This window comes from Balaenoptera borealis, assembly GCF_965194805.1.
Source record: "Balaenoptera borealis genome assembly, chromosome: 17".
Lineage (NCBI taxonomy): Eukaryota > Metazoa > Chordata > Mammalia > Artiodactyla > Balaenopteridae > Balaenoptera > Balaenoptera borealis.
In genome coordinates, this window is record NC_138876.1 from 33,827,486 (window position 1) to 33,899,574 (window position 72,089).

The 72,089-nt window shown below is 45.4% G+C and overlaps 1 long non-coding RNA gene across 1 annotated transcript; it reads left to right on the top strand.

The window, feature by feature from the left end:
* Nucleotides 1–26,076: 26,076 nt before the first annotated feature.
* LOC309615179 lies at nucleotides 26,077–57,198 on the top strand. The gene is made up of 3 exons (XR_014236594.1): nucleotides 26,077–30,497; nucleotides 43,152–44,553; nucleotides 50,964–57,198. It is a non-coding gene; the product is annotated as an uncharacterized lncRNA (long non-coding RNA).
* Nucleotides 57,199–72,089: the final 14,891 nt, after the last annotated feature.

Here is a 72,089-nt window from a genome sequence, read left to right on the forward strand (position 1 = left end):
CCCAGTCTGTGTGCCAGACTGCTGAAAATACAAACGGAAACACAAAGTGACTCCACACACTCGTGATGTTTAGTTAGAGTCATGGCGTTAATCAAATAATATCCAAACAAATGCTAAACTGTGACTGTGACAATGTGAGGGAGAGGTCCAGGGTGCTATGAGAACCCAGCACAAGATGGTCTTATCAAGGAGGTCAGCGACGGCTTCCTTGAGGACATGACCTTTAAGCTCAGATCGGAAGGATGAGTGGGGTTACGAGGTGTGACAGGCTGAATAATGGCCCCGAAGATGTCCACATTCTGATCCCCAGAATCTATGAATATGTTACTTTACATGGCAAAAAAGATGTGATTCAGTTAAGGATTTTTTTTTTTTTGGCCGTGCTGCACAGCTTGCGGGATCTTAGTTTCCCAACCAGGGATTGAACCCAGGCCCCGGCAGTGAAAGCCTGCAGTCCTAACCACTGGACCACCAGGGAATTCCCCCCGGTTAAGGATCTTGAGATGGGAGATTCTCCTGGATTATCTGAGTGGACCCAATGTAATCACAGGTGTCCTTATAAGAAAGAGGCAGAGGGCCAGAGAAGATATGACAATAAAAGCAGAGGTGGGAGGGATGGCATTGCTGGAAGGGGGCCATGAGCCAAGGAAGCCTCTAGAAGCTGGAAAAGGAAAGGCAATGGATTCTACCCTAGAGCCTCTAGAAGGAAGGAAGCCTTGCCGACCCATTTTGGACTTCTAACCCCAGAACCGTAAGATAATAAATTTGTGTTGCTTTAAGTCACTAGTTTGTGATAATTTGATACAACAGCACTAGGGAACTAACACCATAGGAGAAGAACGGAAAAGCGTGTGCGAAGGCCAGGGATGAGAAGTGGGTACCTATGATCTAGAAAAAGAAAATGTGTATTGGTGGGTGTGTATGGGGGTTCAGGGGTGGGAGCCATGAGGCTGGATAGCTGGGCAAGAGCCAGACCATGATCAACAAGCAGCCATTTCAAGCAGCTCCGATTGATTGATTCATATTGTTAACCCCTCTAAGCCTCAGATTCCTCACTGGTAAAATGATGACTTCACAGGTTTGTTGAGAGGATTAAATGAGATTGCATACGTGTTGAGTGTACCTCTTACTTAGTAAGTGCCTGTTTAATGTCAAGCATGATTATGGTCCTGTGGTTTTCCAACTGGGCTCCGTGGAGCCCTGGGAATTCTGTGAGACTCCTCTGGAGCTGCTGAGGATCTGGAGGGAAAGAGGGCCAAGGTGGGGCAGGGCAGTTCTGCCCTCAATCAGAGCAGCTGACCTTGTATTTGTTTGCACATTGGACTTGGCTTCTGCTTAAGATGATGTTTGCTTGTTTTTAAAAGTGTATTTATTTATTTATTTATTTTTGGCTGCGTTGGGTCTTTGTTGCCACGCGCGGGCTTTCTCTAGTTGCAGCGAGCAGGGGCTACTCTTCATTGTGGTGCGCGGCTTCTCTTGTTGTGGAGCACGGGCTCTAGGTATGCGAGCTTCAGTAGTTGCGGCACACGGGCTCAGTAGTTGTGGCGCACAGGTTTAGTTGCTCCGTGGCATGTGGGATCTTCCCGGACCAGGGCTCAAACCCGTGTCCCCTGAATTGGCAGGTAGATTCTTAACCACTGCACCACCAGGGAAGTTCTTAAGATGATGTTTGAATAAGAGGTTCCTCAGCTAAGACATAGTTTGAAAGCCACTGCTCTAGCCTGCCTCTGCTTCTTCCAGTGAGGAAACCCTGGCCTGGAGGTGCCACCATGGCTTGTGCTGCCTTGGAGCCAGCTGGAGAACCCGGCCCCAATCTCTGACGCCTTGATCCTTTGTGGTCCAGGGTTCTGGGCCGTGGGGTCAGACCAGGGGCTTTGTAACTTGCAGTCCATTTTCCTTCCTGGCCCTTACTGTGGTCTGCATTCTATGTTTACTTGCATCTTCTTTGTTTCATGTCAGTCTCCCTCAAAGGATGCTAGAGTCCATGGGGGCAGGTTTTGTTAACTACAGTATCTCCAGGGCCTGACACTGTGTCTGGCATGTGATAATAACAGGAAACACTTGGAATGTGCTCACTCTGGCCCAAGCACTGTCCCATGTCGTCTACACACATTCACAGTTCATAGTTAACCCTAACTCACGCAGTCAGCTCTCAAGACATATTGGCTTAATGTTTCACATCACTTGTGCACCTGGGTCAGTTTCTTAGCCTCATCTGTAAAATGGGGGTCAACAGCATGGGCAGTGGTGATGGTGAGGATGAAGTGGCTTCATGACGTCTGCCTGTCGCCTGGCTTGGGGCCTGGCTGCACAGCCACTCAGGAAGGGTAGCCATTAAAATGACCTCATTGCACTGGGCGCCAGATTGCTCTGGTTCCAGCCACCCAGTCTTGACAGGGTCACTGCTGCAATCGGCCCCCTGAGCTGCGAAGGATTGCTTCCGTCCATCGCCAAGTCACTTCCTGCAAAGTTTCTCTTACTCACTCCTCCTCCTCTGGGCCCAGACCAGCACATCTACCTTTCTGGGCTCCAGCTCCCTCCCCTTGCAACCAACTCTGCAGGTGGCTGCTTCCTCCTACACTCCGCTCTGCTGCTTCCTTCTCTCTCAGGGCCCCAAGAAGATCCATACAAGCTGTATCATCAAATATGACCCTCCTGGGATCCTGAGGACAGTGGAAATCCATGCCGTGCCCCGTGGCTCCCAGGCCACCACTAATACCCCCAGCAGGAGCCTCTACCTGTGGCCTGGCCCCCCGACAGCCTTTGCTGAGGCCCCTCCTCTGCACTCCTGCAGCACCCCTTGCTCCATTGCTACCCGTCTTGCATGATCTATAGGTGTCTTTCACATATCTAATGGAAACGCAGTGAACGTGTAAGATCCCTGAGGACAAGGACTGGCTCCTGTCACTTACGCTCTTCAGGAATTCTGGAATCTGTCCCTTTGACACCATTACCACCACCCTAGTTGAGGCCACCCCAGTCTCTCACCTGGATGATCACAAAATGTCATGGTTTGTCTCCTCTGGCCTTGCCCCCTCCCATCGGGCATTGGAGTGACCTTTGAAAGCACAGATGAGTTTACGGCACTCTCTTTCGGGGCTCCCCGTTGTCCTCAGAGGAGCTCTTACGACCAGTTCCCGCTCCCCCCCCCATCTCACTGGATCCAGACAAGCAGAATTGACTTATAATGGCTTGAATGAAGGCTTGAATGGACTGGGTTCTCCAGATGGTGAAAGGTTCTTCCTTCTGCCTGAGACACTCCCCTTCCTCTCCCCTCCACCCCTCCTACCCACTGGCTAATTCTTGCTCATACCCAGATCTCAGCTGAGATGCACCTCCCAGGAAAGGGCTCTCAGGCTACCTGCAGCCTTGGCCTCTTCCGTGAGCCTAGAGCATGATGCACATTCCCTGTTTTGTTGTAATTGCCTGTTTATTGCTCATAGCCCCACTTGCCCGTCTGCACTCTTGAGGGCAGGGCCCCTGTCTCCACCGCCTTGAGCCAAGCACAGTGCCTGGCACATAGTAGGTACTTAATAAACACTAGTTCAATTGAACTGAACTACTCCCATAGCTCGACCAGGCTCCTCAACCTCCCCATCTCTCCAAATCCTACCGGCCCCTCCAGATAACAACAACAACAGCTGACATTTTTTGAGTGCTTGTTATGAGCCTGGCACTCATGCATATCGCCTCTGTTTACTCTTCAACAACCTTGTAAGGTAGGAACTATTTTACAGAAGCCAAGGCTTAGAGAGGCAAACTAACTAGCCTAAGGTCACACAGCTAGAAAAGGGTAGGGCTGGATTGGCACCCAGCTTGCTGACTTCTCGAGCCTTCCTTCTCGACACTGCCGATGTGCCCACTTGTTCTCCCACCTTCTCCACAAAGCTCTCTTCTTCCTCTGACCCCTCAGGGTCTCTGCCTTCCCAGATCCCCCCCACCACATCATCTATACCTGTAGCTTCCTAATTGCATGCTGCCTTGAACGGCTCTCTAGTGCAGAGGTATTTAACCAGTTCATCTCTCTAACTGGTGAGAAACTCCCCGAGGTCGAGGTCGAGGACTGTGAACTCTGTTTCTCTAGGAGGCCCCAGGATACCCAGCCCAGTGGGGGGCACCCAGTGAATATCCTCCAATTCACCAGTAAAACAAAGGCCATCTCCTCAGGCTGCATGCATCTGAGGAGGTGGCTCTGGAGGGTCTGTGCTCTCTTCTTCTCTCCGTGATTCCGGTTAAATAATGAAGTGTTGATGGAGAACTCTGGCTACTTTCTAATCCTTGATGTTTTGGGACATTATGAATTGCAGAGACCCATGGAATTCAGGGGAAGGGAGTGCCAAGATTCCTTGAGGCCAAATTTGTGATCAGCATCTCTGACTTCATTTTTCTGTCCAGGAAGTCCCATTTTTTATCATAATATGTTTCTGGAAACTATGTCATAAATCAGATTATCAAAAAAGAGATTGTATTTAGTCAGCACAAATATAGTATACTGAGCACTTACGAATATGCCAGGCCATAAGCTAGGTGAAGGGGGCTAAACTTAAATGTGACAGGGTTCTGCTCTCAGGGGTCTCACTGTCTTGCTACAGTCATGAAGCAACGCATCACAGTAAAAGGCCCCTGAGTTTCACATGTTCTGGCTCCCATCTGCCTCTGCAAGGTCTCCCCGGGTGTTTCTAGAAGTTTCCCATGGTGTCTCACGTGGGCTCATGCCTAAGTCCAGGCATTGCCCCTAACACGTGATTTCCATGGTTGTTTTCCTCCTCTTCCCTGCTCCGGCCCGTGCCCTGTGGACTCCACCCCTACAGGGCACCCATGGCAGATGGTGAAGCAGGTCGTGGACCAGGGGTGACCTCGCAGGACACTCCTCTCCCCGTCAGTGTCACACTCCGCCAGGGAGTCGTAAACCTGGGCTGGCTGAGCCCCTGTCTTACAGCGTGAAATGGCTCTGCAGTGTCTGACGTGGCTGCTTAGGACCATCTGTCTACACACAGACACAGACACAGACACACACACACACACACACACACACAGACACACACACACAGACACACACACACACACAGGACCATCTGTCTACACACACACACACACACACACACACACACACACACACACACACACACACACACACGGCTCAGACCAAATTCCACAGGTTCTGAGCTCAGGTGCATCCCCTTTCCAATAACAAAGCTCTCTCACTGCCTGACGGGCTTCCCCCTGGGATTTACTCTCCCGCAGAAGGTTCCTCACTCCCTCTGCAGCCTCAGCTCCTGGCAGGCTGCCTCACCGTTTCCCTACACAAGCCTAGGCATGTCCCAGTTTTGCCACAGTACAGCACTCTAGTCCCACCTGTTTCTCTTACACATGTGCTACTTACTCATGCTCAGATGTAGAAAAAAGACAAGAAAGAAATACTCTTAAGAGGTGTTGATTCTGGGAGGTTTTATTTTCTTTTTCATACTCTGCTGTCTTTTCCAAAATTTAGAAAATAAGCACGCCTCCCTCTTACAATCTCCTCACCCCACCGCACTCCCCGGTGAAAGCTTTTATTGTGGTAGATGTTTTTGTTAAAATACAAAATTAACAACACAAACTGTAGAAGCAAAGAGGAAAAAAAAGATGAACTCTAGGGTGTCAAGGGGAAGTAGAAAATCTTCCCAAAGGAATACTGTTACAATTGGAAGTTCTTGAACAAATGAATCATAGATACAGCGAAGCATATACCATAAGACCAATGCCATAGTAACTGTAAATCTCACCAATCATTCAAAGAAGTAAAATTAATTTCCAAGCCCTACAAAATATACATATCACATTGATTATATAAGGAGCTGCAATGAACTTTTAAGTGTACGTATTGCATATTAAAACGCACGCACAACTTTTATAACATACCAAGGCATAGTAGTTTGGCTACAGTAAATAGTACACATCTAATTGACAATAGTTTTGTTCACCTTTGACTTCAGAAGTGCACGATGCTTGATCTTCACGCCTTCCTTTTCTCTGAAGCAAACCAGGATGTTCAAAATCACTCTTGGAGCTCCATGCTGGGGTAGTTGAGGATGAGGCATAGGATTTAGGTGTCTGTTGCTGATGATAATGACGCCGTCTCTTTGACTGAAAATTGTTTTATATATCTGGAAGGGCTGACGCAGCATCCTCTTCTTCCTCCACATCTGTGTTTAAAAGCTACTAGGCAGGGATTCAGGGTCAGGGTTAACACAGGCTCCAGGAAGGCTGCTGCAGGCTCTGAAGACAGCCCTCCCCATCCTTCCCTCCGCATGGACTGCTGAACAGCTGTAACTTTAACTGACAGCCCTCAGAATACAAAACTGCTGTTGGACGGTTCTCTTCATCTGGGACAACAGTGGTGAGAAACAGATGGGTGGGGATTGAGGTGCAGGAACTCATCAAACTCCATCTGTGGATCACAGAATTAAAGTGCGTGCAGGATGGAAAAGACCTCTGCTATGTGCTTCTCCAACCTCTAAGAGCCACCACCACTGACCTGAGAAAGCACATACTCTGTGCCTGAAATTACTACAGAGATGGTTTAATTTCATTTAATTGACCCAACTCTGTGAAGTAAATAATATCGCCCCCATTTTACAGATGAGAAGCCAGAGGCTCAGTGAACTTAAGAAACTTACCAGTGTATTAGTTTGCTAGGGCTGCAACAACAAAGTGCTGCAAACTGGGTGCCTAAAACAACAGAAATTTATTGCCTCACAGTTCTGGAGGCTAGAAGTCCAAAATCACAACATCCCTAGCGTTGGTTGGTCCCTAGGGTTGGTTCTAGGGACCAGGAGGAAGAATCTATTCCATGCATGCCTTTCTCCTCGCGTCTTGTGGTTGCCGGCAACCTTTGGCATTCTTCAGCTTGTAGATATACCTCGCCCCAATCTCTCCCTTCATCTTTACATGCCATTCTCCATGTGTGTGTCTGTGTCTCCAAATTTTCCCTTTTTTAAGGACAGCAGTCAGAGTAGGGCCCACTCTAAACGAGCTCATTTTAACTTGATTATCTCTATGAAGACTCTTTACAAATAAGGCCACATTCTGAGGTACTGGGGGTCAGGACTTCAAATATTTTGGGAGGAACTTTGGGGACTTCAACGATTCAGTCTATAACATAAAGATATCACTTCTGGTAAGTGATGGAGCCAATATTCAAAACCTAGACAATCTGATACCAGCTCTTAACCAAACCCTATCCTGTCTCCTATCTGGCTCTTCCTGGCCACCTGGCTCTCTCCTGTAGAACATATCTGTGACAAGGAGATTGGCGACCACAGAGGCTGGAGCCCACCTACCACGTCAGAAGATTTCCTAAATATAATCTCTTATTTTCTATGCTTTCCTCTGGAGGGATATACTCATAGCTCAAGTCTTTTCTCCATGCAGATGTTGACAGACGTTTGCCCTGACAAAGGAATGTTCCCATCTTCACTGACCACTTTTGCAGGAACCACAAGTTCCTGGGCCAGTGCCCCGCTGACCCGTACAACCCTTCCTCCAGAGAAGAAAAAGGGCACCTCTGTTTTCGTGCTAATGAGCGTGAGATCCCTTACTTTCTGGTTCTCACAGCGACATCTGACACCCATCGTTCCGTGTGCCAAGGGGGAGAGACCTGCAGATGCCACAGAGACGTGGGAGGAGATTCTGGAGGAGGGAAGGTCGGCAAAATGCTCAACAGTTCATCGTGATTTGAGTCCTGCACCTTCATGGTCCACCCCCCTTTTTTTTTAAATTTAAAAAGTGCCATTTGTATGACTCTAAATTAGTCAGGCTTTGTCTTGGTTCTCTCACTGGGAGCTGGTCATCTCTGAACGAGTGTGTTGAACCTGACCTCGGTAACCCCAGGATCCAGTTCATCCCTTCCTGGGTCTCAGGGACCCCACGGGTGGATCAGGCTGTCACTGGATAAGGCAGACCCACCGAGGGTCTTGTGGTAGTGTGGCCGAGAACCCCCGAAAAAAGACTTGCTACCCCAGCTGTGGGAGGGTGCCTCACTGCACCCCACCCAAGGGCCGGCCCCCAGCCAGTGAGGCTTGAGGCCGGGATGTCAAGGCCCGCAGTTCAGCCTCATGTGGGCAGTTCTGAGGGGCCACTTCAGCTCCAAAGCTCTCCGTGGGCTCAGCCGAGGTTGTCCTTGGGCCTAAACTGCAGCTTGACGTCCACCCCTGCCCTCCTTTCCTCAGTGTTGTTCCTAAGAGTCCTCTCACAGCCCTCCTCCACTCTACACTCAGCTCAGAGTCTGCCTCCCAGGAACCCACCCGGACTGGCTTCTCCAGAGACTCAAGTCAACACTTGGTCCTGAAGCCACAGAAGAGGCATAAGAGGTCAAAGGCCACTTCTCTCTGGACGGGGCCCCAAACTTCAGCTTTCCCAAGGCCTGGCCAGGATGCTCACAGGCCTGCCCACACACTCACTCCCTTCTGTTTGGCACCATCTGAAATTAGCTGACCAACATCTTCCTCCCTCCCTCCCACAAAGATTTATTGAGCATCTGCTATGTGCAAAGTACTATTCTAGACTCTAGAAATACAGCAGTGAAAAAGACAAAAAAAAAAAACAAAACAGAAAAATCTTTATCCTCATGAAGCTTGCATTCTACCAGGGGGAGCAGACGATTACCTAATAAAACAGTAAAATACTATCACTCGGTGATAGTACTATAGGGAGGGAAAAAAGGGAGTGGAGAGGGTTTGGGAGCAGGATGGAAGGAATAAAGGGAACAGGGAAAGACTCACTGAAAAGGTGACATTTGAGCAAAACCTGAAGGAGATAAGGGACTGAGTCATGAAGCTATTGGGGGAAGAGCCTTTCAGACAGCAGGGACAGCAAGTGCAAAGACCCTGAGGCAGGAGCTTGCTGTGTGTTTTCAAGGACTAGCAAGGAGACCAGTGTAACTGGGTCAGAGTGAGAGAACAGTAAGAAGTGAAATCAGAGATCACAGTGGGAGGTGGGAGGGAGGACAACAGGACTGCGGGTGTGGAGGGCCTCTTGGGCCAATGTAGGGACTTTGGCTTTGACTCTGGGTGAGATGGGAGCCACGGAGGGCTCTGAGCACAGTAGAGAGAGGATCAGATGGGCTGATTTAAAGGACCACTCGAGCTGCTGTGTGGAGAGAGGGCAGAAGCAGGAGATCTCCTAGACTGTTTCAGTAAATCCAGGTGGAAGACAGTGCTGGCTCAGTCAAGGGGCTGCAGTAGAAGTGGTCAGATTCCAGAGATATTTGGAAGGTAGAGCTAATGGGATTTGTTGTTGATCCTTCCAGGAGAGCCAGCACTGTGGCTGGCAGGACCGCACACGTGGGTGCAACCAGCAGCATTTCTCAATGCAGCAAATACCATGTGGTGGCTTTGGAGCCAGACACACCTGGGTCTGGAACCAGACTCCATCCATAGGAGCTGCTCATCGTGAGCAGGTTACACCAACTCTCTAAGACTCTTGTTTCTTCATCTGTCAACTGGGGATAACAATCCTTATATCATGGGATTATTATGAAGATTAAGTGAGACAAGGTCAAAGAAGAGCTGATAAACAGTGATGTGATTATTTTAAATAATGCAGTGTCCTGTGAATCTTGGGGCAGAGGCCCGTGGAGGGGAGGGGCAGACTCTGAGGGTGGAGGGAACATGCAGGAGGGGTTGGCCAAAGCTGGGGGGCAGCCAAGATTGCCCAGGAACACTGCTGTGGAAAGAGAACAAGATTCCTGGGCACACACTGGCCTTCCCAAAGGAGTGTGGGGGATTCCAAAACTCAGGCAGGTTGGGGTGGGGTGGCCTTCAGAGAAAAGATGGCCAGAAGGGAACTCCTTGGATGAAGGTGGAGCCATGGAAAATGGGAACATCCCCAAATTCTAGAGAGGATTAGGTCATCCCAGCTGAAGCCAATCAAAACTCTCCCTTGGGGAGGCAAAAAAAGGTTTTACTAGGCCAAAACTGCAGCGATCTCTAGCAGCTGCCAGGAAAGGAGGCGAGGCAAGGCGAGCCTTGGGCCCGAGGCCATGAGCCCTGGAGGTCCCACCCTGGCTAGAAAAGGAGACTAGGGGAGAGCTGGGGGGCAGCCCAGAAGCTGGGGGAGGGCGGAGCTGTCTGAGTTGTATGGTGGTGATGGGATGCCCTTCTGGAAAAACAATTAGGTCCTCGTCAGAGGCAGCCAACAAAGCTTCGCACACTGGGGCTCTGCGATTTTTTTCCCTTAAGAAAGACAAAAAGCAGGATTAGCATTCCTTCCATAAGAGATGTTCTACTGATTTATACGTATGGCGTTTTTCCCCCCAATAAACCAGAAGTTTAAACTGGGGATCCTGCACTTCCCTCCTAGTTAGAGCCTTGGCGGTGAATGAATGTGGGTTCAAATTCCAGGGCAGCGGTTGACCTTGGGCAGGATGCTTGACCTCTGAGTCTTGTAAAATGGGGATCACAGTACCTCGCAGGTGTCTGTGGGCAGCCATCTTCTCCCCTCCCCCAAGCCCTGGGTTCAGAGAATGAAAGGAAACATGCTAACTGTGAAGGTAGACAGTCAAGCGTATGGAAGGATATCTCCTGTGTGGGGAAAGCCATGGGGGCTGGTTTCTAGGGGCCAGAGGGGAGAGTGCAGTGCCAGAGCGGTGCCCCTGGTCCCAGGGTGGGGACCTGGTCCTTAGTCAATGTCTCCCAGTTCAAACTCCCTTCCTCCTAGGCACCACCATCTGTTCCCACTTCTCTCAGGCCCTAAAGAAATGGTACAGAGCCCTTGGGAGAGGAAGCATCCTTTTCCCAGACACCCTTGGGGCTAGAAATCCCCCAAACCCGACGTCCTCCCAAGGTGCTGACGTCAGCCTGAAACGGCGGCTGCTGAGCTTTTCTGGTAACCTCTTCCTGCCAGCGGCCACCTCCGGGAAGGACACGGTTGGGCCCCGGGCCAAGTCCTGCAGCTGCTCCGCACCTGCCCGGCCTACTCGGACCGTCTCGCAATCCTGGGGCCTTGAGGGGCAGGGGTGGCTGGTTGGCCATTCCCCTCCCTGTCGCCACCCTCTCCAAGAAGCCAAACCAGCCCACCAACCGCAGATTCCTAGTGCCTCCTCTTGCTGGTGGGAATGGAAGCAGAAGTACCTCCCCTCCCCTGTCCTCCACTCCCTCCCTCCCCCCTCCCACCCCCATCCCCCAGGACTGCTCTTTTGCCGGTCCCATCACAGGCTTCGACAGGCATTTGAGTCTTGTGTCCACGTAACTCCCGTAGGAGACAGAAGCTCTGACCCCTGGCCCCCCATTAGGGATTTTTAGGCCAACGAGTTATAGAATTTTAGAGCAGACATAAGGATCTCTCAAACCAGGCTGGTGTCCTTCAGTGAGTGGCTTCTGGGTGCCAGGCACAGCACTCAAGGCTTCACAGGCATTAGTTAACCCTGACAACAACTGCACAAGGGAGACATTATGACTGAGCTCTTGTTTGCAGATGGGAAAATGGACACAATGAAAATGGACTTAAGCAACTTGCCTAAGGCCGCAGGGCGGAGCAAGCCAGGTCTTGTGACTTCAAAGCTGAACTTTGCTACCATGTTACACTTCTCAAGGCATATTTTGTGGATCATTTGTTCCCGTAGATCTGCCAGGAATGAGAGAAACCTGTGGTCAAGCATGCCAGGGAAGTACTCTAGATTCAGCTCCACTTTGTGGAATGTCTCAGAGCATATTGACAGATTAAAGGCTCTGAAAAGTCCTGCAGCAAGTAAATCTGTTTAACTCTCTCTAACCCAGTGTTTCCCAAACTTATTTGCACCTGGGAACCCCACCCCTTTTTACAAGCGAGACACTGTTACCATCCTGGAGAATGTGCTGTGGGAGATGCCACACAAGATCACATTACCTGTCTTGTTCAGATAGCGCCTGGCACATACTAGGAGCTCAATAAACATGGGCCGGATAAAATTAACACACATTTCCCCCATTTCTGGTCATGCTAGCCCATTCCCCAAGATTCCTTTCCCTGAAGAGTCCCTCAGCCGTGTAAGATACTTCACATCCTACAGATGACCCACTCCTGATGGCACCCCTGTGTGGGTCTTCTTGGCTGTGCTGGGGTCACATGGAGAGAAAATTCCATTTAGGCAGCTCCTGAGGCCTCCCCTATTTTAGCCCCTCAGTGGTCTCTAGTCTAAGGACAAAGGGAAAGTTCTGAGACACTTCCATTCAGTTTTGGCCCAGGAATATGGGTGTGGATGAGGGTGTGAAAACCTCCCACCATTCATCCTCTCCCAGCCCCTCAAGCCCTCCCAGCAGGACAGTGCAGACCCTGAGGCGTCCTTCCACCCCTGCCAGCACTCACACCTCCGTTTTCACCTTCCTTGGCACCCTGCCCCGTCACCCCTCGCTCCCTCCCTCTACTTTTTATACCCTATCAGCCCCTCTTACTTCCTACCCTCTCGGACTCGCTTGAACTCCAGGCTAGACTGGAATCAGATCCTCACTGGGGACCGTGAACACACAGCAGGCCAGGCCCCTGCTCAGAGATTCAGGTGTAACTGCTGTGGGATGGGGCTCAGACCTTCTGTACCTTCAAATACAGCGAGGTCAGGAACGACGGATGCTCACCAATACCCATTGCCTTTTTTCCTGTCCTTTGGTGACACCCCCTTGGCAAGCCTCCCAGCCCGGAGCAGGTGCCAGGGTGCCCCACCTGCCTGCTCCTGGCTCCTGAGCACTGCTGGGAAAAGGCCACCACCACAGCACTGGCACCACTACGGACTCAGACTCCCATCTCGGTGCCACCTGCCAGCACATGTAGCAGTCCTGGGTCTAAACCACTTACTATTCTGGGTCTTCGTCACTCTCCCTGTGCTCCCTTCCGACCCCAAGTCTAATGCTTAGCTTCTTGTCTCCTACTACTGGAAAAAAAATTGAAGCCACTGGGATCACATGGTTTCCATCAAATTCTCGCTCCCTACCAATTCTGCTACTGCCACCCCACTGCTTTCCTGTTAATTTTAGAAGCAGGCCAAAATCCAGGTCAAATCCCCCAGCCTATAGAGTCAGGCTGCCAGGGTTCCAATCCCATTTACATCCCTGACTGGCTATGTGATCTCGAGCAGATTTCTTAATCTCCTCAGTGCCTCAGTTCCTCATCAGTGAAATGGGATGATGCTTGCCTTTACCTCACAGAGTTGATGGAAGGATTAAACGAGACAGGCCACACAGAGAGCTTGGCACAGGCAAATGCTAACAAAGGCTAGTTATTGTCACCTCCCTCTCTGCCTCCTCCAAACCTTGTTCCATCATTATGAACCTCTCCCTGTTTCTAGCTCATTCCTCTCAGCCTATAAAGAGACTCCTGTCTCTCCTGTCCTAAAAAAATCTCTTCTTAATACTATGTTCTTGATTTCTCTCGTCCCTTCTCATCCAAACTTCTCAGAAGCATCCTTTATCAGCTTGTTCTTTTCCTTATCTCCCTTCTGTTCCTCAGGGACGTGGCTTCTGGCTCTACCATAGTTCTGACATTTGTCGGGGTCACCAAGGACCTGGCTAAGACCAGTGGGCACGTCTCAGTCCCTGACCTCTGCCTCCTGCCCTTGACTTTGTTAATCATGTCCTCCTTTGTGAATCAAGCCTCCTTTGGCTTGGCTTCTGTGCTTCCTTATCACTCCCTTGGTTCTCCTTGTACTTCCTCTGCCTTCCCCTCTCTGTCTCCGGGCTTCTCATCCGCCGCTGGCCCCAGGAAGGCTGTGGGGACCCTGAGTCTGTCCTTGGTTCATGGGTCTCCTCTGCTCTTGCATTCCTTTCAGGTGATCTTAGCAGCTCTCATGGCTTCTACTTCCACTTGATGGTTGATACCTGCTGTGAGCTGAATTGTGTGCCCCCAAATTCATATGTTGAAGCCCTAATCCCCAATGCTACTGTATATGGAGACAGGGACTCTAAGGAGGTAATTAAGATTAAATGAGGTTATAAATTCAGGGCCCTAATCTGATAGGACTGATATCCTTATACAAAGAGGAAGAGACAACAGAGATCTCTCTTTCTAGGCTCACACAGAGAAAAGGTCACATGAGGACACAGCGAGAAAGTGCCATCTGTAAGCCAGGAAGAGAGGTCTCACCAGAAACTAACTCTGCTGGCACCTTGATCTTGGACCTCTAGCCTCTAGAACTATGAGAAAATAAATTTCTGTTATTCAAGTCACCTGGTCTGCGGCATCTTGTTATGGCAGCCTGCGCCGACTAATACAGTACCTAAGTATACCAGTTAGCTTTTCCTGCATAACAAACTATTACAAAATTTAGCAGTCGAAAACAAAAACCGTTTATTTAGCTTACCTTTCTTCAGGTCAGCAGTTTGGTCTGGGCTCAGCTAGGCGGCTCCTCTGGTCTTGGGTCTGTGGTCAGCTCCTGGTTTGGCTGGGCACTGGTTGGTCAGGGTGGCCTCAGCTGGGATGGCTCATCTCTGGTCCATAGAGTCTCTCATCCTCCAGCAGGCAGGCCCAGGCTTGTTTTCGTGGCAATGCAGCAAGGTTCTAAGAAAGCAAGCAGAATGGAGGTTTGGAAGGAAAACCTCAAACTAGGCAGACATCTGGGCCTTTCCATTCATACCTGGTACTCTGGTAGTTGACTTCTCAAATATCAAGACATCTTGAACAATGAACTAGGAATATAGAATAATAAATAAGAAAAATAATATATATATATATCTGAATCACTTTGCTATACAGCAGAAACTAACACAACATTGTAAATCAACTCTACTTCAATAAAAGAAATTTTAAAAAAAGAATAATAATTAAATAAGTAAACTCTGGGAAAACGCATAGCATTTTAAGGTATAGTTGACAGGACCTGACAGATGTAGAGTGAGGAAGGATGAGGAAAACAGGCCTCCTCCTGGGTAGACAGCTTGCTGGACTGGATGGAGGGTGGAAATAATTTGCCAAGCACTTATTACTTGTTGGATACTGTTCCAAGCACTTGGTACACACAGAACACTGAGGTGATTGAGAAAATGTCTCTAGAGCCAGACTTGCTGAATTTGAACTCCAATTCAGCCACTGACACAGAGAAAGTCACTTAAACTTTCCAGGCCTCTGGTTCCTCATCCGGAAAATAGGCATAATAATGGCACTTACCTCACTGAGCTGTCATGAGGATGAAATGAAATGATACATGTGAGCCACATAGAAGTGCCTGGCTCATATGGTGCCCTCTAAATATCTGTCATTGTCATTATTGTCTCATTGTCATTATTTGTCTCAACCCATGACGTAGGCGATTTTGTCTCTATTTTACAGGTGAAGAAACTGAGGCTTGGAGAGGTTAAATAAATACCCTAATATGCAAGATTAGGATGTGGCTTTGGACCCAGGTGGTCATAAGTCCAGAAGCTATGTTCTTTTTTTTTTTTTTTATTGAAGTATAGTTGATTTACAATGTTGTGTTAGTTTCAGGTGTACCACAAAGTGATTCATTTATACATATACATAAATATATATATACTTTTTCAGATTCTTTTCCTTTATAGGTTATTATAAGTTATTGAATACAGTTCCCTGTGCTATATAGTAGGCTCTTGTTGTTTATCTATTTTATATATAATAGTATGTATCTGCTAATCCCAAACTAATTTATCCCTCCCTCCCCTTCCCCTTTGGTAACCATAGGATTGTTTTCTATGTCTGTGAATCTGTTTCTGTTTTATAAATAAGTTCATTTGTATCCTTTTTTAGATTCCACAAATAAGTGATATCATATGGTATTTGTCTTTCTCTGACTTACTTCACTTAGTATGATAATCTCTGGTTCCGTCCATGTTACTGCAAATGGCATTATTTCATTCTTCTTTATGGCTGAGTAATATTCCACTGTGTATATATACCACATCTTCTCTATCCATTCATCTGTCAGTGGACACTTAGGTTGCAGAAGCTATGTTCTTAATCACCGCTTCCTTCATATTCCTCCATCTACCATTCATCCACAGGAAGGGAACATGTTTGGGCTTAAAGATACTGAGTACGGTTTTAGATATAGATGTGGAGTTGCCTCTAGGACAGCCAGGTAGAGACTTCTATTCAGCAGTTGGGTTTGTATGTGGAGTATAGAAATCAAGATATTGTAGACAGATAGGGATTGAGCCACGGGCAGATAACATCATACAGGGAGATGGTAGCATGAGAACGGAGGAGTGCCCGGGGCACATTTAAGGAGAGGATGGAGGAAAAGGATCCCATAACGGAGCTTGAGGATGAGCAGCCAGAGAAGGGAGAGGGAGGTTTTGGAGGAAGGGAGACCATAAGTCTGAGTTTGCCTGGGGGAGTCTTGGTTTAGGACAGCCTGGCATAATAATTAATGAGTGCCCTTTTTCACTTTAAACAGTGGCCCAGTTTGGAAGATGAATTATGTATTCACCCTCCTTAGAGGGTCAAGGAGGAGGAGATGTCGATGTGAAATACTGCATAGAGGACAAGGAAGGTAAGTTTGGAAAGTGGGTTCCGTTGGAATTGGATTTGGCAAACTGATGACCTTGGAGAGAGGTTTCTGGGGAAAAAAGATGGAAAACAGATTGGATCAGGCTGAAATCTGAATAAGAGACAAGTAGAGATAACAAATGTTCACAAGTCTTTCCAGAAGCGTGTCTGGGAAGGGAAGAAAGAGACAACAATAGGGAACGGAAGAGAAGGACTCCCCTCCCAGCCGCACTCCATAGGGAAGGGATTCGAGCATGTCAGACCCAACAGGGAGGAAGCCAATGGATAGAGAAACTGACAGGCAATCAAGAAGATTGCTGATGGATCGAGGTCCCTGGGGAGCCAGAAAGTACTAGAGTCCAGAAAAATGAGAAAGAACCTTTTTCTCTGGCTGCGCCGCATGACATTTGGGATCTTAGTTCTCCGACCAGGGATCGAACCCGAGCCCCCTCTGCAGTGGAAGTGCAGAGTCCTAACTACTGGACCGCCAGGAAATTCCCAGGAAAGAGCCTTGAAGAAATAAAGTGGGAGATTTAAGAAATGGTGGGAAAAATTGTCCCAAGAAGGTGGGTTTCTGGGCACGGAACTGATGAAGGGGACAGCATCATCTTGCAGACTCATTCGGCTGTGGCAGAGCATGGTCAGTGGTGCCTGGGTCTTTCCTTGGCCATAGACTCTTCACCTCCCCCCCACCCCAAATGCACACACCTACACATGCGTGATCTCTACACATGAGTCAGGAGGCTCACAGCAAACTGATGCCCACAGAGGAGTCCAGACCACAGTGAGGAAGCTCTGCTCCCTGGAGTACTTTCCCGGGGCTTGTGTGTCCTCACCCCAAAAATCTGTTCTGTCCATCGCCCCCAACTGATCCATAAATGCTCTCAACAGCCACGAAGGCAGCTCCTTCTTCATTTTAAAAGATGTTCATAACATGCTACAACTCCCAGGTTTGTAGGTTACTTTTCGCCAGTTACAGTCAAGCCCAGCTGCATCCAGGTACCTCAAGGGGAGAGGTTCCTTAATCCCGTCGGTGTGGTTACTGGAAGTCTCTTCCTAGGGAGGGTTCTCCTGAGGGTCCTTCCTGGAAACCCATAGGCCCATTCCTGGAGTCTGGGCTCCCCTCCTTGATCAGAGAGGAACGCCCTTTCCAGCTGCCCCCTCCAGACCCCAGGCCACGTAGCCCTCTGGGCGCTGAGCCTCTGATTGAGGATGTCCCTTTCACTCCCAACCCATGGAAAGACTATGTCTGTAAGAATTCTCTTCATCTCTTACACTTTATCATTTAATGAATAGTAATGCGATAGAGAACAGCGCCTTTCATTTATTCAGCAAATGTTTGTCAAGCTCCATGGCATTCCAGGTGGAGTGCTGGGAAGGCAGAGGGGGTTAGTGCGTGCTCCCGGCGCTAGAGGCGTCCTTCTGAGGCCACGCCTGCTTTGTCCTATTAGAGCCCACCCAGCCACCCAAATAATTCTGAAGAGCTGACAGCATTTAGAAGCAGTGTCATATGAATCGCCACAGAATTTTGGCTTAAGATGGCGAAAGTCTTTACTGCTATTAAACAGCAGTTTATTTCTATAGAAATAGAGGCCTGTGTAAAGGTAGTATGACAGGGGAAGGTAGGTCTTATTATACACTGCAGATGATGGATCGGAGACACAGAGAGGTGAGCGGTGCTTTGAAACCCTGCAGGTGATCAGTGAGGGGCCAGGGGACAGCCCAGACCCTCTGTCTTCTGAACTGGAGGATGAAGAATCCAAGAGGAGACAGGAGAATACAGGGAGAGAAAAAAATGACCTGGAGAAGAGTTGATGAAGAAGCGGGGAAATAGTCAATGAAGTGATGTGGATAGAATAGACAACAGACAGAGGTGGGTCGAATCTTTGAATGGACGGACAACTAAAATCCTCTGACAGAAGGAGAGATTCCCAGATCTCTTAATTCCCGGTGCATGGGCACCATGGCCTAAGGCAGACTTGAGTCCCTTGCAGAAAGGGCAGCCCCCTGACCTCACCACAATTCCACCCTGACCCCTTTCTCTTGTCACCACCCTGCACCAGCCCCTGTTTCAGCGAGCATGCTCTCTCACCCAGGACTTACTGCCATGACCCCTCTCTGACCTGCATGCCCACCCACCCACTGGACACCTCCCCTGGTGGCCTCACAGCCACCTCAGTGACAGTGTTTCATTCATTTATTATATTCCATCTTGCAACCTGCATTGTGTGCCAGGAGCCACTTGTGCCAGGCTCAGAGGAGACAATAGACAGCAAGCAGACATGGTCCTGCCCTTACTGGGAAGATAGAGATAAGTCAAATAAACAACAACTTGTTACAATACATTATGAGGACACCCTACTCACCCTATCCCACCTTCAAGCCTGGATACTAGCATCATCATCAAGCAGCAGTTGGAACCTCCCAGAATCCTGGGTCCTCCGGGCTTCTCCACCTCCTGCATGCCCCCATGTCCAGGTGATTCTCTGTGCCAGTATGTCACCTCCTTTTCTTTCTCCATGACCTCTGCCTGGACTCCTAGTCTACCACCTCCAATCTCCACCCAAAACCCTCCTCCACATTGCTGCCCAAGTTTCCTTTTCTATATTACTAGTGTGATCACAGTATTCCAAAGATTAAGAACTTCTTTACAGGAACTTCAAAGAGAAATAGTCAGAAAGTCATTGGAGATAGAATTTAATTCAAGACTCTTGGTCCATAAGAGAATAAGTAGATGTGGATACACACACACACACAGCATGTAAAAGAACTAAATAACATAAATAATAAGGTAGGACTAATTTATATGGGGTTTTTTCCTTTAAAGATAGATAATAGAAGAGCCTGAGGAAAATTCACCAAAATTGACCATATTTTAGGAAATAAAGAAAACCTTAATAGATTTCAAAAAGCAGAGTATAAATGATCTTCTGATTGTAATACAGTAAAACTAGAATTTAATAACCAGCAGAAGATAAAAAGTCACTACCACCTGGAAATATGTTTTTAAAATTTATCCTAAACAACTTGAGTTAAAGAGGAAATACAAATCAAGAAAGGAAGATTATCTAGAAAGTAATAATAAGCTCTTTGGAAACATCAAAAATGATGAATGCACAAAACTTTTATCCATGCTCTTTTTTCCCTACCACATTTGAAAACCCCCTCTATAGTTTGTACCCCGTGACACCCTACCCACCTTTCTCTGTTCTCCCCATATTTCCTTGGCTCTTGCCACTGAATTTCTCAACAGTTCTAGAAGCTGCCACCTTCTTTTACCCCTCCACACCTTTGCACCTTTATGCCATTTGCCTGGAATGTCCTTTCCCTTCTTACCTACCTAGCAAACTACCTACCTGTTTACTCATTAAGACTCAGCTTTGTGGTCCCTTCCCTTGTGACGCTTCACACAGAATCGTCCACCCCTTCTCCCTGTCCCCAGAGGCCTTGGCACCGTCCTCTGGAGAAGATGGTGAGTGAAAAGAGAACCAGGGTCAGGTCTCAGCTCCCCAGGCCAGCAATTTCAACACCGTGTCACTCACACCAGCTCCCTTGTCCCTGTCACCTTCCACCCTCTTGGCAGCTGATTGCATTTCTAGGGGCTCTTTGCTCTAGGTCAGTTAATATCGATGGATAAAACAAAACAAAAACAGGAGATTGTGTTAATTCTGCACACGAACAAACTCATCTGTCCTTAGCTGACCCCCACCCCCTTTAGGCTGGCTCACAAATAGCCTCCTCTTGGGGCCCTCACACAGTGGTTCCCAGAATATGTCCCAGAGATTACATGTGTCCTTTGAGATATGAATGGGGTTTTCTGTGTTTTGTTTTGGAGGAAGTTAAGGAAGGAAAGTGTTCCCCAATAAATTTGCGAAATGCTAGGTTAAACAAAAAGTTATATCAAATCACCACGATGTACACTTCAAACATCTTACAATTTTATATGTCTATTATACCTCAATAAAGCTGAAATTTCCAAAAAGTGTTAAACTGGTCTCATGTTGAACAGTTTATCAGGGGACTACACCGGTGGTCCAATGATTAAGAATCTGCCTTCCAATGCAGGAGACGTGGGTTTGATCCCTGATTGGGGAACTAAGATGCTACACACCATGGGGCAACTAAGCCCGCGCGCCACAACTAGAGAGTCCGCGCGCCTCAATGAAGAGCCCGCGCGCCGTAATGAAAGATCCCGCATGCCGCAACTAAGACCCGATGCAGTCAAATAAATAAATTAATTAATCAATTAAAAAAACCAGTTTATCAGAACTTTTTTTTAAAAAATAAGTTTTATTTTTATTTATTTATTTATGGCTGTGTTGGGACTTCGTTTCTGTGCGAGGGCTTCCTCCAATTGCGGCAAGCGGGGGCCACTCTTTCTTTTGTTTTTCTTTTTTTAAATTTTATTTATTTATTTATTTATGGCTGTGTTGGGTCTTCGCCTCTGTGCAAGGGCTTTCTCTTGTTGCAGCAAGTGGGGGCCACTCTTCATTGCGGTGTGCGGGCCTCTCACTGTCGCAGCCTCTCTTGTTGCGGAGCACACGCTCCAGACGCGCAGGCTCAGTAGTTGTGGCTCACGGGCCCAGTTGCTCCGCGGCATGTGGAATCTTCCCAGACCAGGGCTCGAACCCGTGTCCCCTGCATTGGCAGGCAGATTCTCAACCACTGCGCCACCAGGGAAGCCCCCGCGGGGGCCACTCTTCATCGCAGTGCGCGGGCCTCTCACTATTGCGGCCTCTCTTGTTGCGGGGCACAGGCTCCAGGAGCGCAGGCTCAGTAGTTGTGGCTCACGGGCCTAGTTGCTCCGCGGCATGTGGGATCCTCCCAGACCAGGGCTCGAACCCGTGTCCCCTGCATTGGCAGGCAGATTCTCAACCACTGCACCACCAGGGAAGCCCCTATCAGAACTTTTAATCACTGATAAACATTATGAAGTACCAAATAGTATGCAAATTTCCCCAGAGTACTTGAACTTGGAACCTTTTAGTTAACCATGCCCTATTACATCGTGAAGAACAGTAACATTTTCTTCTTTTTTTTTTTTTAAAGATTTAATTTTACTTATTTTTGGCTGCATTGGGTCTTCATTGCTGCATGGGCTTTCTCTAGTTGTGGCGAGCGGGGGCTACTCTTCGTTGTGGTGCATGGGCTTCTCCTTGCAGTGGCTTCTCTTATTGGGGAGCATGGGCTCTAGGTGTGCAGGCTTCAGTAGTTGTGGCATGCGGGCTCAGTAGTTGTGGCTCACGGGCTCTAGAGCGCAGGCTCAGTAGTTGTGGCGCACGGGCTTAGTTGCTCCGCGGCATGTGGGATCTTCCCGGACCAGGGATTGAATCCGTGTCCCCTGCATTGGCCGGTGGATTCTTATCCACTGTGCCACCAGGGAAGTCCCAAGAACAGTAACTTTTTTTGAAACAGAGTGGAAAGTGCTACACTCCTTTTCCTCACCATTAGCGGCTGACCTGACCTTTTGTTTTACTGGAGAATTTGAAGCCATACAGAAACTGCTCCCTGATCCAGCTTCCTCCCTGACACAAACTCCCTCTCCTTCACATTTTCTCTTCCTTTCCATAGAACTCAGAGAATCATTCTTTCCTTATTCTTTCCTTATATTCTCGATGCAGTACATTCCCTTGCTCCATTTGTCTCCTTATTCATCTCTTTCTCTTTCCTGATACCACTTCTCCACTTTCAGTCATTCTTGTCTTAGTGTGGATCCCCCTAGAAGCAGACCCTGAGGTGGGAGGGACTGGATAGGTGAAGGGGGTGGGGTAGGGAAGGAGTGATATGGGAAAAGAAAGTCACCAAAAGCAATGGCAAGCCAAGTACAACAGTGAGCACTGGAGGTGAATCCCGCAGGGCAAACTGGAAAACATTACAGAACACGTGCCTCCAAAGTATTCCTGCGAAGGGGTGAGGGAGCTGGGGCATTCATGCCCCATATGTCAGGCATCGGTCAAGGGCTACGCAGGATGAGGGGTTGTTACTTCCCAGGCACTCCCCCTCAGCCGTGTGTTTGCCAAAGTGGGTTCCCACACCTTTAAACCAGTGGTTCTCAACTGGGGGTGATATTGTCCCGCCAGGGGACACTTGGCAATGTCTGGAGACATTTTTGATTGTCACACTGGTTGTGGAGGTGCTAATAGCATCCAGTGGATAGAAGCCAAGGATACTGCCAAACATCACAATACACAGAAGAGATACCCTCCTCCTCTCCAGCCCTCCACCCCAAGCCTAACAAAGAATTTTCTGGCCCAAAATGTCAATAGAGCTGCGGTTGAGAAACCTTCACCTTTAACAGTGACACAGGTACTGGCAGAGGGCATGCCAGAAATGGTAAGGGGATCCCCTTGAGAATATGAGTAGAGTCTGCTATGGTGCTCGAGGCACTCTAGTCTAACATCAACTGCAAAATTCTCTCAACCTTGCTACCCCTTAAGCAGCCATTCCATCTGTTGTGGACTGAATGTTGTCCCCCCAAGATTCACTGTCCCCAGATGTGATGGCATTAGGAGGTGTGTCTTTGAGAGCTAATTAGGATTAGATGAGGTCATGAGGGTAGAGGCCTCCTGAATGGGATTAGTGACCTTGTAAGAGTCATAGGAGCACTTGCTTCCTCTCTCTGCTCTCTGCCACGCGAGGACACAATGAGAAGTCAGCAGTCTACAACCCAGAAGAGAGTTCTCATCAGAACCAGATGATGCTGGCATCCTGATCTCGGACTTCCAACCTCCAGAACGCTAAGAAATAAATTTCTGTTGTCTATAAGCCACCCAGTCTGTGGTGTTTTGTTAGAGCAGCCTGAACGGTTTCAGACACCACCCCTCTCTCTCCTTGTACGCTCACATAGCTGAAGAGTACCCACCCCTCTGCTACCACGTCTTCACACCCAGTCTCCTGCTGGCCTCCTGTGATCTGGCCTCTCCCATCACGACTCTGAACATCTTTCCTCCGGAGATCACTAGTGAAGTCATGATTGCTAAATTGACACTTCTTGCAACTTACTTTGCTGCACTTCTCTGCATTCTTTGAAACCCATCTTCCTGGCTTTGGGACACCCTGTGGCCCTGGTTCAGCATCTATTGCTCCAACTAAGTGAAGACTAGTCACTGGCAGCAGGTCAAGGGGAGCTGGCAAGGACCTGGAAACCATGGAACCTGAGTCCACATAAATACAGGGGATTAAGGCCATCTCGGTGAGTCAGAAGCCAGACAAGCAATTCTAGAAAACAAGGTGCCCCAAGGGCAATGCCAGGAGGCATTCCAAAGGCAAACAGCAGCCTGATGAAGCTCCCAGGTGCATGCAGCATGAGGTCCCAGAGCTGAGACGGCAGCAGGAGGGCTGCAGGGTCAGAGGAAGTAGAAAGGGATGCTGGTCCAGAGCAATCACAGTGCTAGTGCTGGACACGAGCCCTGGCGGTATCCTCAGGAAGTCAGGCCAAACAGAGAAGCAGTGAAGAAAGCAAGTGATACGATCGTGTGAAAATGCAACAGTATTTTCAAAATGCAAAATGCAAAATGGTACCAGGATGGCAGAGGGGAAAAGTCAAAAAAGCCTTCGTGGAGTCGGTGACACAGGAACTGGGTTTTGAGTGAAGAATCAGAGTCAGACCCCAAGCTGAAAGAAGAGGATGACACCAGAGAGGGGACATCGGGTGCAAAGGCACAGCACCAGAGCCATGAAACGGTCCTTAAATGTGACTGGAGGGCAAGTTTGTGGAAGTGTTTAGGGTACACTGGCAAGCTCACTGGGGGCCTTGAATGCCAAGCCAAGGACCCAGAACAATCCTGTGGGAAATGGTGAATGATCTTTAAGTCCAGGAGAAGTGTGATCAGATTTGACCTGAGACAGTTAAAAGGTCACGTGGTTGTTTGAACAGACAAAGGAGATAAAGGCAAGCACTGAAGCATCAATCATTTATTCAGTAGCTTTTTATTAAACACTCCATGTCAGGCAGTAGTCTCAAGACTAGGGATACAGACTTGAACACATAGACAAGGCTCTCTGGCCTCAAGTAGTTTGTGTGTGTGTGTGTGTGGTGAGGAGACAGAAAAGAACAAATCTACAAATAAACAATATGGTTCAAAGGAGTTTGGGAAGAATAAAGCCGTGCGATGTGATGGAGTCACTGGGAGGCTATTTGAGGCAGAACAGGAGGGGAAGCCCTCTCAGAAGTGATGATACTTGACCTCAATGCTCTGTGAAAAGAGCCAACCTGCCTATGAAGCTTGAGGGACAGAGCCTTCCAGGGAGGCAAGAGTTCAAGCAAAGTCCCTGAGGTGGGAGTTTGAAAAACAGAAAGAAGGCCAGTGAGGGTGGCAGTGGAAACCAAAGGGGAGAGGATGGATTCCAGAGCTATGAGGCGTCGATTGACAGCCCTTGGTGACTGTCTGGATGGGAGGGAAAAGGAGGGAATGGGTCAGGGATGACTTCCCACGTCCACTTTGGGAACGTGGGTACCACTCCTCCCCCAGACAGAGACGGCAGAAGGAACTGGGGTTTTTTGTTTTTAAATTAATTAATTAATTAATTTGGCTGTGTCGGGTCTTAGTTGCTGTGCATGGGCTCTTTTTTGCGGCATGCAGGCTTCTCTCTAGTTGTGGCGTGTGGGCTCCAGAGCACGTGGGCTCAGTAGTTGCCCCGCGACATGTGGGATCTTAGTTCTCCAACCAGGGATTGAACCCGCGTCCCCTGTATTGGAAGGCAGATTCTTAACCACTGGACTGCCAGGGAAGTCCCAGGAACTGGTTTTGATGAAACGCAATGGATTATGTAGTGAGCTGAATAGTGGTTTGTCCACTTGGACGAATGATATGTCCAAGTTCTAATCCCTGGAACCGTGAAGGTGACCTTATTTGGAAGAAGGGTCTTTGCAGACGTAATTAAGTCAAGGATCTTGAGATGAGACCATCCTGGATTTAGGGTGGGCACTAAGTCCTATGACAGGCATTCTAGGAGAAAGGCAGAAAGAGATTTGAGATGCAGAGACACTGAAGGGAGGCAAGAAGGCTCAGTGAAGATGGATACCCAGATTGGATTCATTGTAGCCACAAGCCAAGGAACACCTGGGGCTACCAAAAGCTGGAAGAGGCGAGGAAGGATTCTCCCCTAGAGCCTTCAGAGGGAGCATGGCCTTGCTGACACATTGACTTCAGATTTCTGGCCTCCACAGCTGTGAGAGACAAAATTTCTACTGTTTTAAGCCACCAAGTATGCGGTAATTTGTTATGTCAGCCACAGGAAGTGAACACAGGCCACTCCATGTTGAGTGTGGGGAGCTAGATGGAGGAGTTGGCTGGGCAGGTGGATACATGGCGCTCCCCTCAGGAGAGAGGCCAGGGCTGGAGGTAAAGCTTTCAAAGCCAGTTGACCTTACAGGTGACGGTTTAAACCCACATCAACACAGAACCTGGAACACGGCCCCAGAAGCTCTTTCTCAGAAGTACAAAACAAAAAGCTTCCAGATTTTTTTGGAACAGATTTCACTCACTGTTGTAACCAAACACCCACACTATATATCAATGAAATATAATGTTCATATCAAAGAATATGTTTATAAACATTTTAATATCTTCTAATAAATTAAAGAACCGTTTTGTCAGATTATTTTCTTAAGTCAAGAAGGCTTGTGGGCTTCCCTGGTGGCGCAGTGGTTGAGAATCTGCCTGCCAATGCAGGGGACACGGGTTCGAGCCCTGGTCTGGGAAGATCCCACATGCCGCGGAGCAACTAGGCCCGTGAGCCACAATTGCTGAGCCTGCGCATCTGGAGCCTGTGCTCCGCAACAAGAGAGGCTGCGATAGTGAGAGGCCCGCGCACCGTGATGAAGAGTGGCCCCCGCTTGCCACAACTAGAGAAAGCCCTCGCACAGAAACGAAGACCCAACACAGCCATAAAATAAAAAATAAATTAATTAATTAATTTTAAAAAAAATTAAAAAAAAAAAAGAATCAGAAGAAACATTAAAAAAAAAAAAAAAAAAAAAGAAGGCTTGTACTTCCTTGAACTTCTTGGAATCTGATATGAGGCCAGCCTGTTTTACATCTGACACCACTGAAACCATAGGAGAGAAAGGCTGCAGTGGAGGAAGTGCCAGAAACGGTATTTACTAGTTTATGGTATCGCCTAGCAAAAATTCCTCCCGATGCTTCTGATGGGCTGCGGAAGCGCTTCCGTTACACAAACTGTATTTGTACCTCCTCCTTTTCATCTCTTCTCTCTAAAGTGTCTACTCACTGGTACCACAAAAGTGACTTTCCTCTCTTAGCGTCAGGTGGGCCTCGAACATTTGCAGGGTCCAGGGCAAGAGTACAAGTAGAAGCCCTTATTCCGCATGTCAAGGATTTACAAATGATTAAACCCACAAAATGTTAAATAGAATAGGGTTTGTCTACCTACCTTGACGAACGACTGCCTAATGCCCTGGAAGGTCAGGATCAAATTCAGAACTCTCAGACTTCTTGGAGTTCTGCCCTGGAACGTGGGGTGTGGGCAGGGCTCCCTCCTCACCCCTGGCCCCAACTACCTGCTCCGCAGCGCACCCAGAGGGGCTCTCAGGATGTAGACAGGCGCCCAGGGCCCGGGGCCCAGCCCCAGCTGCACGCACACCCCCACAAAGAGCGCTGCTCAACCACCCCGGGGCCTGAGCTCCACAAGGGCTTCCAGAGGACCGGCCCAGAGAAGAGGCCCTGCACGGGCCCTGGAGTTGGTTTGGGGCCATCTGGGCAGGGAATGCTGGCATCTAGGGAGAAGGCATGGACTGAATAGGTTTGACCCCTGCGGACTCCTCGACCAGTGAGGGGGGCAGGGTCTCCCCTTTCCTGGGTAGATGAGGGGTGGGGGTGGTTTGCGAGAAGCAGCAAAATAGACGAAGACACCGCCATGCTCAATGTGTGCATTTTCTTGTACACTTTTTCGTTAAGAAATGAAATGCTATAGATATGTTGAGCCCTGATTAGTAAACGTTATTATGATGCCAATATTGCATTGAGTTTTAGAAATCAAAGATCAAGTCCCTATAAAGTTTGAAAACAGTAAAACAAGACTGATACTAATGAAGCAGTATCTTGGGTGGCAGTGCTTTCCAGAAATTTTTTCACTCCTTTCTTTTTTTTTTTTTAACATTTATTGATTTATTTGACGGCACCAGGTCTTAGTTGCAGCATGCGGATCTTTGTTGGGGCATGCGGGATCTTTTAGTTGTGGTATGTGAGATCTAGTTCCCTGACCAGGGATGGAGCCCGGGCCCCTTGCATTGGGAGCACAGTCTTAGCCACGGACCGCCACGGAAGTCCCTTCACTCCTTTCTTTCTTCCTGCCTTCCCCTCTGCCTTCCTCCCTCCTTTCACTCATTCTGCCTTCCAAAGCAGGAAGAGTCTAGATGGAAACCATAGGCTTGGATGGAGCCTCCTGGGGAAAGTGTAGCTACAGTATGAAAGAAGAGGGCCACAATATCAATATCCAATAATCAAGCCAAGGAAGAGCTTCCATCAAGGAAAGTTCAGGAATGGGATGGGAAGGGGAGAAGAGACTGTGGTTTCATAGACTGGGGAGGAGATCAGAGAAGAGAGTTCTAGAGAAGGGAGTTGTCCCCAGGAGCAAATGCCTCAAGGGGCCGCCATCTTCCTGAGGCCAACTGAAGCAAGCCTGGTTCATGCCTCTCTCAAGAGCACCAGCTTTCCTCATAGCCCACGTGGGTCTGCTCCAGGCCTGCTCTTTCTTTTTTCACCCATTTCCCCCCTTTATCATGGCTCTCCACACCATTGACTTGCCAACCTCCATCTCCAGCTCTGGTCTCTTCCCTGAACCTCTGGCAGAACAATGGGTCCCAAGTGTGTGCTTTGCTCAGGAGAAATGCTCCCCTGATAATTGTCCAATGTAGTTGTCCAAGATGGAGATGTTCATCAGTGTTACTGATTCCCAAAGCAAAGACAATCTATTTCATCTCTGGAGAGAGAAGTGCACGTAAGCCCTTTATCCTATGGTCTCTCTGTCCCCTCAACACTGGATCCCCATTGCCCTTCTCCCTGCTCCCCAGAAATGCTCTTTCCTTGGCCTGGGACATTGTCCCCCCATCTTTCTCTCCCAAATCAAATGTCACCTCTTGGTGATTCCTTGGGTAGGAAGCCTTTCCCCAATATTTTGTGTGTATGTGTATACCTCTTATATTCTTTTCTTTTCTTTTTTTTTGGCTGTGCCGTGCGGCGTGTGGGATCTTAGTTCCCTGACCAGGGATCGAACCCATGCCCCCTGCATTGGAAGCGCAGAGTCTTAACCACTGGACCACCGGGGAAGTCCCAATATTTTTCATTTTATGTTTTCATCGTCTCCTCTCCCCCACCAAAACTGGGCTGGTAGGGAAGGTTTACTTTACCCAGTGTTAGAAACCAAATTTAAGGCCCCAAATTTGTAGAACATAGTAACACTCTCTTACAGAAGTTTATTTCAAAACTCAAATTTAATGGAGTAATGAGGGATGATTTTGTTCAAGAATTCTCCAATCCTTGTTAGTTTTTTTTTTTTTTTCTTTCTCCCACCCTTCAGGGGTCAGCTCCTCTGGTTGGATCCAGGTTTTAGAAGGGTAACCCACTGTTTCCTACTCTGGATTGAATGTGAGTCTATTTTATTTTTTTAATTAATTAATTAATTAATTAAATTTAGTTTTGGCTGTGTTGAGTCTTTGTTTCTGTGTGCGGGCTTTCTCTAGTTGTGATGAGCAGGGGCTACTCTTCGTCACGGTGTGTGGGCTTCTCATTGCGGTGGCTTCTCTTGTTGCAGAGCATGGGCTCTAGGCTTGTGGGCTTCAGTAGTTGTGGCGCGTGGGCTCAGTAGTTGTGGCGCATGGGCTTAGTTGCTCCGCGGCATGTGGGATCTTCCAGGACCAGGTCTTAAACCCATGTCGCCTGCACTGGCAGGCAGATTCTTAACCACTGCACCACGAGGGAAGTCCCAAGTCTATTTTATATATGTATTATTATTTCTACTTCGTTATAGGAATAAGCTCTTAGATGTTCTGCACGTATCTGACATTTAAAATTTTTTAAACTGAGCCCCTTCCCCAGTATCTGTGGGCTTGCTCCCTCATCTCCAACTTTTGTCCACATGTTACCTCTTCAGGGAGGCCTTTCTTAGTCACGCTATTGAAACTTGCAGCCCTCTCCTCCCCAGTCAATACATCCAACCTCTTCCCTGCTTTATTTTTCTCCATAGCACATATCACTGTCTGCTATACTCATATTTTATTAATGTTCTGTTAATTATCTATCTCTCGCCAGTAAAAGGTCAGTTCCAAGAGGGCAGGGTTTGCTCATCGCTGCACCCCAGTGCCTAGAGCATTGCCTGGCACATAGTAGGTCTTTACTAATTATTTATTGAATGATGAATGACTGGCTTATTGGATACCTACCCTTGGCTCCCACCTTAGACTCACCCTGTCTAGAAACAATTCTGACACCTCTTTACACCAATACCAGCTTTAAAAAACTCAGCATCATCTTTCCTCCCCATTTCTTGGGTCTCAGCCACCAAGTTCCCAAGGCTTGGCAGTTCTTGGGTGTTGTCTCTCACTGATAACCCTGCCCTTAATAGGTGCTCAGTAAAACACCATTGCAAGGTTGCTTCTGGCTATTGGGATGGAGGAAAAAGACAAAAATTCCCATTTCCTTTTTACCCTCTGAACTATTAGATATTGTAAAAATCAATAGTGCTGTGATAGACAGCGTTGGTTTCCTATCTCTCTCCCATTCTCCACCCTCGCGTCTTCACTTCAGGTGTTCAGCAGCCTCCGCCTGGCCCACTACATGTTCAGGAGATGCTGACTGTAACCCTTCAACTTGGCTGTCAGAGAAAGAGTGGGTCCAGATGAGTTTTAGCCATTCTCCATCTATATATCATCACCCTCCCAACCCTGACTAAGGGCACAGACCCAAGCTGACCCAATCAAATGCTTTCTCTCTCCTCATAGCTGTGAACAAGATAATTCCAGCTGTCTCTGTGACCACAAAGGAACCAGCCCAGGAGAAAGCTCTCACTGAGGACGGCAGAGCTGAGAGGTAAAAAGAGTCTGGGTCCTTGATGCTGTCTCTGTGCTGCTGGTCACAGGGTTCATTCAGGAACCCACCTTATGCTTGCACTGCTGGTTCATTCATGCCCTCATTCTACAAGTACTGATTAAGCACCTGCTATGTGTCAGGCAGTGTTTTGCATGCTGGGGATATAGCTGTAAATCTAAACAGACAAAAATCCCTACCTCGTGGAGCTTTTATTCCTGTGGGGGAAGAGATGAGTGACAGACCACAAAAAAAAATCTATAATAAACAAGAAAATAATATGTTAGAAAGTTATAAGTACTATGGAAAAAAATAGAGCCATTTGTTACAGTGGATTCTCAAACACTGAATTCCTGTGTGTATTGTAGTGTGTTCTTTTTTTTTTTTTTTTTTAAAGGAACGCCTTTATTTATTATTTATTTATTGATTGATTTTTGGCTGTGTTGGGTCTTCGTTTCTGTGCGAGGGCTTTCTGTAGTTGCGGCAAGCGGGGGCCACTCTTCATCGCGGTGCGCGGGCCTCTCACTATCGCGGCCTCTCTTGTTGCGCAGCACAGGCTCCAGACGCGCAGGCTCAGTAGTTGTGGCTCACGGGCCCAGTTGCTCCGCGGCATGTGGGATCTTCCCAGACCACGGCTCGAACCCGTGTCCCCTGCATTGGCAGGCAGATTCTCAACCACTGCGCCACCAAGGAAGCCCTGTAGTGTGTTCTTTTCAGTAATAAATCAAAACATCTCTTTTGGAAGTTGACAATCTTTTAGTTTGCATTGTATAAGAATATATAATTGTGCGCTGGAGTTGAGATTCTGATCTGATTTTTTTTAAAGTTCATTTGAACCCATTGTGGATCAGTGGTTGCAAACAGGTGAAAATTGTGTTGGAAATGGGAGCTTTCCTGGGGATTGTGATTTTAAAAGGTATTTGTCTTTGGACAAGTGTAATAACCACATGAATAAATCTCATGAACTGCCTGTTAGTGTTGCAAAGTTATCAGATGCAAACCAGGCAAAAGACAACAAAACAGAATAAGACACACACAGACACAGAGGCAATAATTTGAAATCTGGATTGCCACCGGACTGACAATGAAAGTGAATCGATGCCATCACATGTCACATATTTTAGAGATGCTCCTAAATTCTGGCATAAATTTATCCAACATCAAGCATCATTTTGAAATGTACCCAGAACACTATATAAAAGCTATCAAAATAGTCTAACGTTAGGAGCAGAACACAGTGTATCAGGGGATTAAAATGTGAAATCTGTGGAAACCAAATGTATATAATTGTATTTAATTACAAAACCTGGAACTGCTAAGTTTATTGACAAATTGTCAGTCCTGATGCCAAAAACAAACAAAAAAAGTAACAAATAATGATCAGAGCAAAGTAAGCATAGTGATTGACAAGATACCTCTGTCCAGTAACATAAATGACAGAAATGGCAGCTGATATAAAGCAGCCATTTTTGTTAGCACAATGAAGTGAAAGGAGTCAATGCAAATTGGTGAACCCAGTGAGATTCTGAATTCTGGTGTTATTTTAGGGTTGTCAGTACGACAACCTATGAGCTGAGTAAAGAAGTCTATGAAGATATTTTATGCTGCTAACCTCGGCCAACTGGTATGGACAACTCACCGACCCTCATGGCATAGACCAGAAGCGAGGATTTGGGATGGACGGGGAATGGGGTGGAGCTCTGGTTGGTACTATCAGAAGACCTGTCTACGTAGTCAGGTAGATGCACCAAAGCTATAGCTCCTCACTGATACAAGGATACCATTACCTTCCAGAATATGTATGAAAATTTAAGACAAGTACTTAATAAAGTTGATAAAATTGTCAGTCATGTCACAAGCAGGCAATTGAATACCTGACCTTTTTTCTTGGCTTGTGAAGAAATGGGCAGTTACTACAAAGAGCTACTGTTTTCAATGAAAGCTTGTTGTCTTTTGATTAGAAAAGTTTTTGCTTGTTCATTTAAGTTATAAGAGGTACTTCATTTTTTCACTTTCCCTTTGTGAGATATTATACCTGGATGGGCCTGGCTTTACAAATTAATCTATGTGCTCATCTAAACACCTATATATACTGTTACGAGGCAGGTGTGTGAGTTCCACAATCCAGACCAAGGAGTTTCAGTGAAGGCAAATCTGGCACCACAGGGCCAAGACTATAATTTTTTTCTATTGCCTAAAAGACTTAGTATTAACTCATCTGAAAATATGTTAGGAAGAGACACTTAAAAGACTTAATAAGAAGGCTTTAATTATTTATTTATTTTCCCCGCACTGCAAGTGGCTTAGCAGACAAGGAAACCTTTACTCCACCACTTTAGGGCATCACCTAATAACTTTAGACCTTCTTAAGACGAACAGATTCTGGAGATAACCTTCAGACGGTTTCTTTTTTTTTTTTTTTAATTTATTTATTTATTTATTTATTTATTTATTTATGGCTGTGTTGGGTCTTTGTTTCTGTGCGAGGGCTTTCTCTAGTTGTGGCAAGCGGGGGCCACTCTTCATCGCGGTGCGTGGGCCTCTCACTATCGCGGCCTCTCTTGTTGCGCAGCACAGGCTCCAGACGCGCAGGCTCAGTAATTGTGGCTCTTGGGCCCATTTGCTCCGCGGCATGTGGGATCTTCCCAGACCAGGGCTCGAACCCGTGTCCCCTGCATTGGCAGGCAGATTCTCAACCACTGCGCCACCAGGGAAGCCCCAGACAGTTTCTTAAAATACAAGTTTTTTAGTTTGTTTGATTTTTTGTTTTGAATACAATTCACATCATTTTGTTCCACTTACATCATTTTAAGTGGGAATTATTTCTCAGCATCTGACCCAATCAGAGAAGACAGTTAATCACAGCAGGAGTGAACAGTTACTAGCACTTTCTTTGTGTAATGCACTATTGGAAGTGCTCATATTAACTCATTTCATCCTCTCAGTGATGCTATGAGGTAGGTATTACCCCACAAAGAAGTAAATGTTATTGTCTTTATTTTATAAATGATGCAGCTTAGGCACAAAAGGTTAAGCATCTTGTCCAAAGTTTTCACAGCTAGGAAAGCCAGGATTAAAGCCCAGACAATTCTGGCACACAAGGCCAAACTTTTAAACATTATGCTATATAGGAACACCTTGTATTATTGTATTTCACTTTATGTGCTTTGCAGATATTGCATTTTTTACAAATTGAAGGTTTGTGGTAACCCTGGGTTGAACAAATCTCTTAGCGCCATTTTTTCAACAGTATTTGCTCATTTCAAGTCTCTGTGTCACATTTTGGTAATTCTCGTGATATTTCAAACTTCTTCTTCTTCTTCTTCTTCTTCTTCTTCTTCTTCTTCTTCTTCTTCTTCTTCTTCTTCTTCTTCTTCTTCTTCTTCTTCTTCTCCTTCTCCTTCTCCCTCTTCTTCCTCTTCCTCTTCCTCTTCCTCCTCTTCCTCTTCCTCTTCCTCTTCTTCTTCTTCATTTGTTATGGTGATCTGTGATTAGTGATCTTTGATGTTACTACTACAGCTCACTGAAGGCTCAGATGATGGTTAGCATTTTTTAATCAATTCAGTATTTTTAAGTTATGCACATTGCTTTTTAGACATGATGCTGTTTCACACGTAATAGACTACAGTATAGTGTAAACTTTTATATGCACTGGGTAACCAAAAAATATGCGTGACTTGCTTAATTGTGATATTTGCTTTATTACAGTGGTCTGGAACCAAACCCACAGTATCTCTGAGGTGTGCCTATATATTTTAAATATATAAATGTGTGTATGTATGTATTTAAAATAAGTGATACTCATTGCTGCTGCAGCAATTACCAGAAACCTAGTGGCTTAAAACAAAATGAGGGACTTCCCTGGTGGTCCAGTGGGTAAGACTCTGTGCTCCCAATGCAGGGGGCCCGGGTTCGATCCCTGGTCAGGGAACTAGATCCCTCATGCATGCCACAACTAAGGAGTCCGCATGTCGCAACGAAAAGATCCTGCGTGGCACAACAAAGATCCCCATGTGCCGCAACTAAGGCATGGCACAGCCAAAATAAAATAAATAAATAAATAATAAAACAAACAAAAAACAAAATGAATTTATCATCTTAGGGTTCCAAAGATCAGAAGTCTGAAATGGGTCTCACTGGGTTAAATCAAGGTGTAGTCAGGGCTGCATTCCTTCTGGAGGCTCTGGGGGATCTGTTTCCTGGCTTTTTCCATCTTCTAGAAGCTGCCTCATTTCTTGTCTCTTGATCCCCTTCCTCCATCTTCAATGCTGGAAGCATACCATCTTCAATTCTCATTCTGATTATGGTGCTGATTCTCCAGTCTTCCTCCTTCACATCTAAGGACCCTTATAATTACATTGGGCCCACTCAAATAATCAGGATAATGTCTTTATTTTAAGGTCAGATGACTAGCAACCCTAATTCTGCCTGCAACCTTAATTCTTCCTTGCCGCAAAACATAACACATCCATAAGATTCCAGGGATGAGGACATGGACATCTTTGCAAGGTCATTATTCTGCCCACCACACCTTACTTGGTTCAAAATTCAAAAATTACAGAACAAAAAAAGTTACAGTAAAAAATCTTTCTTCTATGCCTGCCCCCCATACAACTCCACTCCCCGGAAGCAACTGATATGATCTGTTGTGTCCTTCTAGATTTATTTTCGTGGAAGACAATTTTTCCACAGACCAGGAAGGGGGGCGGGGTTGGTTCAGGCAGTAATGCGAGTGATGGGGAGCAATGGGGAGCGGCAGTTGAAGCTTCGCTCTCTCACCTGCCGATTACCTCCTGCTGTGTGGCCCGGTTCCTAGCACGCCATGGACTGGGGGTTGGGGACCCCTGATTTAGGGGGTCTCCAATCTTTTAGTTGTTTTCAATTTTTGCAACACAAATAGTACTGTAATGAACAGCTTTGTACCCTCATTATTTGGTAAGTATGTGAGTGCGTCTGAAGAATCAACCTCTAGGAGGAGAATGACGGGGTCAAAGGGTATGTGCAATTGTCATTTTGATAACTAGTGCTAAGCTGGTCTCTTTTACCCTTTCCAAACTATAGAACTTACATTTATCTAACACATTTAATAAATATCTCTTGACTTCTAGGTATGCATTTTTGAAAATTTATTAGATGTGTTACTTGCTTTTCATTGTTTTCTTTAATCCTTTTCATGTTTTAAATTTAACAAGCTATTTTGCTTTTGTTGTAATTTTAAAATTTCCTTCTTCATGATGAGTGATACTGGCTTTTATAAAGTACTATGAACTTCCATTTAAATATATTTATTTATGTTAAAAAAAGTGAGATGATTTAAAGAAAAATAGTATGTAAATAATAATACAGATGTTACCCTGATATAGCAAAAAAATAATTTTTTATGATTAATGGCTGCTCCCTCATATCAAGTAATTATCACTTATCTAATTTTTGTTGATGTTTTTTACATAACAAAGAATCATGTCAGCAAGAAGATCCTTAAGAGAGAGGGGAAAAAGTGGCAAAGCAGCAACTCTGCAGAAGCAGCCTTCTTCAGGAGCAGATCATTGTTTGCCTTTATACTATTCTCGATGTTTTTAGCTCATATCTCATGGATGGAAGCCAGAAACTCAGGCACCCAACAGAGAAAAAGTCAATTCCAAATAGATAAATGGAAATAATTAAAACCAGACAGTCCTAGAACATTAGGAGGTCTAGCCTGGATCCATGTGCTATAAACGTACTCACCTTTTTTCATCCTTTGCTATAAACACTCAGCTGTCTCTCTTACCTACTTTATAGATTGCGGATGGCAAACTTTCATCAGGGCTATTTCCTAGGGCCTCCCCTGCTTGTGACTGAGCATATCACATTCCTCAGAGGAGAAGTGAGGTGATGCAAACCAGCTTTAAAACTTGCCTACACCAGCATTCCCCAAAGGTGGTCTACAGAAAATAATTTTGTTGGACTTCAAAGAGTATTACTTGGAAAAGGGGCTCCACGATTTATTTATGAGGCTGTTTGGCCAGAACCATGATTAACCATCTCAAGGGACTAGTGTTCCACGGACTGACCGGGCTTTCAGTGTCACTAGCCTAGACAAAATATAATTAGGAAAGTAAAACGTTGCCTAAGTCAGATAAGGCACTCCCAAAGCTAAATATAAGGATATTTGGGATTATCTGGGTTTTTTGATTATTCATATGATGATAATTTTTAGTTACCAAGTACCTACTTTGCACCAGCTACTGTACTAGCATCTTACTGACTCTTATAACGGCCCTGCAAAAGTCTTTTTTTAATCTCCATTTTTAAAAACAAACGAATTAAGGATCAGAACGACTAAGTAATTCAGTCAACAAATTTTCATTATTAAGTGCATGCTAACTACTGGCCGCTCTGCCTGACTCATTGGCTCCACGGCCCTGCTGACCTCCAGATTGGACCCTATGACCAAGAGTGGATATTCTTGGAAAACAGGTGAACAAAACCTGACAGAGCTCCCAGCATATCTTTAGGAGACATTGTGACATGGTGGCTAGGAGCAGGGGCTCTAAGTCTGAATCTCTCAGAATCTCAGCTTTCCATCTGAAAAGTGGGGCTAGAGAGAATACCCGACGTCACAAGGATGTCATGGGGATCGAACAAGATCAGACAAAGAACATGTTTTGCACGAAGCAGGCACTTGGACGTGCTTAACAAATGTCAACACGACCTATGGGGTCAAGACGTGAGAAACCGAAGTATTCGGATTTCCGTGAGAATACTTTGCCTCATCTATCTAAAACCACCAAGAGGGGGAAGAAGAGAAGGGAAAAGGAAATCAAACAATCAAAACTGCTGATTTTCTAGTTGAATTACTTTAGGGTTCGTGGTGGGGCCCTGGAGTTCGTTTCGATGTAGAGTGAGGCTCCCCAAATGGCGATCCCAGCTCACCAGGGCCAGAGAACTCGGGAGGTCAGAGCTACTCTCCTGAGGGAAAACTGTTCTGGACAGGATCACAGAGCATTCAGAATGATACACAGAATTATAAAGAAAAGAAATCTGGTGCTACAGTTGGAAAATCACAACTAACGGAAACTGAGTTTATTCTTTAAAGGTTAATAAGTCTGGTTGACTGAGCCACACCTAATAAAAGAACAGACTTAGGCGATGATGGAGACTTTATAATGGATGGAACAGGCCAATATCACCGGAAGCCCCTGATCAATGTGAATTTCACTAAGACAGTCTACCAGTCCCTAGGTGCCTCCAGAGGTGACACAATAGGGAGAGGCCAGAACTACCTATGAAGAATTCTTGCAAAAAAATGAAACTAAAAAAATTGAACCTGACTCCAATCACGTCTCTAGATTTCATTTTGTAAGGAAACAGAAGATGTTAGATGACAGCATAAAGGTGCAATCATCCAAACTCAGAGCACGGGAAACTCTATAGGACAAATGGCTCGGGTTTTGAACAAATAAATGGCATGAAAAAAGGAGTGGGGTTGGGAGGGGAATTGTTAGAGACTTATAGAGATTTTAAAAATGCAGAGTGTGGAACTTGTTTGGATTCTCTTCAAATAAACCAACTGTAAAAAGGCATTTTTAAAGACAGTTGGGGAAAATTGAACCAATTAGACAACAAGTGAACCCAAATATATTGTTGTTATATCTTATCAGCAGGATATTAAATGATATTAAGGAGTTCTTGGTAATGTTAGGTGTGATAACAGCATCAAGTCATGTTTTTATTAAAGTACTTATTGCTTAGAGCTAACTCCTGAAGTATTTACAAGTGTAATGATACGTCGTCTAGAATTCACTTTAAAATATTCCAGCAAAAATGAACAAACAAATAAATAAAATTGATTGGGGAAGGCTCAATGAAAAGACAGTGGGACAATGGTTCGAGGTGAGTGTTGAGTCAATGGGGTTCATACCCTTCTTTCTACATTTGTGTCTGTTTTTAAAATTCCAGAAAAAGTATCAAATGAATAAAATTTTAATTTTTAAAATCTTGAGAGCTTAACAAAGAGTTTTCCGAGTTTCAATCAAAGGGAAAACAAGTACCTGGTGAGATTCTAAGAGGATTTTCTGGTGGCAGCCCTGGGGAGCCCAGATTCGGCTGCAGCCTCTCAACAGCACAAGACGTCAGCTACCCATGAACATGGACCGTGAAGCCTCCCCGCACGACCATTGTAAAACTGTCTATTTGATCTGCTGCACTGGCTTCCATAACATCTGACTATCTATGGAGCTAATTAAATGATCAGCCTCAGAGCTGTGAGATGGCCCAGTTTACATGGGAAGAATCCTTCATGCAATGCGGCAGCCACTAACTGAATTCCCCTCAAAGCCATAATTAGTCATCCAGAGTTGTTCCCAGTCAAGTCCTATCTCAGATTAAAGAATTCCCAATTGGCTCCTAACACCTCCCTGGTGGTGAAGTTATTTATTTCATCTCGGCACAAACAGATGGAGGTGGGGCAGATCAGGAGAAAGCCCCCTGGGTCTGACCTGGAAAGGCCTAGTTTTTGAGTTAAGGTGTCCAGTTAGTGGGGCTTCTATTGGACTAACAGGGGCTGGGTTGATTCTTCTTTAAAGGCGCAGGCAAGGCCTGTTGACTGTGGCCCGGAAACGCTAGTCTCTGTGATGAGGCAACTGTGCTCTTGATCTTCTCTGCCAGCATCCATCAAGGCCAGAGAAGGGCCCTGAGTACCACCTGGGGCCCGGGCCTCACCCCCTTGAAGAGAAGTGATGGGGACAAAAAGCGTGTTGGGCAGAAAAGCTCCTGTGCTGGGAATAAAGACCTGGACTCAGGCGAAGTCCCCAGATTTTCCGGGGTCTCAGGGCCCTCATCTGTAAAATGCGGGCCAAAGTGATTTCAAAGACTCCTTTTCAACTAAGAAATGAGTTTAAGGGGCTGGAGTTCTTCTGGGAAATGGTGCAAATACTCAAGGTGAAATGTTTGTGGTTTCCATCCTCAGCAGAGAGGCTGTATGGCTTAGTGGTCAAGAAAGGATCTGAAACCAGGTCACCCTGGCTCTAGTGCAGCACCCACACTCACCAGCCTGCGGCCTTGGCCATGTCACTTAACCTCTTGAGTGTCAGTTTCCCCTCTGTCAAATGAGGATAACAGCAATACCTTCCTCATAACGTTTTATGAGGATCAAGGTGATGAATACATGTGAAACGGGCAGAACTTAAAGAATAAGCACCATGTAAGTGTTGCTATTATTTTTATCAAGAAAGGTAACACTTTACACATTTTCACAGCCTTAGGAATCTAGCACGATGCTGTTGATGTTTTCTGAATTAATCAGACCCTCTCCAATAATTTTAGACTTTAGAAGATGGACATTTTTATTAAAACCCTGGCCTTGACGATGATAACAATGACAACTGTTAAAAGTGATAAATTTTAATATACGATAACAATGACAAACATACATAACATGACAATGATTATGACACAGAGAAGCATTTATTGTACACTTTCTGACCTTGTTTTTTAAGTCAGAAGGTTGGAAGGACATAGGGTGGAATGGACCCCTAGGGTTTTTCAGCTTACGTCTCGGCCAGAAGTTCAAGGCCCTCTACAACATCACCACCGAGTGACGCTTCACATTCTGCTTGAATTCCTCCAGGGACACGGGACTCACTACCCCCGACAGAGCTGCTGTTTGAACCTTGCCCCAGGAGAAAATGTTAAAAGAACTGAGGATCTTTAAGCTGGAAAAAAAGAGTTTAGTGGAAACATACCTGCCTTATATATTTGATGAACCGTAATTATAATTATTATTAACATTGATAAGATTAACATTAAGCACTGTCACTAATATTTTGTTATTATGGCGATCATTTATTCAGCTCACACCATATGCCAGACACTGTGCCAAATGCTTTACACGCCTTCTCATTCAATCCTTCAACAACCCCCTAAGACGGTATTATTATTCTGATTGTACAGTTGAAAAAATTGAGGTAGAGAACAGTTAGGTAAAACTCTGCTCAAGGATATAGTTAGTGAGGGCAGAAACAGGATTCAAACCTAGATTGGTCTGACTTTGGAACATAGAATTAGAAGAGTGTGTAGAAGTTACTGAGACCCCAAGACATAGGCTATCTGGGAAGCAGGGTTTGAATTAACATGATGAGAACTTTCACGTGAGACTGAACTCATTTCAGGCAGTGAAGTGTTGACAGGGCTTTTATAAGACACACACACACACACACACACACACACACACCCCCACACACCCTGCTCAGCCTGGTGCTGGTTCCTGAAGGGGCAGCAGGTAGGTAGGAAGGGCCAGGACCTGGTGATGCTGGGAAGGAGAAATCTGACTCGTCAAGTCAAGTGGGGTATCCACAGCAGTCTCACTGCTGGAGAGAACCCCCAAATAGGGCAACTGGTGCTGCTGCACATGTGTGGGCCTCCCCACTGCTTCGTCATCCCTGTCGGTCCTGCCCCACTCCCCTCCACAATCCAGCCTATCCCGGCCCCATCTCCCTTAGCAGACAACCACTCTCGCTACTTCCTGGGGGAAGCAGAGGTCACTGGGCCGTCAGCCTCTGTGTGATGAACAAGCTGCATCGTCTTCACTCCTTCCCTCCCCATCTCCAGAACTGGGCACCTAGAACTGTTCCATCTCTCTCCACTCTCTTTCCTGAACCTTTATTCCCGGTCATCTCCTGGCTTCTTTCCACCAGTGCACCACCACACTCAACAACACAGGAAACGTAACCCACTTGATCCTGCATCCAGCTCCCCGCAAGTGGCCTTGAACCCTGTTCAGAGCCAAACGTCTGAAAGAGCAGTTGACATGCTCTCCTGACTACTCCCTGCGTCTGGCCTCAGCCCACTCCACCTGGTTCCCAACCACACCAGCGCGGGAACGGCTCCCACCACGGACATCACCGCCGTTTCCAACATCCCCAGGACACGGTTAGGCTCTGTCTTAATGTGACTGGATCTGTTCTTCACTCCCTCTTCATGAAACTCCTATTTCTCTTGGTTACTATCAAACACTCTTTCTGGTTTTATTCCGCACCTTTCTGGCTCTTTCCGGATCCTCTTTCTGTCAGCCCTCATATTTGTTTATCAGAGGCCATCTCAGTCCAGGCCCACCCAGGACCATCTGCCCACACGTGGCTTCCCCACAATCGCCCTGCTGATCAGAACCAGGACGTTCTTCGCCTGGAGCATTTCTCACACTGTGGATCCCTTCTCCTTTTTCTTCTCCTGAGGCTCCACCCCTGCCTATTCACTGGGCCCATTTCAGCCTCCAGCACCCGCCCCTGTCCTGGGCTGTCCCGGGCAGACCCTTTTCCCTCCTCCTCCTCCCCCCTCTTCCTTCCTTCTCATCCTCACTCCTTCCTGTACTGGGACTCACTCTGTGACCACCCCAGGAAGCCCAGGATGGCTTTCATGCTCCTCACGGTGTTTAATGTTCCTCCGATGTTCTCAGACACACAAAAACAAGCTGTAGATAATAGAGTGGTTACAGATCTCCAGTGCACACTGGGGTCTCCTATGGCTGCTTTCTAATAACCAGACACTTAGCTCAGGATGGGGACGAGAGAGATTCTTACACCGCACGGGGGACTTGAATTGCCTCTGTGGACAATAATTTTGTTTAGCTACCCAATAACTTTATCTCAGCTTGGCCCACTCTTAAATTCTCAGTAGATCAAAAGTGCTTAACAAAGAATGTCAGAAAACAAGTATTTTCCAAATTAACAAGAAAATTAAAAAATTATTCGAAAGAAAATAACCAAAACACCAGGGGAAATATATTAGAGATTTCAATTAGACAACCCTCACCTAAGCAGTTCTTCCTGTAAAATTCATGTAGATCATGTATCTTGTATACATTGCCTGGGTCTCCACAGACGAGATCATAAAAACGTGTTTGAAATCTATTTTTCCTAAAGTAAGAATGTACGAAATGCAGCTGCAGTGTCGATGCTGGAGAAGTGGTAAACACCGTGAACCTGAGCTTCAGCACAGTAATCACCACCACCGCCCCTCCCCCCATTTCTCGTGTACTCACTGCATGCGAGGCCCTGTGCTAAGTGCTTCAGACACATTAATTTCCTCCCCATTTCAGCACCAGGAGGCAAGTATTACCACCCCATTTGCAGGCCCTAGAGGGCTTTACTTGGTGAGCCAGGATTTCAACTTGATTCTTCCAAACTCCAGAGTCTTTACGCTTAGCCTCTGCATTCTCCTGCCACATGCTTTATTTCAAGTATCTTGCAAACCCATTCAATCCATTCATTCCCATCACCTTCAGCAAAAATCCCAGAATCCTTCCCAAATCAAACAAGGGCAGATAATGTAAATATGGAGTTCATTAACATTTTAAAAGAAATTGCAGTGCAATCTAGATCAGAGTTTCTCAACCTTGGTAACTACTCATATTTGGCTGGGATAATCTTTGTTGTGGGAACTGTCCTGTGCATTGTAGGATGTTTAGTAGCGTCTCTGGCCTCTACCTACTAGATGCTAGCAACATTTCTCCTCTGTCCCCAGTTGTGGCAACAAAAGGTTGCCAAATGTCCACTGGGTGGGTAGGTGGGTGGAGGAAACTGCCCTCAGCTGAGGACCACCCCTCTAGATGTCCAGACCATCAGCATGGACTAAACATCTCGTACCTGCCCCACTAACTTTGCATTCTCTGCTTTGCAGACTCCTGCCTGGAAGCAACAGATCTGAAATCCCACAGTAGGACAGACAGGAAGATCATGGCCATAAAGAATTCAGGAATAGGTGATCCTTAGCAGGTTGGTTGGCAGCTCACACCAGATTTAGGAATTTTTTCATATAGGTCAGTATTTTCTTGCAAAAATGTCTATTTTACCTCCCTTCACGCCAAGTCTGTTTATTTTATACAAAGTACTTTCTTGTTATGTTGCTATTAAAGATCATGGTTGTGAAGACTATGAGCACTTAAAAATGCTCGTGACAATGAAAAAAGCAGATTAAAAAGTTGTATGAACATTGTGATGGCAACTAAAGTGACAAGAGAATGATGGAACTAAGGTAGTGGGATTATGGGCAATATTTTCCTCCTCTTTCTAAGTTTCCTGTAATGTAACTTCCATAATACCTTTCAAAGTTAGAAAGTAAAATTTCAGGTGGTGTCCCCAGACATGGGTTTCCTCCCACCAACTACAGGTAGAGCCACCAGAACAGTTAACCCCGCACCACACAACTACTACCTGGACTCCCTGAATTACCACCTAGATCCACAGTTTGATCTTAGATGACATCACCTTGGATGACCTGTTCTATATCTGAATTACTGAGTTCATATAATGAAATTTATTATAACTCAAAAATAACTAACTTATTTTTGATAAAAAATTAAGATTTATTCTTCCATTGCCTGATCCCATTTTTGAATCTTGTTGAAACCTACAGTACCTTGGATCCCTCTGGGGGAGGTGTGGGTGCCTGCTCAACCCCCCACCCTTGAACCCCTTTCTTCTGAGGCAGCCCTGATGCATGGGGTGGGCCCTCAGCAGCCATGTTTGTGTTTTAGGTCCTGCCCCTAGACCCAGCTGGGGGCATAGGAACCTGGCCTGAGCTGGGCAAGTCAGGTTCTCTTTCTTAGAAATTTCAGAATTTTGAATGAAGAGACCCAGGTCCTAGGGGTTGCTGTAGCTGAATTCTGCAGGGGGCAGTTCTCTAGAAAGTCCATAATAAACTCCTGCTACTTGGATCCCCAATTTCTGTTCCTTCTGAGATTTGGTTGGTCAACATTCCCTGGGATCCTCCTCCTCCAAAAATTATAATATTATTTTATCTATCTATTTATCTATTTATTTATTAATAAGCTGGCTCTAATTGATTTTTCTTTCTTATAACTAAAAGAATCTTAACTCCTAGAGATTATATTTGAGATCTCTTTATTATTCATATAAATATTAGGCCATAAGTATTATTCTGATTCTCTTCCCAGTGATGATGTCCTGAAAACCTCACGTACCATCTGCCGTGGTTGCATCTTAAAAGCAGGAATGTTGGCTTCAGTCAGACTGATTTCAAGTCTCAACTCTGCCTCTTTGAGCCTGAGTTTCCTTATGGGGTAAGTGGACACTTAACACTCAGCTGCAGGGCTACTTCGGGGTTTAAATGAGGGCGTGCATGGGGCATGGCACACAGGATGTTTCTGTACACACCACACGCCCTGCCCCTTATGTTCTGTCTCAAGCCAGAAGATACTGGTTTTTCTTTATTAACTCATGGTCCAAAAAACTAAATCCTATTTTGCAAAACAGTCTATATCTCTATACGCGCGCTTCTCACATCGCTTTTCTCTCCCCAAATCCCAACACTTGATTTGAAGCACGTCCTCAAGGCTTTCTGCTTCCTAACCAGGATTTCCTGAGCCTTAGACGTGCTTGTCAGGTTTCTTCTGACATAGAATTAGTGTCCTCACACAAGTCCCTAACAATACGTAGTGGTTAATGGGCTTGAAACATCTTTGGAAATGCTTTACCAGTACCCCATACGTTTGGCCCAGGAATAATAATAATTTACTGAGGGCTTACTCTGTGCTTTGCTTGCATTATCTCATTTAATCTTCATGCAACTCTGTGGGGTAGGTAATACCATCACCCCCATTTTACAGAAGAGGAAACTAAGGCTCAGAGTAGTTAAGTAACCTGCCAATGTCACATAACTAGTAACTGGTAGAGCTGAGTCCAGAGCCCTGCTTAACTGTTAACTGTGCTGAATTACTCTGCTAATTTACTGCCTTTACATCACCTATGGTCAACTTCCTGGCCTGTTCTCAGTATGTGATGAGCCAAGCACCAGGATGCACCTCTTCATCCTGGGTCCAGAGCAAAGATCTCTGTATCTATGGGCCCAAGAGTCCTAACTTACAGCTCCTGGGGGCACAATATGCTGCTCTTTCCCCAAAAAAGTCCCCATTTGTGCTGCCAACCTAGGAGTTACTGCTCCTTCTTTTCCTCGTCTCATTCACCTACATGCCATCTACACCTTCAGCTTCTTTGACTTCTGTTTATTGAGCACTTACTTTGTACCACAAAAGTGTCCAGAACCTAATTCACAATAAGTATTAGCTCTTGATTCCATCATTAAGATTCACACACACACACACACACACACACAAAACCCCTCATGACGGCTCTCAGGGCCCTGTGTGAGCCAACCCCAGGCCACATCCCTGGACCACCTCCAACCCCTTCCCTCTCCCTCACGGGCTCTAGCCCTACTGGTTGCTCTGTTCTTCCAGGAATACTCTCAAGCATGTTCCTCCTTCAGAGACTTTGCACTTATCATTCCTAGCTTGCTTACCTACTTCCTTCGGTCGAATATTCCTTAAAAACTGTGCTGTGCCCTTTTCACAAATGATCTCATTTTATCCTCAGCAACCCTAGGAGGTAGGTACCACATTAGGTTGAAACTGACAATATTTGACTGCTTGACTCACACAAAAGCAATTTCATATTGTTCAACCTGGTATAATCCTTACTTTACAGATGTAGGAATTGAAGCTTAAATAATTTGGCAAAGGTCACACAGTTATAAAGTGGCAGAGCCAGGATTCAGTCTCAGACCGTTCTTATCCTGAAGTCCATGCTCTTAAGGTCTAAAATGTACCATGTGCCTCCAAGACCTTCCCTGTTTCCTTCTTGGATTTTTGTCCTTCCATTTCATCCAGGAACACCTCTATTAAGCTGAGATACAGGGAGACTGAAACACTGATACTTCCACTTTAAGAGCCCAGAGCCTTTCCATCAACACAGTGCTGCCTAGCTGGATATCCTGCATCTCTGCTGCCATCCAGCCCCTGGTGAGCCCAGGCTGCCAAAAAATGTGCTCTACTAGATTTGCACTTTCTGAAAAGTGAAGATGAATTATGAGCTGTTAGGTATTGGACACCTGACCTAAAAACAGAGAAGTGACTCAGAAACTGTGGAAGGGAAAAGGAAGCCTGAGAGTTCAAAAACACTTAGAAGGCAAATAACTCTGTAATTCTCTCACCTGTTCAGCAGAAGCCTCCTTAAGAAGTAGGCATAGGGCCAGGGGTTTGGACCTGTCTCTGAGAGTCACTATCAACACACAATCTTAGGGGCTTTAGGGAACACCAGCCACATCACATCTTCCCCCCAACCTCCCTGCAGTCTGCAGGCCAGATCTGGCCGAGGCTTGATTTTGTTGATGTCGTTTTGAATATCATTCCTAGATAATAATGTGTGTTACAGAGTTTACCAGTTATGGAACATCTCCTCAGAAAAAAAGTGGCTCCCATGCTCCATTTATCTCTCTGGGTTTCCAGTTGTACTTGGATTTGGGCTTTTCTGACAATTCAGTATCCTGCCGGGTCTTTAAGATTTTTAGAGTATGTCTTGTACACGGAGGGTAATTCCAGAGCCTCTCCCACCATATTATGAAAATGGAAGTCCATTCAATGTTCTCAAGCAGAGGAGTCACTCACTATCAGACCTTTGGATTTGTTTTTTAAAGGATGACCCTGACAGTTGTCTGCAGAATGGACTAATTAAGGGGCAGAATCTAGAGAAAGGAGACCATTTGAGAGGCCATCGCAGTGGTCCTGGTGAGAAATAGTGTCCACTTGGTCTGGCCTGGGGAGGTGGCAGTGGAGGGACACAGAAAAGAACCAATTCAATAGGTATTGTTGAGGCATCTCTGCAAATGGTGCTGGCAACCTGCCTCTGCGGGTGAGCTGAGCAGGTGCTCTGAGAGGACCATCCTACCATCTTGACCATACAGCTAACGGACCAAATGACCTCTGAACCCTTCCCAACTGGATGATTCTCACACCTGTTATGGAACAGCAGTGACACGTACGCAGTGTTTAATATAATAGTCATGAACCGCTTCCACATACAGGGTCTTATTTGATCCTCATAGCAACCCCGGGAGGTACATATTATTTTTCCTATTTTAAAAATTAGAAAATCAGGCTTGGAGAGTTTAAATGATTAATTCAAATACTAATCAGACCCAATAGATCTGGGGTTCAAATGCAGGTCTTCTAACTCCAGATCCCATCCAATCTTCTCTATTGAGCAAAAGTGCCAAGGAGACCATAAAATTGAGAGGAACAAAATCAATGCTGTTATTTTAAAATAAATCAACATTCCATGTTATTAAATTGATTCAAATACAATTATAGCAACAGCTGTATCTTAGTGCATACTATGTGCCAAGAACTGATCAAAGCACCAATTATATGATCACGTTTGGTTCTCACAGGAACCCAGAGAGGTAGGAACTATTATTATCTCCATATTATACATGGAGAAACTGTAGGACAGAGGTGAAGTATATTGCCCAAGTTCACACAGAGGGTTAGCTGTGGAATTAGGATTAAATCCCAGGCCACTGTGACACCTGAGTCCACTCTTTAATCTTTGGGGAAAGATGGCCTTCTAAGAGAGAACATATATGCATGTGCTATCATTTGCATAGAACTTCTGAAACTCCCTCTAGGGAGGAAGTTTGGAAGCTAGAATAGGAGGGAGGGATGCCAGCTTTCATGGTCTGTCCTTTCAAGTCACTTGAATTTTTAACACTGTAGTGATTGCGATTGCTAGCTAGCCACCAATATCCATTCTCCCCTTCTTCCCTTAATTATAGAAACCCTGAGTTTTAGCTGGGTATGTGGGAACCCAACTAGAGATTACATTACCCAGTCTCCCTGGTACTAGGTATTGCCTAGTGGAATGAGGACTAAGTTCTAGCCAGTGGACTGAGGGCAGAAGGGACATGTACAAATTCTGGGCCATGCCCTTGAAAGGAATGGATAAAGGTTGCCCTTGCCTTTTCCCCTGTCTGGACCACTGGGATGCAGACATGATGGTAGGAGCTGGAGCATCCACCTTAGACCCAGAGACAGAATCAATATATTGAGGATAAGAGAGCTGCCTTACCAGTGCTGGGCATCCTACTTCTGGACTTTTACCTGAGAGAAAAACAAATATCTATCTTATTTAAACCATTATACTTGTAGGTTTCTTTTTAACAAAGTTTCTACTGTACTTTAACACAGACATGCATATATTTCTTTTTTGAATGAAAAAACTAGTTTTAAAAAATATCATGACAGCAGGAACATAGCCTACAGTTTTATATTTGAACAATTATTCAGTGGAGTGGCAGGTGTTCGGGGGAAAAAAGCTCTTATTTGTTGGATTTTCCAATTTCCCTGGTGTAAATACTCCTCCAGGGCTGATCTCAAGCTGCCAACATGAGGTCACTTAGTGCAGAGTTGGGAAGAGATGCCCAGTTGCCCTTGAGAGGGGTCTGAGCCACCTCCAGCACACCCTGCAGTTACCCCTGTAACCTTTGAGGAAATGCTTTAAATACTAAGTGCAGCAAACTGTGGACATGATCATATAGGATTCCCAGGAGCCTCTAGTATAGATGAATTAGGAAGACTTTAAAAAAAAAAAATTTTTACCTGTGAGACATTGCTCAGACTAGATAACCTTATAAAACATTAAGGATGTTTAATTTCACTTTTATCAAACCGTGGGTTGGACTCCATATGTTTCATCCATATTATTATAACAGTACTTTAAAAAGATGAAAGGTAGAAGTGATGTTGGGAGCACACGGTCATTCAACAGACATGTATCTTCCTGTCTAGAAGGGCAGGGAAAGAGAGAAATCAAATATGGCCTCTGTCCCTGAAACATTGGTGGCTTTTACATGCAGTGTCTAGAAATAAAGCTTCATTTCGGTGATGTTAAGATTTATAATGGTTATACCAAAGAAGAATATTTCTCTCCCTCCAAAATCAGGAAGCAAAATGAAGTCTTTCTTTTTAGTGGTTTAATTCAATTTTACATAAATTGAATCTCATCACAAACAAATGGTGTCAAGCTCTGTCAAGAGCAAACTCCACAGGAGGAATTAGAGAGTGGGTACCTTTGAGAAGGTACAGTCCCAAATCTCACTGTCCTTTAAAATCTAAGGACAGTGAGATTTCAATAACAAAGGCTCAAAATTTGTGGGGCTTCAAAAGTTGAGTAACCTTTTCCCTGAGGGAGAATGGTGGAAGCCCTATTGCCTCACCAAGTCTCATAGATAAGCTCCAAAGCATCTGAGTCCATCAACATCCCCTTCTCAAATTTCCACAACCTTTTCCCCACGGACCAGTGTTAAAACAAAAAATATATCTTTGTGAAACCAGCTCAAGAAATGCTATATCTGGGGCTTCGTTGGTGGCGCAGTGGTTAAGAATCCGCCTGCCAGTGCAGGGGACACGGGTTCGAGCCCTGGTCCAGGAAGATCCCACATGCCGTGGAGCAACTAAGCCCGTGCACCACAACTACTAAGCCTGTGCTTAGACCCCGTGAGCCACAACTACTGAGCCCGCATGCCGCAACTAATGAAGCCCACGCACCTAGAACCTGGTCTCCGCAACAAGAGAAGACACGGCAATGAGAAGCCCGCAAACCGCAACAAAGAGTAGCCCCCGCTCGCCACAACTGGAGAAAGCCTGTGCGCAGCAGCGAAGACCCAACGCAGCCAAAAATAAAAATAAATAAATAAAATTTTTTTAAAAAAGAAAAAGAAATGCTATATCCATGGTCTGAATTCTTCTCTTTGTTTAACACTAATTTTTATTGGAGTATAGTTGATTTACAATGTTGTGTTAGTTTCTACTGTACAGCAAAGTGAATCAGTTACACATATACACATATTCACTCCTTTTTAGATTCTTTTCCCATATAGGTCATTACAGAGTATTGAGTAGAGTTCCCTGTGCTATACAGTAGGTTCTTATTAGTTATCTATTTTATGTATATCTATTTATTAGATATATCTATTTTATATAGATATATATAATATATATATAGTTATATATTTTATGTGTATATGTCAATACCAATCTCCCAATTTATCCCTCCCCTGCCCCTGAATTCTTCTTTTACTTAAAACAATCCTCCACACCTAGAGGTTGCTTTATTTATTTATTTATTTATTTTACTTATTTTATTTATTTATTTTTGGCTGCGTTGGGTCTTCATCGCTGCGTGCAGGCTTTCTCTAGTTGCGGTGAGTGGGGGCTACTCATCGTTGCAGCAGGCGGGCTTTTCATTGCGGTGGCTTCTCTTGTTGCAGAGCACAGGCTCTAGGCGCACAGGCTTCAGTAGTTGTGGCACGTGGGCGCAGTAGTTGTGGCTCGCGGGCTCTAGAGCGTAGGCTCAGTAGCTGTGGTGCACGGGCTTAGTTGCTCCGCGGCATGTGAGATCTTCCCAGACCAGGGCTCGAACCCCTGTTCCCTGCATTGGCAGGAGGATTCTTAGCCACTGCACCACCAGGGAAGTCCCTAGAGGTTGCTTTATTTAGACCAGAATCAGTATTTAATCCACAGCTCTGACAACAAGGTTTAGTTAGGACAGAATTCAAGCATCGACTGAGATCCACATGGACAAATGAACTCGGGGTCACTGTTGCATCTAGCAGTATAAGAGCCACTTCTCTCTCTAGGAGCCCCATGGAAAGGAAAGCACAAGCACAGAATCCCAGGCTGTCTTGCTACTGGTGTCTGGTCGTGGCAAGGGTCACCAGTGGTCCTGAGTAAGTCCACCTGCCAGATGGTTGGATAGCCTACAGGGCTGTCCTGGGTTTATCTTCTTGGCTGCAAGCCTCCTAGCTCCCGCCCAGACTCGCATCAGGAGCTGTGGGGTGTTGTCTGAGCTGCCAGATTCCATCCACAAGCAGAGACTGTTCACCACTGGTAACATCCAACCATTCAGCAATGAGCTTCCGGGCAATTCTTTCAAGAGACTAGATGGATACCTGCAACCAGACTTTATCAGACTTACCAAAGTTTGACCTTATAAACAGTTCAATTTTCCAGAGTTCTCTGGCTTGCGTGTGGTTGACAGCTGGACCCTGCCAAGTTCTGAGTCCAACTTTGAAATGTTTATCCTCCACTACCTGCTCCAGAGCACGAGGTAAGTGGCAAAGGCTCGTGGGCCAGGTGCATGTGGGGCTGCCTGACACACCAGGGTCACATGATAGCACAGATGGCCACCAGCCATGCTTCTGGGCTTTTAGCTCCTGGCAGTTTCCATTATGGCTCTTCTGACAGGCTGTGACTTCGGATGGTACTGGGGGACTGTGTCTTCTTGTACCTGTTGCCACCAGGAAAGCACTACATATTTTGTGCCTCTATAACACTGTTCTTCAGTTCCCTGGGACTAAAGTGCAAGGACAATGACAAAACAAACTTGAAGCACAAATAGTTTACCTGAACTCTAGTCACCAAAAAATTACCAGTGCCTTCTAACTGTAAGGCATTCTTCCAGGAAGTGTGACATGGCAGGGGGCGGGGGGTGATACAAAGAAGTAAAAGTGGGCACAAATACGAAGTAAAAAATAGGGTCCTTCTCTCATGCCGCAGAGGAGGCAGGCTGTGAAACACGTGCTTCCTGCGTCTCTCCTTCCCTGTGAAGTCTGCTCATCGCCCCCAACTCTGTCCAAAGTATTTAGGGTAAACCACACTTGTGAGTGAGCCGTATAACATTGCTGTTTTTCTAGTCAAAAAGGTAGAATGTGAGCAACTTCATTTGGTTCAACCTAGTAATCCGTTCTCCCAAAGCACTTTACGTGTTCCTCTATTACGACCCTGTTTTCGATCTGTCTTGGGAATGATTCGGTACTTACATGACCTTGTCCTCCACTTGATTACAAAACTCCTTGAGAGCATCTCCAGCTAGTACTGCACCTTACACAGAGTAGGGGAACAAATGAATAGGAAAGTAAATGTGTGTGTGTGTGTGTGTGTGTGTGTTTCTAAGCAGTGCGCTGGTGTTGGGGATAAAAGGCTGAATCAGCAAAGGCCCTGCCCAGGATGAGCTCGGGTCTCAGTGAGACAGAAGGAGAATTTCACTCCATCAAGCAGGGTTTCTCAACAGCGGCATTATGGACACTTTGGATCAGGGAACCCTTTGTCGTGGGGGTGACTGTTCTGTGTGTTGTGGGATGCACGGCAGCACCCTTAGCCTCTACCCACCATATGCCAGTGGTATACCCTCCACCCCACCCCCACCCAGCCTTGACAATAACGTATCTCTAAACAGGGCCAAATGTCCCCTGAGGAACAAAATCAGCCCTATGGAGAACCACTGCCACAGATGAGCTAAGGTGGCAGGATGCCGGTGTGGCAGCTCAGAGGAACCTCCCAGAAAAGATGACACCTGGGGTAGGTCTTGAACGACAAGTATGAACCAGCAAGGTGAAGCAAGGCAGAGGCTACTGCACAAGCCAAGACACGACAGCTTACCCGTACTTTACCTTGACTAGGCTCAAGTGTGACCCGCATACAAGTGAAAGGCAGTGACTTCAAACAAAAAAAATCAGCCTACGTACTTTCTCATTAAAAAGTAGATCCCATCAAGTCTTGGTTTCTGATATAACTTTCTTTCTATAAATTCCTCTGCTTTCAGCAATGCTTGGCCCAAACATAGGACCTTGATGAATTGAGTGAGGTCACTCAGAACAGTTTCACTGCTTGCGTGGAAGCAACATCAGGAGTTACAATACTATCTTCTCTTGGCAAGGTACTTTACCGCATGTTTTCCTCTCTACTTTTTTCTTTTTTGCATTATATTTTTTAAGTGCTTTAATGAGATGTTGAACACATACAGAAGAATATTTAACATGCAAGCACACAGAGTACCAATGAAGCATGTAACCTCCATGCAGCCGTAGACATAGACTATCACAACCATCTCTGAAGCTCACCGTGCGCTTCTGACATCATTCCCCTCTCTACCCCACAGAGGGGAAAGATTTTTGTGTTTACATTTATTTTTTCAACAAACATTTTACTGAATACCTCACTAGGCTATGGGCCAGACTCTGTGCTACAAAGCAGTGAACAGAACAGAACCTTCTCCTACCTTACTTAAAGCACTTTCACATCAGCCATTCAATTTAATTTGATGTTCTCAATATCCCAATGAGATACCTATAAGCAACTAATAATTACTCTTCCCGCCACGTCCTTCACACATGAGGAAATAGAGGCTCAGACTGTTGACTTGTCCCAGGTCACATGGTTACTAAGTGGCAGAACTGGAGCAGGAAGCCAAATGGTTGCCTCCCTCCCATCCTCCTTCCATTGCTCCACAGAGCCTGCCCCTCCCCTCCCCTCCCCTCCACGCCTGACAGCAGATTCACTCCTACCAAATGCCAAGCTCTGCAACTAAAGCGAGGCAACTGCAGAGTCAGGAGATGCGCAGGATTCAGAGACCCCTAATGGCCCTGCTGGATTCAAGATGAACCAGACTGTGTGTTGGGGCAAGGAGAGAAGTCTCTGCAGTGAAACAGACCCCAGTGGGGGCAGACTTGTCCCCAGGCATTTGGGTCCATATCAAACCCCCATTTGGTTTTTTAATTTTTCTTAAATTTTAATTGAAATATAGTTGGTTTACAATGTTGTGAATTTCAGGTATACAGCAAAGTGATTCCTTTCCATTATAGGTTATTACAAAATATTAAGTATAGCGCCCTGTGCTATACAGTAGGCCCTTGCTTATCTATTTTATATATAGTAGTGTGTATATATTTTTTATAAGATTTATTTTACTATTTATTTAATTTATTTATTTTTGGCTGCGTCGGGTCTTAGTTGCGGCACGTGGGATCTTTGTTGAGGCACGCAGGATCTTTCGTTGCGGTGCGCGGGCTTCTCTCTCTAGCTGTGGTGTGCAGGCTTAGTTGCCCCATGGCATGTGGGATCTTAGGTCCCTGACCAGGGATCGAATCCGCGTCCCCTGCATTGTAAGGCAGACTCTTTACCACGGGACCACCAGGGAAGTCCCGTAGTGTGTATATTTTAATCCCATACTACTAATTTTTCCCTCCCCACCCTTTCCGCTTTCGTAACCAACCATAAGTTAGTTTCCTATGTCTGTGAGTCTATTTCTGTTCTGTAAATATGTTCATTTGTATCATTTTTAACGATTCCACACGTAAGTGGTATCATGATATTTGCCTTTCTCTGTCTGAATTACTTCACTTAGTATGATAATCTCTAGGTCCATCCATGTTGCTGCAAATGGCATTATTTCATTCTTTTTAACGGTTGAGTAACATTCCATTGTGTATATATATACCACATCTTCTTTATCCATTCCTCTGTTGATGGACATTTAGGTTGCTTCCAAGTCTTAGCTATTGTAAATAGTGCTGCTGTGAACATTGGGATGCATGTATCTTTTCAAATTAGAGTTTTCTCCAGATATATGCTCAGGAGTGGGGTCGCTGGATCATATAGTAACTCTATTTTTAGTTTCTAACCCCCATTTTAAAGTTGCACCATATCAGACAAACAAAGCCATCTTTTTGCCTTTTACATTTGATTGAAAAAAAATGGTTATTTGTGGTTGGTTTAATGGTTACTTATGTTGGATAAAGTTGGGGCCATTTATTTAGGACTCAATTTCTACTTTACTTGTTGGTGTTCTTTGGCAAAGGCCTTCCTGCAAACAAAAATATGGATGCCTCTGATGGCCCAGATGGCAGTAAGACAGCTCTCAGAGGCTGCCCAAGGCAAGACATGGCTTCCATCTAGTGTAGCAACTCTGATCAGTTGGGAGTAACTCTCCAGGGTGTTGTCTTGAGAAGACTTGAGGGCCAAAATAGATTAGTGATCATGGGCACTGGAGAATGGATTGGAGGCCCTTATGTCACATATTTACTAACCTGGATATAGCTTGTGATCAGCCAAGATTGACCAAGCACCAGTGAAGACCTCAGACCAGAAGGGTCCATGGTGCCCAGTATCTGGCCTCTCGGTGTGTGAATCACATACTCTATAAGGGAGGCAAAGATCTGGTCCCTGGTTCCTGACCCTTTCAAACAAGGACATAGCCTGATAGGAAAGACTCAGCTCCAGAACCAGATGTGACCTCTAGTGATCTAAAAAGAACTATATACTTGGTCTCTGCCCCCAGTTCCTGACACAGAGCTCCTAAATCCCAAGGAATTTCTTGGGTGACAGGAGCATCGTTTGTTCTAATGAGGTGACTCTTGGTGGGCTCCTGGATGGCTCAGGATGGGGTCTGTTCACTAGAAAGCCCAAGTCACGATTAGAAGCTTGGAGTTTTCAGTCCCTCCCCCACCATTCCTCTGGGGAGGGGAGAGGGACTGGAGATGAGTTAATAATGAATCATGCCTACATGATGTAGTCTCCATAAAAGATCTTCCGGGTTGGTGAACACATCCATGTGCTGGGAGGGTGTTGCACTCCAACTCCATGGGGGCAAAAGCTCCTGCACTTGGGACCATCCAGACCTCAACCTATGTACCACTTCATCTGGCTGTTCACCTGTATCCTTTATTATATCCTTTACAGTAAACCAGTAAATATAGGTAGGTTCTATGAGCCATTCTAACAAATATTCGAAGCTGAGGAGAGGGTCATGGGAACCCCTGATTCATAGCTGGTTGGTCAGCAATACAGGTGACAACTTGGGACTTGGGGCTGGTATCTGAAGTGGGGGTCAATCTTATGGGACTGAGCCTATAACCTGTGAGGTCTGTGCTAGCTCCAGGCAGTTAGTGTTAGAATTGAGTTAAATTATAAGGTACCCAGTTGGTGTGCACTGATAATTGGAGAGTTGTCGGGTATAGAAAATCCTACCCATCTGATATCAGAAGTCCGAGGAGTTGAGGAAAACAGGGGTTTTCCTTTAGTTCTGCCTGATCCATTAACTCATTCCACAAACATTTATTGCATGCTTTTCTGTGCCAGGTACTATGCTGGTCACTGGGGATCCAAAGGCAACCAGATCAGAGCCCCTGTCCTCAGGGAGCTCACTCTCTAGTGGGTGAGACAGATATCAAACAAATAGTAACACTACAGTATAGTGAGGGCTGTGGTAATCTTGCTAGAGCTTGTTGACATGAATGATCAGGGAAGGATGGCTGCCCGTGGCACTGGGGACAGTGTACAAGGACCAAGGAAGTTCTATTCTTCCCTGAAACATTTTGGTGAGACTTTTGTGACCTGTCTATGCTTGATGATACTAGGAAAGCAATTAGAGGCTGGACTCAGGGCCCCTTGGCATTAATGGACAGAATAGGTACCCAGGGCAGCTATATATATCCAGTTATGCAGGTTGCGGCCTGCATAAGGGCACCCAGATTAAAAGGGAAAGCAGGAGGAAGGAAGGGGTGATTTTTACTAATGCTTCCCAAAGGAGGCACCTTTTTCTAATTTGCCCAAGGGGCTGTTATTTGCCAGCAGAGAATCTGGGGAATCATCTTTTTCAATTACCCTGTGATCATGGATGGTAGGACTAACTGAGTTACCTTGTAACTGATGTCGACACATCTTAATAGCCCATGGACATTTCTTGGATCTAAATGGAAGGCCAATTCCCAAGTGTTGCTTTATTTTGGACATGGGAAGTGTTTCTTGACTGGTCCATCAGGGTTCACCCAGGGGGAGCAGAAGCCCCTGTGAGTTCTGAGGTAAGGGATTTGTTATAGGAGTGAGACCTGACTTCCCCGTGGGAGGAACTGGGGAGGTGACGACCTGGAAGGGACTGGAGGGTCAGAGAAGGAGCCACCAAGCACCCAGTCGGATAAGCTAAGTAGACCCCGCCACTGCAGAGGGACTGCAAAAATGCCTTCAGGGAGGTTTTGCAGGGAGACTCTGCCCTGTGTGGGTCCCTCCTCCAGGGATCTGCCACCACGCATCTGAGGGAGGGTCTGGGGCTGCTGTCAGGAGGAGCTGGATGTGGAGTGGATGAGAGCGAGGACAAGTGGGACCTGGCACCTCTGTGTCTGCCCGTCACCGAACTTAACCCTGACCGCCTTCCGAGAGTAATGGCAGCCACCTCACGGTCGTCTTCCAGATCTTTTACGAGCTCCTCCTTTGTCCAACTCTAACTCAGGGTTACGGGGAAGGGGAGCTGGGAGAGGTAGATTCATTTTAGCCAAGTTGCCAGGGTACAAACCACCACACTTGAAGGAAAAGGTGGGGAGGGGTGTGCAGAATAAAGACACAAACACTGCAGAGTCCTTAGTTCAAAACACCTGAGGTTCTGAGATGTGTATGTAGCAGAATTGCTTGGGGAGGTGTTGAAAGACAGATTCCCAAGCTCCAACTCTCAAGATTCTGAGGTCGCATCTGGGCATCTGTTTTAACAAGCTCTATAGATGATACTCATGCACATAAAGCTTGAAAACCACTGTCACCAACCTTACAAGCAAATAAATAGGTTATTAATCATTTCAACTCTAATGGCCTGCTGTTGAAAGCCCTCAATAACCTACCATTTAGGGACCCTGGGACCGTGATCCAGATGTTGACACTACCCCAAAGTCCCTCCTCAGCTGGACTTTAATAGGTCCTCCATCTGCATGCTTGAACTCTTTCAAAAGCAGATGAGATCTACTCCTGAACTCTTCTCTGAGGGAGCTGGGTGTGGTGGATCGGCAGAGGAATCTCACTCTGATACTGCCAAGGTGTTGATGGATTGGGAAAGCTGACGTATGCTCCACCCTGTAAACTGGGTTTACTGGTAACTCACACAATGGATTTATTTCATTCAGATGATTACCATTAAACAGTATGCACCTGACAGCCCAAAGTGTGTGGGCATCTGTGCAGGGCACTATGTGAAGCAAGTGAAAATGGTGGGTACCTGCCTTAGAGGTCAGGGAAGACCAGATTTACAGGCCCTCCCACGTTCGTTATTTGCCCTGGGGCTCTCAGACTCTCCCCCTAGCCACCTACATACACACCGCTTCCACTGGCTCCATGGAAACTTTTGACCCAAAGCTACGGGAAATGCCAGCCTCTAGCTCCTTGGGGAGGTAAGGCAGGCAACCCGATAAATCTCCAGGAATGATGGGGCAGGGCCTGGAGTGGCCCAGCTAAGGTGCAAGGCTGAGCTGAGAGATCTCCCTGCAGAGCTCCATAGGGTCAGAGTCAAGGCCAGCATGTACCTCTCCAGACCCTCCCTTTCCCACACCTGTGTCTTCTGACTTTGTGAACAGAATCACAAAGAAACTGAAGCACCTTCAAAATGCCCCTTTCCCCTGTCTTCTCCTCCTAGTATTAGTCAGCAGTACTGACTGAACAAATCGGTGGGCTGGGGATCCTCACACGTTAAACCTGCCTTGACAACCCAGGGACCTTGATGCAGAATCCTGAGTTTTCACCCTCAAAGAACCTGACTCAAAAGGTGAGACTGGGAAACTGCATTTTAAATGGTGCCACGAGGAAGTCCCATGCAGATGGTCAAGGACAAGATTCTGGAAAACATTGTCTAGGCAGAATGCTTGTGGAGGTGGGGTGGGAAGAGGAAGGGGCAGACCAGAATAAGACTTCACAGTCTAGGTGGGAAGGCAGATGGCACACAAATGAAAGAGACTTAAGGACAGGCAACATGCAGAGCCCCACAAAGACCCTGGGTGAAGGGAGAATTTACTTAGGTGCGTTGATCTCTGTCTGTTTTGTTCATGGCTGTATCCCCAGCACCTAGCAGGGCTGGGACTAGGGTGAGACAAGCGAGGCACCTAGGGCATAAAATTTAAGGAGGCGCTCACTCTCAGGGGACAGCCCTGCCCTTGCTGCTCCTAGAGGGAGCTCCTGCTTAAATTCTGCGTCCTAGATATCTCGCCAGCTCACCCTCCTCATAGCCCTGAAACCTACAATTATGCTTAGCGCATAGTAGGCACTCTGTAAATATTTGTTGGGTGAATGAATGAATCTCTTTAACAGACATTTACTGAGTGCAAACCATAACACTAGGTGTGGGCACTGGGGGTGGGGGCGGGTCCAGGAGAAAATGACAGCCTAGAAATGAATTGGACACAGATCGAGCTCTGAAGGAATTTATAAAACTTGATCTAGTAAGGTGAGCAGGCTGGGAAATAAAAAATGCAAGGGAGTGAAGGCTGCTGGAAAGGGAAGGGTCAGGGGCAGGGGTGAGGGGGTCTAATCGATCTCTGCTGGACGACGTGCTCTGTGAGAGCTGAGACCCTGTCTCTTCTGACATACCCCCGTTCCCGGCACAGGGTGGGCACTTAATATACATTCGTCAAATGACTGAATGGCAAGCAACAGCCTGAAAGGCCCAGAGACATGCCCCAGTGTGTTGTGCACCTTTATAGTTGAGTCTAAGTCCGAAAAAAGCAGGCGCCTGGAATTCGCTGAGGTTAATAACAAAGGCTCCCTAACAATCCAGCCCAGCAGATCCCACACTTGGGTGATTATCAAAACCATCTGAGGCGTGTTTGGAAAATACTGACTCCCAAGCCCTACCCTAGAGGCACCAAATCAGGGTCTTTATGGCGGGGCTCAGGAATCTGTATCTGAAACTCCCCAGTGCAGTTCATGAGCACCCGGCCTGGGGACCATCGCTCTAATCAGGAGACCAGACCCCAGCTTCTCGAGAGCACTTGGTGGGCTCAGCCTCCGGGAGTGGCCACAGCCCTCCCACATACCCCCAAGTTTGTATTGTTGTAACATACACATGACATAAAATTTACCATCTTGACCATGTCAGTGGTATTAGTACATTCATAACATTGTGCAACCATCATCACCATCCGACTCCAGAACTCTTTTCAGCTTGCAGAACTGAAACTCCCGCCCTGCTCCCACAGCTGGCGTACCTGGGAAGTTTAGATGTGTCCCACAGGGGGTGGGACATGTGACTGTGGGAAAGTCTGAAGCTGTGGGCCCGCAGGGGCAACCTCAGCAGGCCTTGATTCCCTTCACTAGAAGAGGGCGCCATGCTTCACGTTGCTCTTTCAGGCCAATTCCTTCCCCCAGATAATGATGAGGAATCAGCTGGGCAAAGAAAACCCTGGAACTCCCAAACTCAGAAGCATCCTTCAATTTAAAAAACAAGGGAATTGATGGGAATTCCCTGGTGGTCCAGAGGTTAGGACTCCGCAGTTTTACTGACGAGCGCGCGCCTTCAATCCCTGGTCGGGGAACTAGGATCCTGCAAGCCACGTGGTATGGCCAAAAAAGCAACAACAAAAAAACAAGGTAACTGAAAGATTACCTCCTCCTTTCTAACACTGTCCACCTGCCTCCCTCATCTTTGCCCAGGGAGATGAAATGAGGCTGCTTCTTCAACTGCATCCAGCTTCTTACACTCCTAAAAGGCAGGAGTTGGCCAGAAGGTGGCTACTGAAACGCAAGGGCCATCTCATAGAGAACCTCTGCTTTAAAAAGAGGTCAGTTGTCAAAATGAACCAATTCAGAAGCATAGCCCCGGGAGGATCTCAAGCTGTAAGCAGCGGTAGGAAGGATGCCTGGGTCAGGCCCTGGAAGTGGATTAACAACTTGTGACCTTTTTTTTCCCCCATCGGCCTTGTGGTTTGCGGGATCTTAGTTCCCCGACCAAGGATTGAACCTGCGCCCTCGAACCTGCTGGACCGCCAGGGAATTCCCCCTTGTGACCTTTCTTTATCACATTCTTGTTAGTGGGTTTAGGCCTCCTTTACACAGTTGTCTGGGGGAAAAAATACCCTTTGTTTTGGAGGATTATGCAAACACTTTTATAAGTGATTTACTGGCCTGTGTTTAACCTTTATTTAATTGGTCCTGATTTACTTTACTAATTGATGCTCAATTCCAGGAAAAGCTCTGGTTCAAGGTTTACAGCCTGCTGAAAAGATGATTAAGATGTGTAAACACACAGCAGGAAGATTCTCCTCACAGTTCAGGTGATAAAGGGCTTCAAATATATGAATGGCATCCACACAGAAAAGGAATTAGATTTGGTTGGGGTGGAACTCCACAATGGCAGAACTGGGATTAGTGGGGTGGAAGCTATAGGAAGAAGTATCCACGTGGTATGAGGAAAAAACTTTTGAACAATTATAATTATTTTAAAATAAAAATAAAAATGGGGGCTTCCCTGGTGGCGCAGTGGTTGAGAGTCTGCCTGCCAATGCAGGGGACACGGGTTCGAGCCCTGGTCTGGGAAGATCCCACATGCCACGGAGCAACTGGGCCCGTGAGCCACAATTGCTGAGCCTGCGCGTCTGGAGCCTGTGCTCCACAACAGGAGGGGCCGCGATGGTGAGAGGCCCGCGCACTGCGATGAAGAGTGGCCCCCGCTTGCCGCAACTAGAGAAAGCCCTCGCACAGAAACGAAGACTCAACACAGTCATAAATAAATAAATAAAAGAACGTGAATTTCTAAAAAAAAAAATAAAAATGAAGTGCCCCAGGAGGTGGTGAGCAGCTGAACACTGGAACCACTGAATCAGGGGGTGGAGGGTTCACCTGTCAGGATGCTGGGAAGGGTTTGAGCTGATGTCAAAGGAGATCCAACTCAGGTCTAGGATTCTGTGATGAATGTTGGGGCTAGAAAGTTATATACACAGAGTTACTCCCTGTCCAGGGCCAGGGAAATGATTTTCAGACAGGACTAAGGAGAAAGGATTTCCACATGGGAAGATTTGTTACAGAAAACATTATTTCAATGGGTAGTTAACAAAATAGAGCATGCATGTGAACTTATTTACAAAATGGAGATGGTGTTATTCACGTCGGTCACAGGGCTGCTGTAAATACTGAGACAATATGGGGATGTGCTTGGAACAGAGCCTTAGCTCAGTAAGTGTTCGAGATTATTAATAGATTATTTACAGTGCATAAAAGTTAGCTGGTCAATTTCTTTCTGAGGACACAGTCATTAGATGGCTACTGAAATAACTAGGAATCTATAAAAATTGACTGTGGTATATTGCCCATGGTAGAGTAGGAGGAGATAGGTTTTGGGGTTTAGAAACTAAAACTTGGTTAATATACCCACTTCTCCAATCACAGGAGATAGTAACTATCTGTAATGCCATATTCAAATACAGAATACAGTAACTTGCGTTACCTAGCATACAGTTTACAGTGTACATTTACCTCTTTTGCATATAGATGGGGACATATGGCATAAGTATTTATACGCGTATTTATAATTACTCTAATTCCTTGAAGTTAGGAAGTTAAGCAGTGAAAATATTCTTACAAAGTTATAAAATTGGTCCCTACTAAAATATCACTTCTCAGCTAATACTACTGCCCCCTACTTCTTCTGTGATAGGACTTTAAAAGTCCAAGTAATGTGAAAGATGTTATCATTTATAATTTTGTCAGAAAATGTATGCTGAGAAAAATAACATATAATTCATTCTCTAAGAATTAGTGCACATTTGGGACTTCCCTGGTGGCGCAGGGGTTAAGACTCCACACTCCCAATGCAGGAGGCCTGGGTTCGATCCCTGGTCAGGGAACTAGATCCCACATGCATGCCACAACTAAGGAGCCTGCCTGCCGCAACTAAGACCCGGCACAACCAAATTAATTAATTTATTAATTAAAAAAAAGAATGATGCTTGTAAAAAAAAGAATTAGTGCACATTTGCAGTGATAACCTAGACTTATTAAACCTAAGAAAACATATTTTAATATCATTTAGTTTCATTTTTCAATATGGAGTTCCAATCAAACTTTTCTCCTCACTGATTACAAAACTGTGATTCTCTAAGTGAATTAATATTAAATGTTCTTGCCTGGTAGTAATTATCCTCAGTTGTGGGAAGAGAAAGAGAGGGAGCGTGAGCAAGCACCAGCGACCTTTCTCAACTGTTGCCTAATTCTCTAGCTAAGTAGCAATGCGAGACAAACAGATCTACTGTCCTTTCTTCAAAGTCTTGTGAAATAGAAGAATGACATTTCCTTTACTAGAGGAGGCCCTAGAAAGTTACCCGGGTTCTTTTACCAGACTTTTGCTGGAAGAGTTTGTGCGATGAGTTTGAAGTAGACAGCAACATTCAGATCAGATACTTCAAGACACTTCAGAGTTCAAACCTCACCGTGACTTTTGATTGCCACTTGAATGCACTCTTAGAATTTCAGAGCTAGAAAACCATTTTAGAAAATGGTCCCTGGGGATCAAACTTGTGTTGCTTTTGGTCAAATACACTTGGAAGCAATCCTCTCATTTAATAGGTAAGAAAACTGAAGAGAAAGTGGATAAGTGATTTTCCCTAGACAACACTGGAGATTAGTGGCTTGATTGGAACCAAGACCCAAGTCTCCTGGAATCACCTGAGGATCTTAAAAAACTGATACTCCCTGATCCTACTGATGTCTCGGTCCCACCTCCAGAGTTGCTGACTTAATTGGTCCTGGGTGCAGCTGAACTGGGCATTTTGAAGAGCTCCCCAGGTGATTCTAACATGCAAGAGATTCACTGATCTTTCCTAATTTTTGCTCCTACAAAGGGACCTATATCACTTTCCACTACAGTCCTTCTTCCTATCCGTCCACTTTTTCCTCACAGTTAATCCTAGTGTTGCCATATCCCAACAATTATTAAAGCCCACTGCCTGAAAAGGTGAGGCTGTGTGACCTCCAATGGGCGGAAGAGGGTGGGAGGGCTGGGGACAGTGCGGGGGTGATTCGGAAGGTGTACGAAACCACAGAACAGCGGGCACGTAGTCCACCCGGCCTTCTTATACTGAACAGATGGTGAATTTCAAAGCCGAATGTACCAGGGAACCAATGCCATACACCCAAATTTAAGTTTAAATATTCTCCATATGCTCGGGTTTTGAATTCTCTCCTGGAGCAGCAGGCAGCAGAAGCTAACCACCCCGAGTCCTAGCAGACAGCAAATGTCTCTTGGAACTGAAAACTGCCAACTGCTGTGGTGATGGGAGCATGAAGCCAGGCCCTGGACCAATCCATTTCACCACCTGCTTGCTTGTCCCTCAGCTGTGAGAGGGTCTTTTCATTGCATTTAGTTGGGTGTGTAACAATGAGTGTTGGACCCTGTCCTAGAAGGGCAGTGGTGAAAAATTAAATTTAGAAATTACTCTTTCCTTTTGAGAAAAGTGATCACTAAAAGGAGAAAAACCTGTTCCAGAAGCCCGTGCCCTTGTGCTGGGCTTGTGTCCTCAGTGATCAAAACGACAAAGAACTTCCCCACCCCACCTTCGGGGCCACCAACTTCAGGCCCTCAGATCTCGCAAGAAGTTCTCACCCCGCCTCCTGGAGAATGCACCAATCAGGACTGGCCGCTGTAGTCCCGGCTATGCTGGAGGATTCCCGTGATGCTCTGTTATGCTGCCGACTTCCTCAGCGGGGAGCTTCGTGTTCTCACCACTTGGGAAGCGGAAGTGCTGGCTTTCCCATAAACAACCAACCCGGCAAATACCTGACCCTTCTGGTCATGTGCATGCCAGATCTGGCTGCACAGAAGGTAGCTTCCATCTTTCTGAAGGATACGAGGCTCCAGTGATGAATACCCACTCCTTTCTTGTGAAGGCTTTCACCCCAGTGTTTCATACGATACTGCTTTCCTTTTCAAACCATGGGAACCCAAGAGTTCACTTTAACTATGTCCAAACTCTCTTTTTAGTTTTATCCAATCATTTTTGGAACATACATTACACCGTTTCTTGAAGGGAAGGAAAATAGAGATGGTACTTTATACCTTTGGACACAAGAACTGGAGCAGCTCTCTCCTTGTTATCATGTATTAATTTTGTGGCATATTCTAGGACCATAATACAAAGCACTCTGAAACTACTACCAGTTAAAGTTTTGAATTAGATATAAAATAGTTAGAGGCCAGGTTGCTCCACCGTTTGGCTTAGGGGGCTGGGGAATCCATTTCTAAAACATTATTAGAGAGGGGCTTCTTATGTGATTAATTCTGGGCAGTGGACACAGGCAAATAAGGTTCCCACACTCTATGAGCTCACAGTCTAATGAAGAATAGAAATACTTGAATTAAAGATGACCATCCTGTGTTGTATGTCCTACAGGAGAGAGATGCACAATTAAGTGACTTCCTTAGATTCTCTATCAAATAAGTAGTGTCACCAAAGCTGGGGAAGCAAACCCCTGATCTAACATATTCTAACGCACCTTTGGACAATGATGTCCACATTACCTTGGAGCCCAGGTTCTGTCTGCTAGGGACCTACTGAAAGTGAGTGTAGCAAGAAACCAAGATGAGAAGACGCTGACTGCAGCCAAAAAGACGTCAAAGAGAGAATGTCCATGACCTGTGGTGAGGCAACAGTGAGGAAGATGGCACCCGAAATGGGGAGTTACATGTGGGATAGGTCACGTAGGGCTGGATTGTGAAGGCCGTTATAGAGGAAAGTTTTAGGGGGTTGTTTTGCTTTTATCTTTTTTTCACCCCAGGTGAAGAAATTTGAATTAAAAACTCAGTTTTTTAAGCACTTCATCATTAATCCATGTAAGGTTCTCTTATTTTGCTTTTTACCTCCAAACCCTAATTATATTCCTTTTGCCCCCATAGTACCTACTCTCATATTTAATATATCTTTAGATGTGCATGCATACCTTCTTCAAAAGGCATATTACTTTTATGTGAATGTGTCTTTACAGAAATGATAATGTGCTATAAATTCTGTTCTGTTTCCTATGTTTTCCCCTCAACAGTAGGTTTCTAAGATCCATCAGTGTTGCTATGTACATCTGGTTGACATTTCTTAACTGCTATTTAGTTTTTAAGTGTACATCTGCCAGATTTACTAATAATCCCTTTCTCTAATGATAAGCACCTAGGCTGTCTCCAACATCCAGCTACCCCAAGAAATCCCATGATGAACATCCTTATGGACCTGTGGGGGAATTTCCTTGGAGTATATATTCCAGAATTTGTCCACAGGTCATAGGGCATGTGCATGCTTAATCTCAACAGCTGCCAGATTGCTCTTCTGAGTGATGGTACCAGTTGACACTCCCTCCAACGTGCCCTAGTGTTCCATCTTCCACATTCTCAGCTGCACCGTTATCACCCTTCTGATATTGGTCATTCTTAGGCATTCTAAGACAAGCTTAGAGTAGATACAATAGGTCATAGGGAGCTATCTAAAGCTCTTCACCTGTGAGTACCATGAGAAAGGGGGTGCTTTAGAAGAATTGTGCAGGGATGAATGATCTGACTTGCAAAACCAAAAGATGCAACATGTATTCTCTGGGAAGTTTGGGAGATGTTTAGCATTACAAGTGCAAAACGTTCTCTACATATACTTCTTTCTTTGTACAAATATCCTATTTGGTGTTTGTTCCCACTCCCATGATTGGTTAGTTTGTGCTGATCTGGCCTGAAACATGATTTGACTTGGTCATGGCCATTGTTCACCATGGCTGGTAGTGGAAGGCAGGGAGGGGAGGTGGGGCTGCAGGACCAGAGTATCTTGCTGAGCAGAAGCCCGGCCTCACTTGATGAGCTGTTCCTCCCTCCCTATCTTCAGCTGTCATCCTCCTTGTGTGAGAGAATTAGATGGAATATTAAAGTGACACTAAGTGATAACAAGGAACATTTGTAGAGTACTTGCTACTCAAAGTGTGGTCCTCAGACCAACAGCTTAGGTATCACCTGGGATGCTGCTCGTTAGAAATGCAGAATCTTGGTGCCCACCCCAGACCTGCAGAATCAGAATCTGCCTTTAGCAAGGTCGCCAAGGGATTCTATGCACATTAGAGTTTGACAAGCACTGCTTCAGTCTTTGCCAAACATTTTTTACATAGACTGTCATATTTACACTCTTCCCAACACCCTGATTTCCTTGGGTATCAGTTATTTAACTCCCATGTTACAGGTGAGAAAACTGAGGCTGGGCAGGTTAAAGTGACTATTCCAAGAATACCCAGAAGAGCCAGTGCAGCCAGATTTTCAGACTCTGCAACTGCCTCTCAAGGTCATGCTTTACTTAACATCCCCTTCTCCCCATGCCCCATGTTTCTTCATTCCAAAAGGAAGACACCCAGGAAGAGCTCATTTCAGAGCCAAACAAAAATGGATTGGTGGTGAGGCTGCCCAGTCTGGTGGCCCTCTGGGATGCAAATTGCACTTACTGCTCTTCAGACTCAATCCTCCTGCTTCACTGCAACTTAGTTAAGAGGGGCAGTCAGATCTTCACTGAGTGTGAGGTGGGTGGAGATACTAGTGGGTCCCTCCCTTGATTGAAGTGTACCAGGGTCCATTTTTCCTTCTTAAAAGCAATTTAAGCAGGGGTGCTTAATCTGGGGTTCCCCAGGCCCCCAAAACATTTGTGAATAGAGTTCAGGAGTCTTCAGCCTTAGCATTTTCTTAACCATAACTACGTATAGAAAACAAACCACAGTAGCATCAGCAGGACCTGCGACTTCGTCACTAATAGAAATCACAGATATTTCTATACCGAGTTGCAACTATTACACATTTCAAAATCATGTTTATGTTCATCACAACTTCAATATTATTTCAGTTATTAGACCCACTCTAGATCTTGTTTTTGAATGTGTTCATGAACGTGCACTATATTGCTAAATTACAATTTTTAAAATATTTTGATAACTATATCAGTATAATGGTTTCCTTTGTAATCTGACAAATTGCATTTTATGAGCTTAAAAACATTATTCTGAGAAGGAGCTCATAGGCTTCATTAAACTGTAAAAGGATCATGTCAGATTCTGGAAGCTTTATCACATCGTCCAGTCTGTTTTTGGTCAGTTAGGTCACCCCTAGATTTGTTTTATATCTGTTATAGGTAGCAAAATAGCACTTAAAACCAAAAGGGCCTATGTGCTTGTCCTCAGGGGTGAAATGAAGGATTTTCTGAGAAGACTGCACACCATTGCAGTCAGGCTTGGTGGGATTGGGGGTTGAAGAACCCCAAGGGAGAACATTTATGACCCTTGCCCTTCTTCTAGAAGATCTTCTCAACATTCAGAAGATTTCAATTAAAATTGCTGTTGCCACATGCTGGACAGAGAGACCATTAACCATAGCTTTCTCTATTATTTACCCTGCTGCAGGTGTCTGTTATAATCTCGATTATAATCCACAAAGAAGCTGGAAGATGTTCGGCCTTTGAAAAGGAACATCCCTCCTTTTTTTATTTTTTACATCTTTATTGGAGTATAACTGCTTTACAATGGTGTGTTAGTTTCTGCTTATAACAAAGTGAATCAGCTATACATATACATATATCCCCATATCCTCTCCCTCTTGTGTCTGCCTCCCACCCTCCCTATCCCACCCCTCTAGGTGGTCACAAATCACTGAGCGGACCTCCCTGTGCTATGTGGCTGCTTCCCACTAGCCATCTATTTTACATTTGGTAGTATATATAAGTCCATGCCACTCTCTCACTTCGCCCCAGTTTACCCTTCCCCCTCCCCGTGTCCTCAAGTCCATTCTCTACGTCTGCTTGACGTCTCTACGTCTTTATTTCTGTCCTGCCCCTAGGTTCTTCAGAACCTTTTTTTTTTTTTTTTAGGTTCCATATATATGTGTTAGCATACAGTATTTTTCTCTTTCTGACTTACTTCACTCTGTATGACAGACTCTAGGTCCATCCACCTCACTACAAATAACTCAATTCCGTTTCTTTTTATGGCGAGTAATATTCCATTGTATATATGTGCCACATCTTCTTTATCCATTCATCTGTCTATGGACACTTAGGTTGCTTCCATGTCCTGTCTATTGTAAATAGAGCTGCAATGAACATTGTGGTACATGACTCTTTTTGAATTACGGTTTTCTCAGGGTATATGCCCAGTAGTGGGATTGCTGGGTCATATGGTAGTTCTATTTTTAGTTTTTTAAGGAGCCTGCATACTGTTCTCCATAGTATCTATTTACATTCCCACCAACAGTACAAGAGGGTTCCCTTTTCTCCACACCCTCTCCAGCATTTATTTGTTTGTTTGTTTGTTTGTTTTTGGCAGTGTTGGGCCTTCGTTGCTGTGCACAGGCTTTCTCTAGTTGTGGTGAGCAGGGGCTACTCTTCATTGCGGTGTGTGGGCTTCTCATTGCAGTGGCTTCTCTGGTTGCAGAACACAGACTCTGGGCATGTGGGCTTCAGTAGTTGTGGTACATAGGCTCAATAATTGTAGCTCGCGGGCTCTAGAGTACAGGCTCAGTAGTTGTGACACACAGGCTTAGTTGCTCCACGGCATGTGGGATCTTCCCGGACCAGGGCTTGAACCCGTGTCCCCTGCATTGGCAGGTGGATTCTTAACCACTGCGCCACCAGGGAAGTCCTCCAGCATTTATTGTTTGTAGATTTTTTGATGATGGCCATTCTGACTGCTGTGAGGTGATACCTCATTGTAGTTTTGACTTGCATTTCTCTAATGATTAGTGATGTTGAGCATTCTTTCATGTGTTTGTTGGCAATCTGTATATCTTCTTTGGAGAAATGTTTATTTAGCTCTTCTGCCCATTTTTGGATTGGGTTGTTTGTTTTTTTGATTTTGCGCTGCATGAGCTGCTTGTAAATTTTGGAGATTAATCCTTTGTCAGTTGCTTCATTTGCAAATATTTTCTCCCATTCTGAGGGTTGTCTTTTCGTCTTGTTTATGGTTTCCTTTGCTGTGCAAATGCTTTTAAGTTTCATTAGGTCCCATTTGTTTATTTTTGGTTTTATTTCCATTTCTCTAGGAGGTGGGTCAAAAAGGATCTTGCTGTGATTTATGTCATAGTGTTCTGCCTATGTTTTCCTCTAAGAGTTTTATAGTGTCTGGTCTTACATTTAGGTCTTTAATCCATTTTGAGTTTATTTTTGTGTATGGTGTTAGGGAGTGTTCTAATTTCATTCTTTTACATGTAGCTGTTCAGTATTCACAGCACCACTTATTGAAAAGGCTGTCTTTTCTCCATTGTATATTCTTGCCTCCTTTATCAAAAATAAGGTGACCATATGTACGTGGGTTTATCTCTGGGCTTTCTATCCTATTCCATTGATCTATATTTCTGTTTTTGTGCCAGTACCATATTGTCTTGATTACTGTAGCTTTGTAGTATAGTCTGAAGTCAGGGAGCCTGATTCTTCCAGCTCCGTTTTTCTTTCTCAAGATTGCTTTGGCTATTCAGGGTGTTTTGTGTGAAAATTGTGAAATTTTTTGTTCTAGTTCTGTGAAAAATGCCATTGGTAGTTTGATAGGGATTGCACTGAATCTGTAGACTGCTTTGGGTAGTAGAGTCATTTTCACAATGTTGGTTTTTCCAATCCAAGAACATGATATATCTCTCCATCTGTTTGTATCATCTTTAATTTTTTTCATCAGTGTCTTATAGTTTTCTGCATACAGGTCTTTTGTGTCCTTAGGTAGGTTTATTCCTAGGTATTTTATTCTTTTTGTTGCAGTGGTAAATGGGAGTGTTTCCTTAATTTCTCTTTCAGATTTTTCATCATTAGTGTATAGGAATGCAAGAGATTTTTGTGCATTAATTTTGTATCCTGCTGCTTCACCAAATTCATTGATTAGCTCTAGTAGTCTTCTGGTAAAGTCTTTAGGTTTCTCTATGTATAGTATCATGTCATCTGCAAACAGTGACAGCTTTACTTCTTCTTTTCTGATTTGGATTCCTTTTATTTCTTTTTGTTCTCTGATTGCTGTGGCTAAAACTTCCAAAACTATGTTGAATAATAGTGGTGAGGGTGGGCAACCTTGTCTTGTTCCTGATCTTAGTGGAAATTGTTTCAGTTTTTCACCATTGAGAACGATGTTGCTGTGGGTTTGTCATATATGGCCTTTATTATGTTGAAGTAAGTTCCCTCTATGCCTACTTTCTGGGGGGGGTGGGTGGGTTATCATAAATGGGTGTTGAATTTTGTTGAAAGCTTTTTCTGCATCTATTGAGATGACCATATGGCTTTTATCCTTCAATCTGTTAATATGGTGTATCACATTGATTGATTTGTGTATATTGAAGAATCCTTGCATTCCTGGGATAAACCCCACTTGATCATGGTGTATGATCCTTTTAATGTGCTGTTGGATTCTGTTTGCTAGTATTTTGTTGAGGATTTTTGCATCTATGTTCATCAGTGATATTGGCCTGTAGGTTTCTGTCTTTGTGACATCTTTGTCTGGTTTTGGTATCAGGGTGATGGTGGCCTCGTAGAATGATTTTGGGAGTGTTCCTCCCTCTGCTATATTTTGGAAGAGTTTGAGAAGGATAGGTATTAGCTCTTCTCTAAATGTTTGATAGCATTCGCCTGTGAAGCCATCTGGTCCTGGGCTTTTGTTTGTTGGAAGATTTTTAATCACAGTCTCAGTTTCAGTGCTTGTGATTGGTCTGTTTATATTTTCTATTTCTTCCTGGTTCAGTCTTGGAAGGTTGTGCTTTTCTAAGAATTTGTCCATTTCTTCCAGGTTGTCCATTTTATTGGCATATAGTTGCTTGTAGTAATCTCTCAATATCCTTTGTATTTCTGCAGTGTCAGTTGTTACTTCTCCTTTTTCATTTCTAATTCTATTGATTTGAGTCTTCTCCCTTTTTTTCTTGATGAGTCTGGCTAATAGTTTATCAATTTTGTTTATCTTCTCAAAGAACCAGCTTTTAGTTTTATTGATCTTTGCTATTGTTTCCTTCATTTCTTTTTCATTTATTTCTGATCTGATCTTTATGATTTCTTCCCTGCTGCTAACTTTGGGGTTTTTTTGTTCTTCTTTCTCTAATTGATTTAGGTGTAAGGTTAGGTTGTTTATTTGAGTTGTTTCTTGTTTCTTGAGGTAGGGTTGTATTGCTATAAACTTCCCTCTTAGAACTGCTTTTGCTGCATCCCATAGGTTTTGGGTTGTCC